This window comes from Prosopis cineraria, unplaced genomic scaffold (genome assembly GCF_029017545.1).
Source record: "Prosopis cineraria cultivar Desert tree isolate PC_DT_omini unplaced genomic scaffold, ASM2901754v1 PC2, whole genome shotgun sequence".
Lineage (NCBI taxonomy): Eukaryota > Viridiplantae > Streptophyta > Magnoliopsida > Fabales > Fabaceae > Prosopis > Prosopis cineraria.
The window spans coordinates 4871680-4943506 of NW_026555333.1; the positions used below are offsets into that span (position 1 = coordinate 4871680).

Genomic DNA, 71827 nt, shown 5'->3' on the forward strand with positions numbered 1-71827 from the left:
CTAGGAACACTTTTATTTAGGGGGTGTGTGTGTGTGTGTGTTCAAAATTACCCGTACAAATAATTTGATGAAGTTAATGATGGCACGTAGACGGGGATGCTGTGTAGAGGAATAACGCAAGTGCCGGCGGTGGAGTCATCAGATATTGGGATTCAAGAGGAAGGCATCTCATCTGATTCAATGACCAACGTTTACAGCTGCAGCAGTGGCCCTCCTCTTGACGACGATTCTTCGGATACTTCGCTCAAGTTAGGGTAATCTCTCTCTCTCTAAATAGAAAAGTATTCTTTGGAAAGGAAATAAGAAACACATATATCTCATTTCTCTGTACATTTTTTATTTTCTCTCTAGAAAATATTTTGTCATGTATCGAACATTACCTAAGTATCTATATTTAACAACCAAGTCTCCGATTTGGCACAGGTTGCCCTACTCAAGCTGCAATGGAAAGCTGTGACTGTTAATAATACTTACAATAACAAGGTTTTTCCCTAGCTAGTTATTATCTTTGTCTAATTTTCTTAGTAATATAAACTATGCATGTTATGCTTGTAGTTCAATTATGTGAACGAGCATGATGTAATTTGAATGAATGGCGATAAGAAAATGAGGGATCAATTCTTGTGCGGTCGGAGCAAACTATACTGTTTGTGGTCCGAGAAAAGTTTTGACAGGTCCCTGTGTATTTATGTGTTATGCATACACGTTATGATGCTGGTCCCTATGACATTGGATGACCTGTGCATCCATCAAAGGGTCAGAACAAGGGAAATGACAAACATGTTTCTGAAGTATATAAGTGACAATTAAGTATCACTAAATGTGATAGTATATGTAAGCGATATTTTGATTTTTAATGAAATGACATTTGTTATCAGTAACTATCATAGGAAATAATTATTTTAATTTGGTTGTATTATTGACTAAAAAACATAATATAAAATAATTACTTATCTATGCAAATTTGTGATTTATAAACGAAATAAAAAATGATTACTTTCTTTTTGAAAATGATTTTCTTTATGAGAACAATTATTTTTTTTCTTGAAAAAATGATAATAAAATTTTCTCTAAATTATGTAAATGATAATTTAATTTTTTAAAATGTTATAACATCAATGAAGTTTGCGGGGGTTTTTTTGTGAATAATTTTTTTAGAGAAGATTATTTTATTTTTATTGATAAATTATAATTTTTTGTTCAATTCTTATGATCTTTTGAAGAAAAGTTGTAAATGGATTTATCATTTTAAAAACTTGTTTTTTTATAATAAATTACACTTGAGAAGTTATAATTTTTTGTTCAAGTCTTGTAAGTTACAGAATAAAATAAAAGTTATGATTGATGTTTGTTTTTCAATAATAGAAGTTACATTGAATAAATTATGATTTTTTGTTCATTTTTGTGATTCATAAAAAAGGTTATGATTTTTTAAATAAAAGTTGTGATTAGTTTTGTTATTTTTAATAAAGTTAAAATAATTTTTTTTAAAAAAAAAAGTTATTGATAAAAAGGCCTTTAAAGATTTCATTAGTATTATGATATTTTAAAAGATCATCTTGTCATTTACCTAATGTAAAGAAATTTTATTGTCATTTTTTTTCAGGTAAACAAAAGAGGTGAAAACCCATGAAAATAATTACTTTAGTTGCACTGATACAAAAAATTGCAGGGAAAAAAGTAATTATATTATATTATATTTTAATTAATAATCTAAACAAAGTAATCATTTCTTATAATAGTTATCAAAGACAAACAACATTGAAGAAATGAAATAATCATTTACATTTTTACTTTTTTTTTTTCCATTTTCTCTTAGAACCTGTAGCATAAATCGCCTGTGTGTGTGTGTGTGTGTGTGATAGGTGTATGTTTTCAACTTGGGTTATGTAACAATGTTTTCGCTACATGTGCACTCAGCCCATGATTTGTTCATGTGTATGGTTTTCTTTCTGTATTTCGACTTGAATATTTGTTTTCATCTTATGATTTCATAGAGAAGCATGAAGAGTTGTTAATTTGAGCCGAAGCTTGAAAAAACTTAGGATTAGATGTGCTACTTTAATATGTAAAATGATAAATTAAGCTTAAAATGACTTGTCCTTTTACTCCTTAAAATAAAAGGGTCAATCATTTTAAGTCCTTATACATACATACATATATACATACATTAATTTTAACATGAAAAAAAAATTAGATACTACTAAGTTTAAAACCTCAGCTTCATTTCATTCGGTTATCAAGTATGTTCTCATTCCTTCTTCCTTCAATTGATCCTTCAGACTTCAACCTAAGGTGAATGATCAAATTATATTATTATTGATGACAATAAAGGTTATTAAGATTTAGTTGATGATTTTGTGATGTTGTTATTTTTATTAGACTTAAATTTTTTATTATGTAGATTATCTTAAATTTATTTTTCTAAACTTAATGTCATGTGTAATAATTATTTTATAATTTTAATATATTTTTAAAATTTTTAAATTAAAAATGAAAAAAATAGGATCAAGGCTTATAGGACTGGCTCTTTAACTCTAAGGGTCATGACTAGGCTGGTCAAAATTTAATTTTAAGGTGTAATTGAACTTAATAGGGCCAGTTTGTATAAATTTGCTCAGTTCTAATTGATAGTTTTAGAAGCATGCAATTCTCATCGAGTGAATGCGTACATGAATACAGGTTAATTACAAGCATGTATATCAGTACATTGACGTAAACGACGATATTTTGAGAGAGAACGAAAGAAATGAACTCACATTTTGATATTCTTAAGATTTTAAATACTTAAATGTTTGGAAATGAATAGCAAGAAATTAAACATAAAATTGAATACTAGAACAAATTATTCTTATCTTTTTATTATTTTAATTACAATGACATTTCTTTTATCTTAAATTTATAATCCAATTTACTAGTATCGATGACTCAATGCATCATTAGGAATTACGAATTTATTATATTTATAATCCTCTCTGTGTGTGTGTGTGTATAAAAGAATGCGAGGAGGGGAAATAAATAGGATGACCAGATTGTTTTTTTTCAAAAGATAATACATTCCTTTGACGCAAAAAGAAAAAAAAAAGATAATACATTCCCATTTCATCACTTATAGACCTTTCTTCTTTTTTTTGGGCGACCACAAAGGGCAATGCCCTGATAAAAGAAATTAAAAAATCACAAAGCTAGGATATAGAAAAAATTTAAAATACTTATTTTCAATTAAATTGAGCCTTGTATATCATTTATAAATTATTTATTCTATAATAAATTTTTATTATTAATATTATTAATACATCAAAATTTACTTGTTTTAATTTAAATGAATAAAAATATATTAAGTACATAAGACTAAGTATATAAATTTTGCCCATTTAATTTCTACCCAACTCATGTCCATCTCACCATTTGAACCAATATTTTAAAAATTGGACAATAAACCAAAAAGGTTAGCGGTGACAATTCTTATGATTTAATCCATTAGATTTGTAATCAAATTGATGACATAATAATTAAATAAAAATATATATATATATATATATATATCATTAAAAACATTGACATCATTATTCTCAGTTTAGAGTTGTTCAGTTTCATTCATAACATAGGCTTTAATTTCATTATTATTTTTTCATGTCTTTTAAAGGAAATAAATTTTCAATTTTCTTTATAGTTTAATTTAAATAATGCTAATAAACAAATTATATATTCAAAGTTTTACTATAACAATTCAAAACGAAGTTGACATTAATATTTTTCAATTGAATATAAAAATTTATTACTAAAATAATAGTTAAGAGAAAAAAAATCCAAAACAGTCTAACCATTCTAATTTCAAAGTTAATTCCAATTCTGTCAAAACTAAAAACTGTCCAAAGCAATCCAATCCTAAAAACTTGTTAATGAGTCAAATTGAGATGCGTTTGTACATAGGAGGTGAGCAAATTAATTTGGGCCTTGAAACACTAAGGGTATATTTGGTTTAAGAGGAGGGGAGGGGAGCTCCTCCCAATTTGGTGGGGAGGCTTTGGAGGGGAGGGAAGGAAAAATTTTAAAGGAGGGAAGGAGAGGGGAGGGCTCCCTTACTCCTAACTAAATGAGGGGAGTAGAGGGAAGGGGAGGCCATTCTCCTCCCCTCCCCCCCAATCAAACACACCCTAAGAGCTCCCTCCCTCCCTCCATCCCTCCCTCTCTCTGTGCGCACTCATGTATCGCTATTAGAGAGCCTCCACAACACAACGCATTGTTGTGTAAAATTAAGAAATAATATAATTTTTACAATTATCGATTTAATCTTTGAATATTGACTCAATACAATTAATGTAGTTCAATAATGGGGGCAAGGGAGTGCCAAATAATTTAAGAAAAAAAATTAATATTTTAAAAATAATAATTGTGATAGGACTAAAATTATAATAACATAAATAAATTAATAATTATTTTTTTAAACATGATATTGAACAGGTTAATGCGGTCTCTTATCGTAAATATACTTTTTGTATTTTATTTAAATCATTAAAATATTATTTATTTAACAAACTTTTGTGTCCAAATATATTTTATTTAGTCAAGTGGGTGTAAAATAACAAATGTAGGGGGTGTAAAGTTGTAAAATAATTTGTAATTTTTTCAAAGTGAGGAAGTGTATTAACACCACCTCGACATAATGTGGGTTTCACCACTAAGCCAATTCTAATAGTTTATATAGTTTAAAAATAAAAAAATTAATTTTTTAATCATTTAACTTTTAATTTATTTGTAATTCAGTTCCTCATGACTCGTTGAGACTCAATCCTTTAACTTTTGACCCGCTTAGGACTCAGTCTTTTAACTTTTAATTCATTTATGATGCAACCCCTCAACTTTTGTTGGCTCTCTTTTTTTTATGTTAGCTTAAATCACATTTCAAAGAGCAAGAAAAGGATATTTTAGAGCAATATATCAGCATTTCTTTTTTCATTTTTATTTGATAAAGATAATTTTTTTAAAAATTTTAAAAATAAGGATCGAATTATAAGTGAGTCAAAAATTGAGAAAATGAGTTGCAGTGAATCAAAAGTTGAGAGATTAAATTTTAATGAGTTATAATTAAAAGATTGAGTTACAAGTGAGTTAAAAGTTAAATGATTAAAAAATTAATTTTTCCTTTAAAAATTATAGGGGTTAGGAACTAAATTGTATGGAATCAAAACATTATAAAAACTATATTATTTCGAGTCAATAAAACTATAAAGATTGAGATATTTTGATTTTAAAATTTATGAACTAAATCAATAATTAAAAAAAAATTTAACGACCAAAAATTATATTTTTTCTATAATTAATGTTAATATTAATACACGTACGTTTGTGTTTGTGTGTGTGTGTGTAAAAATAGCATAAAATTTATTGCAGATTGTAAAGCATGTGACCACGTTTTTCTCTTTACCCCACCACATTAAATGAAGAGGCCCCCATTTGGAACTGGCACCTATGTATGTATACGTAAAACTCTCAGGATCAAAGATACCACAAATAACAAATCCCTACACCTACAGTCAGTGCCAGTATCTATATATGTATATGTAGAACTCTCAATATCAAAAATGCCACAAATACTAAGTCCGTACCCTTATAATTAGTGCTAGCAAAATTTTCAAGCTTCAAATGAGGTGATATATACAAGTCATTACTATAGCTAGAGGTAGTCTTATTTCAAGCCTCAAAGTTGTGTGCAATATTCCCAAACAAAATTTGGATGTTATACCACTTGTTAAAAATGAGAAGCAATCTCTTGAAAATGAGGGGAGGAAAAATATATGGGCAAAGAGCAGTAAAAAGACACTACATTTTAATTCAAAATTTCATGACACATAGTTCATGTCACAAATACGAAGTCCCTACACCCACAATCATGGCCAACCTAATTTTCTAACTTTAAATTGTGTGATGCATAAAAGTCCTTGCTGCAAGAAAAAGTAGTCTCATTTTGGGCTTTAAATTTTTGTGTGATAAAAACTTTCAAGTTTAGAATGAAATTTAGTTTTGATACCACTTGTTACAAGTAGGAATTAACTGCCTAAAAATAAAGGGGTGAAATGGACAATCTTAGCTCAAAATCTTAATCCTCAAGTGTGTGACTTTACAAGCCCTCCATATCAAAGATGCCACAAATATCAATTCACTATACCAATAATTAAGGCCAACCCCAATTCAGGCTTCGAACAATATGGCATTCATAAGTTCTTGCTACATCTAGGGTAATTTGTGAATAATATAGGCTATGGGCTTCGAGGTCTCAATAAAATTTGACTCTGATACAACAAGTTAAAAATGGGAGCGACCACCTAAAAACTGGGCAAAACAACCAATAGGCAAAGACTAGTGGTAGGCTCAAGTGTGTGAACATGCAAGCTCTCCATATTAAAGATGCAACAAACACTAAGTCCCTACACCTGAAATTAGGACTAACCCAATTTTTGAGCTTTAAATAGTGTGGCACATAAAAATCTGTGTTGTAGTTAGGGCCAATGTCATCTTGGACTTTAAACTTGTGCAAAAGATAGGCTTTGGCGAAACTTGATTTTAATACTACTTGTTAGAAATGAAAAACAACCGCTTAAAAAGGAGAGAGAGAACAAATGAGCTAAGAACTGCAAGAAAACACATCATTTTAATGGAAGACTTCAAGACTCAAGTATGGCAATTACCCCTTATCAAAGATGTCACAAACACCAAATTCGTGTACTTGTAATCAAGACCTGCCCAAGTTTTGAGCTTTAAAAGTTGTGACATACACACAAGTCCTTCCTACAATTAAGAACAATCCCATTTTGGGCTTTAAACTTATATGCAATATGATCTTCCACATTTTGGACAACTGACTCTAATACCACTTGTCAGGAATGGAAAGCAATTGCTTGAAACGGGGAAAAACAAATGAGAAAGGAATAGTAAAAGGATACCACATCTTAATTCAAAACCTTAACATTCAATTTAAGTGTGTGAGTTTGCAAGCTCTCCACAGGCAAGATGCCACAAACACCAAATTGTGAGTGCATAGCCTACTAGGGAAAGTAGCCAGCAACTATGGGCATACAATCTGCCTAGTTAAATATGTAGACAATCATGAGTCATCAGATCATGTAATCCCATCCTTTCATTTATACTAGCATCCCCTATTAATTAAGATACCAGCCAAGGCTACGAAATCAACATTTGTCAACAACTGTTTTACAACCACGAGACTTTTACTCTACCCTCTGTCCAGGAGTGGTGGATTACACAACAGACCTGAGGTAATTGGCACCGGAAATCCCAAACAGATTCACTTAATGCCAACCAAAGGGAATTGAATATATCTTTTAGTTCTATGATGTCCAAAAGGGCAAGGGCAGGAAGGAACGTGCAAGTTCTCTTCTTTCACTTGTGCAACTGTCTTGAGGGAGCACGAATCAAGAAATAATACCCAGCATATCTAGGACAGCAGATAACATCCATAAAAATATTGATAATTTCTTTTGCAGTAGCAAAATTTGTCTGTAACCACGAAAGTTGCATGGTAGATGACTAATTAATTGCCATCCCGTACTTGTGTTCATAGATGGCAAATCTTCAATAATGTAACCTCTAACATTAGTCAAGCTATCTATCACAAAACTTTATCGTATGCAGGGAAAAAAACCAAACATGATGTAGAAGATTCAGGACTGTCACTTTTTTCTTTACGGATACGTGAAGCACTGAACCAATATAAATGATCCAAGCATATTTATCAATCTCCTAATAAATAATAGAAATAAAGTCAGCATGAAATTATCATTTAAAGGATGCTGATCCCAAAAAGCTACACATTAGATATGGAGGAAGAAAAGGTAAGTGATCCCTCTCAAATATATTTAGAGAAACAAGTCGGAAGGGAGCAAAAGAGCAGCATAGATAAAGATGACCAAAACAGAACAATTATTTCAACATGGAAGGTTTTAGTAGATTATTCAAAGAACAGTTACTACAGCAGGAGAGAAGAATGAGGTGGTCCCCATTACTCCGATTAACATATGTCCGTTCTCTATAAGGAGGAGATGAGGGAAACACTCATCAGGAGGAATGAGATACAAATAACACTAAAATTGGATATAAGAAGACAAAACGGAAATAATTTAAACCCTGAACAGGGTACTCCAGCATGATCTCACAAAATCTGAAACCTAGCACAACAGATAATCAGGCTCTATCTCCCTCCACCGCCAAAACAAAAAACGAGTGACAGAACGATTGTACAAACTCGATCCAGACGACAAAATTGTTTATATTTCAACACAGATTCAATAAATTAACAGAGTGAAAATCATATACAGGGGTTAAAAATACCATAAGATAAAACGTACACCATACAAAAGAAATTTATCGAATTAAGAGGGGAAAAAAAAACTTTGACAGACCCCCCAGAAGATCATAGTCATGTAGAAAAAGTCCATGAAACATCATCAGGGAAGCTTGGCCGAATCTATAAAAGGTTTCGCGTCGATCTCTGATCTGATATGGAGAACCGACTTGGAGACGGTAAGAGGGTGGTCATGGCCATCCTCGTCTTCATCGTTGTCGATGGTGCTGAGATTGATGCAAGAGCATCGCTCCAAGGAGGAGGAGGAGGCGAAGGCGACATTGCTGCCGAACCAGGAAGCCACTCGATCCAGTTTGTCGCAAGCTATAGTGGAGCCACCGTTGTTCTCCATGGGGGATCGTGAGGAAGCTGATCGGTTCAGAAAAGTATCGATGGAATGAATTTGGATTGGAATGAAGAAATCGAGAAAGAAACTATGGGAATGGTAATAGCGCCGGATCGGTGTTATCCGGGAATGGAAAATACCGAAGAAATAAGCAAATATCTATGGAGAAAGATTAGAATGAGGTCCTCTTATGCGATATGCATTTAGACTAATTCTCAAGATGACCATTGGACCCTTTACTTTAGCGTCAAGTATCATTGTCAGCAATAAATTACAGAGCATTGGCCTGGAATTTGCCATTTTCCTTTTTCATGCTTGACTTGAATGTTCGAAGAAAAAATACAAGCATATTTCTTTCAGATATGATGGAACAAATAAGTTAGAAATTGTTTATTAATATAGATGTTGCATTAAACATTTTTTAAACTGATCACAATTTCATAACGTTCTTGTCATTTTATTTTTTTTTTCGTTTTCTAATAAACAGGAAAATCCAATCTAACTAATGAAATTTCGAGCCCCCTTAAAAATTCCCCTTCATTTAGAAGCTACATTCATTGTATACGTTTTTTTTTTTTTTTTACGTAAACACGTGTCATCAGAATTTCTATGAAATAAGCACATAACGTTATGCGGATTTTTTTTTTAAGTTTGAAATGAAAATTAAACACCTTTGTTATTCATAAAGTTGCAAATCCATGATCCCTTAAAGTAGTTCATATTTAGTAGAGGCATTCAGTTACAATTGTTTTCTCCCACTGTGTAATTCATTCTATATCTTATCAAGTAAAGTTTGTTATCGCTAATTCAATTAATACAACTGTTAAACATACAATATTATTGAAAAATCCTGTGTCATATAGAGCCAATAATTTAGATAAAACCTGACGGGTCATCTCAAAGTCACTCAAAAAAAATCAGGATCGGGCTTGACTATATGAGCTTTTTTAAGAGAGTATTATACTTCAAACCTGATCTGAAGAAGTTGACATGATTTGAGCCTGGTTTAAATAAATTTAATAGCTAAAATTTTCATCTCTAATATGTATATAGAGTTGGCAATTTTGGTCAAGATCGATAGGTCAGCTCGAACTCAATCAAAAAAAGTTAAGATCGACTTTGACTATGTGAGCTTTTTTAAAGGATAAGATATTTTAAGTTTGATCCGAATAAACCTGACTCACATGGAGCCTGACTCGAATAAATCCAACCTACTCAAATTTTCAACTCTAAACTGTTATATGTGCTCCATTTTGTTTCTTCCTTTTTCCCTTGAAACATGATTATTACAATTGTTTCGTTCAAGCCCGTACAACACATGGGGATCACGCTAGTTGGCTTAAAAAGAGACATTAAAAAATTGGTTTAAGAAAAGAAAAATATCATCTTTCTCTCTTATTAGCTATTTTAACTATCTAGATTATTTTTTAGACAAAAAAAATCTTCAGTGCCAGATTTAGAATGACTTCATCATTTTCTATAAAATTTATATTATAAAAATAGATAGATATATAATTTTTTTCATGATTTCTCTCAAAAGGAATATCATGAGTTGATAACTTGAGATGATCGGGATCTCAAATTCAAGAGTAATTAATAAAAGATAAAGAGTGAGCAATCATAAATTCCTTCAAACAATAGTGTTGTACATGCCAATCATTCGAGTCATTGTTAATGTGTTGGATTTCTCTCTTATGCTATCCTCCCTCACTTATAATAAAGAGTAAAAAGGTAAAAATATTCATAAAGTGATTAAGTAGGGACACATAGTATCTTAAAGTGAGAAAAAGAGTAAAAATACTCATAATGTTATATGAGTGGTGCAAAAGTGACTAAACCATTAACTTTGATCGTTAAATGCTAACTGTACATGTCATGTATCAGTCTTTATTGACGTGGATTAATAAAAGGACAAAAATACCCATGAAGTCATTGGCCTGGAGTAAAAAAACCCATAATGTTATCAGAGTTAGTGCAAAAGTGATCAATCTATCAAATCCCTTAAATGTTGATCGTTTAGCTAACATCTAAGCAGAAGTTGACCTTTGTTTGCTGACATGGACAAAAAATATTCCCAGATGAAATTCTTTGAAGGTTGATTGGTCATTGTATGAATATCATATGAGAAAATGTTATTTTGATTGAATATCAAATTAAATCGTTTGTTTTTTTTACAACAATGGAGAAAATTATTTAAAAATTTTGAACCTGTCATGAATGAAATTGTTTAGGATTGTGACAATATTCTTAAGGTAGGGTGACATAAGAGGTGCGCTCAATCTCAATTTTTGATTGTGTACAACCTATCTCACTATGTTAAATATCAGGTTTTGCAAATAAGAAAAATGAGTGAAGAAGGGAGAAGGAAGAGGGCGAGATACAAGGTGATGGAAAGAAACCATGTGACATGAATTTTGACGAATTGATCACTTTTAGACCTACTAAAGTAACATTATGGGTACTCATATAATGATCGATTAACATTCATAAAAATTTATTTGAGAATATTTTTTGTCTACATCAACGAAAAATAATCTACTCTTACTTAGGTGTTAACTAAACAGTTAACATTTAAGAGATTTGATGAATTAATCACTATTGCACTATCTTTGGTAACATTATGAGCATTTTTGCTTCTAGCCGATGACTTCATAGGTATTTTTGTCCCTTTATTAGTCCACATCAACAAAGATTGACACGTGACACACACAATTAGTATTTAACGATTAGAGTTAATGGCATTAGGTCAAAGTTAATGGTTTGATCAATTTTGTACCTATTTATGTAACGTTATGTGTATTTTTTTTCCTTTTCTTTACTTTAGAATACTGGGTGTCCTTGACTGATCACTTTATGGATATTTTTACCCCTTTACCCTATAATAAATAGTCATGCAAGGCTACCACTAAATAATAATAAATTATAAAAAAGAATCACTAAAATTTTTAGGGATACTGGGAGAAACATTGGATAAATGAACTTTATAGAAGAAAAATATTTATAAGTACTAAAGAATTTAAAAATGATTACTTATTATCTCACCAGTTATAATTTAATGTTGTAAATCATGTAACTTAGAGCTGAAGTCACTTTTCATATTTTAAAATAGGGTACAAAGGAAAAAATATCTATGAAGTTATCAGCTAAGAATATCCAATAGCCTAGAATGAGAAAAAAAGAAAAAAAGTGATCAATTCATTAAATCTCTCAAACATTGACCATTTAACTAATACCCAAGCAGACTACTTTCTCTACTAATATAGACTAAAAAAAGGGGGGAAATACTGATAAAATTATTGGTCAACGTATTTAGTAACCTAAAGTGAGTAAAAGGGTAGGAATATTCATAACATTATTTTACTAGGTGCAATAGTGATTAATCCGTCAAATTCGTAAAACATTGATCGTTTAGTTAACACTTAAATAAAAGTTAATCATTTTTTACTAACGTAGACTAATAAATATTTCCAGGTGAATTCTGTGGAGGCTAATCTGTAATTGTATGATGATTAGTCTCCATTTGAGGCTTTGGTTTTGACGACGGAGGCGGCATAAGAAGGTGATTTGCCTCTTCTCCTTACATAATCTCCTTAGTGCTACTTTTATTATGCCCACTATCACTTCTTTTGCAACTTCTTTTCTCCTTAAACCACCATTCAAAGATCCTTCATATTTTTGCTATTTCTCCCTTTTCAAATGTATAGAACATGAATAACATGTGAAAAAATATCGTTTTAACCGAACAAGTTAAATTGTTCATTTCTTTAAAATTCTTATATTATTGAAGCTTATTCTTGATGATCTAAATCGATAAAGAAAGTTTCCTGTAACTCAATTTCCTTTCCAACTTCACTCGCAACATCACATTTGAGAAAATGTTTAAAATCTTTATTAAAGGTATCGTAAGATGAAAGAAACCACATGGCATGAATTTTGACAGATTAGTTACTATTGCACATACTAAAGTAATGTTATGGGTATTGTTGCCCTTTTTTTTTCACTTTGGGCTATTGGATGCCCTTGGCCTATGACTTCATGGGTGTTTTTACCTTTTCTTTAGTCCACATCAATGAAAAAATGGACAGTATTTGTTTAGGTGTTAGCTAAACAGTTAATATTTGTGGATTTAATGGATAAATTACTCTTATACCAACTTAGGTAATGTTATGAGCATTTTTAATTTTTTTTCTCATTTTAAATTATTGGATACTTTTAGTTGATGACTTCATAAGTATTTTTATTCTTTTGTCCTTTAAAATAAAGAACATCAATTAGATATCAATCATAGACCATGGTTATAAGGATTGTCATATACTCTTATTTTTACAACTTTATTTATTGCTCATAGATATTATTTTATCAAAAATAATCATATTTAAAATATGGTTGAGTATTAAATATAGACACATTTTCTATCTATAGTTATATTTTTACAAACTTGAGTCATTGTCTCATCTCAAATTTTACTAACTTTCAGTTTCACTCAACATTTTTTTTTTTTTTTGGTTGCCAAACTTTGAATTTCTATCTTGGAATAACAATATGGAGTGCCATTCGGCTACTCATTGTGGCACCAAAATTTCTCGCTTTTCTCACTGAAGTCCCTTAAGTATTTTATTGTGAGTGTTGCTGTCCTGCTTATTATTCAGGTATAATGAATCGACGGAATCCTAAGCTTCTCAAAATCAATATCTGCTTTGATTCAATAGAAGTCTTCTTGTACATCCCGCACAATTTTTCTAATAACCACCCATCTCAAAAACTATAAATAAAAAATAAAAGATTTTGTTATGAAAAATTGTGGGATCATGTTTGATTAGGTATTCAGAGAAGCAAATAGATATACTAATTCATTTATTTACCAAGCATCCAGTGACAACTTCAATCCTATGATATTCAATTATCTGTCTCGGTGGAATCTTAAAAATTCAGACATAATCTGATTTATTTTGTCTCCTTGCACTAATTTTTGTGGCTTTGCACGCACACATAAATTTTGAATAGCAACAAAGAGCTGGCGTTAATCCAAAAAACGATTAGGCATTTCTTAGGAACCGTATCTAAAGCAGAAGGGAACGTTGAGTGACCATTTGGATTTGGGGGGTGACTTTGATCCTATTTGATTATTTGAAGCGCAGGGGCGAAACCCACCTTTTAATTCAAGGGGGGGCCAATTTTTTTATTTAAAAAATCAGTATATATTATTAATTTATTTTTTATGACTTCAAAAAATCAAATAATAATAATAACCAAATATTTAAGTTTATGTATGCAATATAATTTTAATAAAATCATATGATTTTCAAAAAATCACTTAACCTATAACTCTTTCTTATCATTAATATTTTTTATTTTTTAAATTTAAAATCCAACTTATTTGATTGAAAAAAAACATTAAATATATAAATTTAATACCTAGGTTTTTTTCAATAATAAATTATGTAAAATTATGCACCACTAGATGTTGATGATTTGGAGGGAACAGGATAAATATTCAAATTTTATAAATAAATTAAATCAATATATATAAGATATAAGTTTTAAAAATATTTGGCAGACATAGAATAATCTTAACTAATATTTTAAGCAAATTAAATAAAAAAGCCTATATTAATGCAAATTCTCAATTTATACATTAAATATTATGTGGTATTTGACCTCTTATAAAAAAATGTGGTATTTGAAATGATTTACTTGAAAGAATAAAGGGATATTAATATATATCCAAAAAAAAAATGTATACATGGATACTTATTAAACCTCCATCTCATCAATCTCCACTTTGGCTCCCCACCACATCACCCCATCCCACAACCAAACAAGCCCCACTCCTTAATTTATACAAGCTGAGGCGTGGAGCATGGCCAGTTGGCCCCCCTTACAATCAACGTGGGTACGCCCCTGTTGAAGCGCTTGTGGTCCGGCGACCCACGATTGCGAGCGCCTCACGGAAAATATTTTTGTGACATCGATTCATGGTCGTGGAAGTGGAGAAGAATTTAGATTTAATGTAAGAGTCAACTTAAGATAAATTTGACCGGATATCAATTCAATCTTTTAACAAAACTATCGAATTTAGCGTTATTTTCTTTACAATGTCTTTAGGGAAAAAATTAATTTTCACAAAATGTTTGAAATATGAAGTTTTTGTAAAATATTCAAATTCTTGAACGCCTGATGACTTTTATAAATAATTTTATACTTCTGTCATGCCATTTTATCATTTACGTGATATCTTTTTTATGATGGTAAAAAAAAAATATCTTTTTTAGAACATACAAATTTTGGTGTTTTCACTTAGCAATCGTGGTCACCCCGAACCCTTTGCATGAGATTCGAGTACCAATGTCAACCTCGACGTTACTCGGTTCCCTCTAGCCTTCGCATTTCACTTCATCTATAATGAGGCATATCCATGCACCGGATCCTTAAAGGTGCCCCAATCAACGGATCAGAACCTTTCAACTCTCGTTTAACGCCATACCAGAAGAGGGCAAAAGATTCTGGATTTCTTATTGGCATCCATCCCTTGAATCAACAATTATGTACATACACGGTCAATCAGCTATCGGTAATTCAATGCACAACAATGCCAGCTTCTAAAAAATGGCTGGATCTAAGGCACATGCTTGAACATCAGCATCTACAACGGGAGTCCAACTAGTCACTCGGCTGCTTGGTAGAAATTTGACCATCCTTTTTATCCTTGCTAGCAGGTCCATTTCCATTTCTTTGGGCTGCAAATTCCTGTGCCTCTGTGGGGATTGGAGGTGGAGTCATCTCTTCGTCAATCGGAAGAGTTCTTTTTGAGCCCTCTAGGGCAACACCAAGAACAATATTTTCTTCCAAGGCCGGCCTGGCTGGTGAGGAGGATACAGCATATTTGTCTTCGTCCTGCTTTGCCTGTAAAGATGTAGCAGGAGTGGTGTCTCCCCTTCCCCCAGGCTCAAGGGAAGAAGCAGAAGAATTTTCAGGGGCCGAACTTTGAGCAACATCTTTATTTACAGGGGAAGCAATCCCCTTTCCTGCATCTCCGGCACTTTCCTTTTTGGGCTGCGTGGTTTTGGATGTCTTCTGGACGGTACTATCAGAACCCATATTCTGTGTTTGTGCTTCAGAGATTGACTTTGATTTATCCCTGGAGTTTGGACTGGATGTTGATGTTGCAGCAAAACTGTCATCTTTGGAATCAGATAATGTTTCATCACTTTTGGCATCCTTTTCTTCACTTGGACGTGTTGAACGAGTAGAAGCCTTGGCTCTATCTTCACCATTAACTTTGTAAGGTGGCTCTATCAGTAGAAATGGGCGATTTCCTGCTGATCTGGGGCGTGTAAAAATGGTGTCGCCAAATGGTATGTTTTCCAAGTCAGCCTCACTGTATATTTTCTGGACTGTGCGGATGGGGGTGGCTAGCCGGGCTCGATGATGACTAATAACTCTCAGAAGATCCAAAAGGATGGCCTCCTGTTTTATTTCAAGTAAACAAGAGACATTCATCCACTACCCAAACAGAATAACTTGAACACAGTAAAAGAATAATAATCTAATATACAGAAATGCAGCATTACAATTGGTTGACAACAGGGATATTTGGGTCCAAATCCTTTTTACAGGGCACATGAAAACCCACAAATAAAGGGAATCTAAAACAATACTATAACGAAAACTAGATTTAAGAATCTTTATATTAACATTTATAAATATGTTGATAGGTATAAAGCATACCATTTGAGTTCATATTACCTGGACACAGAGGTATTCTTCAAAATGTGAAGTTTTAACAAAGCAAGATATTAATATCTGCAACAAGAAAATCATTCATAAGATAAAAAGGGGTGATCACAGAGAAACAGAAACAAGTATTAACAGAGAGGAAGGGGAGAGGGATAATTTTTCGTTTTGGGTGGGGGTTGGGGAACAGAATTAAATCTACTTCAGATGCTTCAAGTTTAGAGATTTGATGTAAATTAATCTAGCATAGCACACGCAGAATTGAAAAACCTTTGGCCACAGGAGAAGACAAATAGGAATTTAGAAGCACTTTTATAAGCAATGTGGTACAAGCATGATTGCCAAGCAGATTATGAGGTTAACTATAGATGCCAGACACCTGAGTGACTAACAGTGGCAACAAACTAAACCTACAGGTATAAATTTTGATGACTAATTTGTCTGACACCAAAAGTACATGATAAACTCAAAGTTTCATTCCAAAACGGACAAGTGAATGCTATAGTAAAATAGAAAGATAAGAAAAACAGCTACGAGAAACTATCCAAATGCCATCTTTCTCTCCACCCAGTACAGAACATACCAGAAGCGGCAAAGTAAAAGTCAAAAGTAGTGGAAAAAACAAGATAATGGAATTTTTATGCTTATTTCACAAACAAATGAACAAATCAGATATTTACCATAAGAGACTGATTTTCAGTATTGACATGCTCAAGAAAAACCCTTCTGTGCAACTTTTGTTGCTCCACCAGAGGATTTTTGGCCAAAACTTTGCGCATATCAGCAACAATATTCTGAATAAAGACGATAGTCATGAAACAACCTTAGTTTTGGATGAAAATATACTCATTGGAAAGAGCTGGAACAAGTTCACAAACAAATAAGCTAAAGTTTGCTCACATTAATCTTGTTAACATCCAAGTGACTAATAGCAAGGTGAGTCTTGATACGCCAATGAGTTCTCTGTGTAAGATTCCGCACGACGTTGACAGTGAACTTGTGATTAGGAATATGGACTGCTTCACGATCATCACCTCTCACAATTGTTGGTGACCACCAACCTACATGCTGGAGAAAATATGGAATTTTGACCACATCTTATTACAATTAAAGATAAATAATAAAGAAAATCTACTATTAACACAACTACTTCAATTTGTCAGACTCACAAAAATGTGGTCAAAATGGAAAAATAAATTGGACAGCATTATTAATTCTATATTTTAAAAATGACATGGTAAGGATAAGCTAGGTACAAACCTCTACTATACCAGAAACCTCATATCCTTCAATCTTGGTTTTAATCCACTCATTTACAACAAATGGCCGGGTTGCATGAATCATTACACTGGAAAGGAAGTTTGTAAATATCTGAATGCATAGAAACACATGAAGTGAGAACGGCAGAAAACAAGAAGAATCCATCTAATTGATAATGACTATGCTATAGATGACTTTGTCATATAAAATTAGATGAAATTCAAGAGAAAGAGGATCTGAACCATCCATTCCAACAAACAATATCAAAGAAACTATGCTATACCTCACGGCCAGCTAGTGTGAGCAATACTGTACCCAAACCACCAGCAGTTACCCACTTCTGTGTGGAAAAACCTAGAAGCTCCATGAACAATGATACGGCAGCAACCCAGACAGCAGTATATACAGCTTTCCCCGCAAAATCAAAGCCCATCTGCCATTTAAAGTACAATGTGTTCTTGAATGATGCTTGATTTTACACTTAAGAAATGCTCTAAAGAGCCAAGAAAAGGAAGTCAAGAACAATGGAAGTTGAGACTCCCTTACCAAACAATCCAAAACAGAAATCAAGGAAAAGAATCATATGATCTTAGACCACATCCATAAACTGAAAAACCAGCCGTAAATAATTATTCATAATATCAACTTAATATTTTCCAAAGGACAATTACGTTCCTTATCTTTCTTTGTCTCATAAAAGCCCTTCTTAACATTCAATTGAATGCTCTCATAACAAAAATAACTTACCCATCAGTAGTATTACAGCAAAATGCAAACAACAAACAATAAAGTCATGATAAGGCAGGGAAAAACACAACATAACAGAAACATACATTTCTTGCATCACTGGATTCATTCGCCTCCATAAAGAATTTTTGTGCTTGTTGAATCACGCTGAAATCAAGAAGCACAACCACACAACATTATAATTTAAATAAGACATAGAACCTAGTACAATTAGCAAGATAGAGCAACACAAAGAAAAAGTTTAAAATGAAATCACATAATACTATGGGCCTATTTGACAATTTGTTCTGGAAACAGTTTTCTGTTTTCCAAGATAAAAAAAAAATTTGTTTGGTAATATATTTTCAAAAAGTGTTTTAGAAAACAAAAAAAAAAATGTTGTTCTGGAGAATAGAAAAACGGGAACATATTTTAAGTATTTGGGATTATTGTTCTAGAGAATAAGGGAGAATGAGAAAAACACTTATTTTTATTATTTTTTTGTTTTCAGAATATGTTTTATAAAATGTCAGTTCTCAAAACAATAAAGCAAAAACAGTTTCAAACAAGCCTAATACTTTTACAATTGACACTAGCAGGAAACTGAAACAAACTAAGCAGTCAGCATAAAACAATAATTCCAAAACAATATAGGAACATCTAACCGTATCTTTTTTTAAAGTGAAAAATTATTCCAACAATATAAAAAATTAAAACCATGTTTTTGTAAGATACAGAATAACAACTTAGTTGATTTGTCAATTTCAAATGATATAATTTAGCCAGAAATCAAATTTACCTTGATAAACAGTAAGCAAATGAAAGCACAGTTGACAAAGATCTCACAAAATTCAGCAGCCGTTGCTTCACTGCCTGGCTGGCTTCTGATGGTAGGATTAGTGGATCTAATGCCCTGAAACAATTAATGCTGTAGTTAATACCAACAGGACTGGGATCTAAAAGTGGATCATAAATTACAGTCAATCCAACCAAAACCTGCAGATGAGCATAGCCCCAGTCCACAGCAGCAAAGGCTGAAAATAAGAAGTCATAACATAACGTGAACTACTTTTCTTCCAACTATTATCATTCCTCTGAAAAAAATCAATTAATCAGTATTAGTGCTCAATCAGATTTAGACAAAATCATAAGTAACTGATAAGAATAGATGGTAGCAACTTGGAGAAATATAATCCTGCATAGACGCAAAAGAGGCTCAAGACCACAAACAGCAAAGACAATGACACCAAGGGCTGGCATCAACTGAGTTGTGACAGGGCTTCCTTGCAAAGCATCATATGATCTGCATCATATATTTTAAAAAAATAATTTTAAGGAGACATATTCAATGATAATGAGACAAAAAGGAAGAAGACACACAACAAGAACAACAATAAAATAACCCCAGCTGACGCAAAGTTTTTAACAATAACGATTACAAGTTCAAATACTAATCAAATTAGATTCTCAGTCCAGTAACTGCCAAATGTCTACCTGTTCCTCCACCAACACAAAAAGGAAAGAGAGAAACTGTGTTCGAAAAGATGAAGTCCAAGGTTACCAACAACGAGTATCTCTAATACAAACCATAAAACAGGTAGATAAGCAGCAGGGAGCACAGAACTAAGTATGCACTAATGGCATGTGCAACGCTAAATTACTGACAACAGAGCAGTGCTTGGAGAGAAGAATCAACTAGAAGTAAACAAGATATTCCTTTGGTCCTATTTGTGGCAGAGAGAAAAGATTAATTTTGATCCTAATTATAAAGCACTTCACTATTTTTTATGTTTATCTTTACCTTTATGCCCTTATTAAGTGTTACAAAAAATTATTAAAAATAATTCTTTTTATCCTTATTAAGAGGTAGAGGTAGAAATTTATCAAATTTTAAAACAAGATTAATGATGCTCAAAGTTTTGTTTGGTTCTAATGAAATATGTAAAAGCGACTTATAAGTAGGACCAGAGGGAGTATCAAAAAAAGTCTACTATTAAAGACGTTTTTTACACTACAACTATGTTTATGGAAAGCATAATGCATGCCAAAAATACCCGTTGCATATACATGATTCCACATTATTAGTTATAGGAAATAGAATAGCATTAAGGAGGAAGTTTAACTTAAAAAGTAAAAGGTGCATATCTTAACAAACTTAAATTTTATTGCTCAATGAGAGAGGATATATCTTGCAATTCACATTCATCTATGCAGAGGCATGTCAATAATATGTCAAAACTTTCCACAAAAGAAAGGAGAATCAGAGAGGGGACCTTTTAAAGATGACAGAAGCAGATTTCAATAGTGGGGTCCAACTCCCTCCGCCTGGCGTCAATATGGAACGACACAATAAAACATTACATCTTGTAGGAACGGGCCTTAGTGGGGCATGTACTTTACTTAAAAGATGGAGAGCTAAAGAATCCCGCCTCTGTTAACACATACCATGAATCCAAATCCAACACTTCAATACGAAACAACAACTATACAGAAAGAGCAATAAAAATGAAACTGACAGGAAATAGCAAGTCTAGCCAATAAATATCAACTTAATAGATAGATACATCCAAAAAATACCAGAGATCGGAAAGAATAGAATTTTTAATCCATGAAAATGAAAACCATACCAAAGCATAAGGCAAAAGATTGATGGTAACCAAATGTAATCGACCAACGCCCGTTGGTTTCTGTCAAGGAAAACGGAAATGAAAACAGCATTCTAGTCCAAACAAACAGGAAAACTAAGGACATCTCCCCCGGGGGGATCAAAATGAAAACATACACGATGAAAACTGCAGCATCCCCTATTATCGTAGGCCATAATGTCGTGAGACAGCTGCATTGAACCTAGATAGGCCATTATTGAAATGAAGTAGGAGGTCAGGCAATGAGCAAAATATCATATCCCAGATCGAAACCAGTAGATCATTTAACCCAAAGCTAGTGTATCGACGTAGCAGAAAGTTTTTATAGGGGAACGCAGAAGTCCACCTGAAAGAGAGAGAGTAATGGCTTTAGCACGAGAAGGAAATATATAAATTGATCGCAAGCCTTTTTTCCCCCATCTTTTGGAAGCGAAAGTAATAAGAAAATGTGATTTTTGGTCTCAAGACAATTTCACAGCAAACTGAACTAAGCCAAGTGATTTGCAGTTGCATTGAAAAACGAAAACCCTAAGTTAATACAAAATAGCTCATCATATTCGGGGCAGAATCCATAAATCATCCATCAGCACGTCACTCAACGTCCTAAAGAACTCTTCAAGAAATACATACACATATAAGTTGCAAATCACTTGATTAAAAATTAAGAACTGGCTTTCAAAGGAAGAAGAAAAAACCTGATTGCTCCTGGAATTCCCAACTTCCTGGAAATTGAAGAAATTTCCCGGGCAAGCTACTTCCAAGGAAATTGGGAACAGATGCTGCGAGGAAAAAAAAATTATAAACAAGAGCAAGAAAGATGAAGATGGCCTCGCAGCAACAAATGGTGGAAATTTCCAAATGATTTATCCGCAATGGCCTCTGATATTTTAGAGTCGCGAGCAGGTTAAAGAAAAACAAGCCTGACGCGGATGGCTTGACCTCCTTCTAACCTGCGCCAATTCACGAGTTTATTCTGCGTGGTCCAATCAAGAATCTCGATTTCGGATTAATTAGGCTCTTACTTGAATCACCCGCGGATTTTGAAGTTGTGGGATTTTTTTTTTTTTTTTTACCAACGAAGTCGTGGATTTATGTGGCGGCTGGGAGATGATAACTAATGTACACGGCATGCGTGTCTTGCGCGCCTCCCCCCGCTTTCGAGTCAACCTTTTTTTTTTTAACTGATTTCAGTCAACTTTTTTATATTATACATGTGTGTGTCTGTATATTTTTTTTATTTGATAATTTGTCTTCAAGAAAAAAAATAAAAGAATGGATGAATTAAGTTTTTTTAAAAGTCAATTTTATTAATATTCAAAAACTTATCACAGTCACCACCAGCAAAGTTAGTAAAAGAGATCAAAATTTTAAAAATATAAGCCATTTTAACTGAATTTCACCTCTTAATAAAATAGTTATCTACTTTTAAACTAATCATATCTTTTTATATTCACCCCTATTAAACAACCTACAATAAATATAAAGTCATTATTAATGGGGACATTTTTTTTAAAAAGATAATGATTACATCTCGAAAAACTAAAAATACCTTACATTTTTTAACATTTAACTCTTTAAAAATGCCTTATATTTTTAAATGGGGGGAATACGTAATATCAATAACAAATCTTATCTCATTAGGTGGAGTCAATTACATGAATTGTATAATGACATTTGCTTTATCATTTATCAAATTTATAGGAATGTTGTTAATTATGAGGTTTTGATCAACAACTTTTATTAGTATTCTCTTTGGCATTTCTTTACCCCTCCCTCTTAATAGGATTTAAAATTATTTATTTTACTCTTTTTACTGGTACCTTTCACAGTCTTTTTTATACATATCCAAATCATCTTAAATGATTTTATATAATTTTTCTCTCGATAGGTGCTACATTCACTTTTTTTTCATATATACTTGTTTCAAATTTTATCTTTATATGTATAACTACATATCTGGCTCAACATTTTCATATCTACTGCTTCAACTTTATATTCCTATTATTTCATTAAAATTAAATATTTATTAAGATCATAAATAATTTTTTTAATCTTTTTCTACTTAAGCCATACAGCTTGTATTATTAGTACAATATTTAAGATTCAGGAAGCAGAAAAGTCTCGGCCAAAAAATTTTTTTGGGGGGGTGGTGTTTGTAAAAAGGAAGCAGAAAAATCCGAATTGAGTGGATGATAATTAGAGTGCGCGAAAGGTTGGTGTCCCAATCAATCACGTGCAATAATTCCTTGAAGGAAAAGGCGACGTCACTTTCCTTTAATATTTTTTGTTACATACTTTCTTTTAATTTGAATAAACAAAAATAGTGAACAATAATAACTAGGAATAATTTGCTTGGTAATAAAATAAAGTACGTTGTTCCGTGAGATTTCACACCAGTCCAAGAAGCAAAGAAATCAATGTAAAACCACTTACTTTCTATCTTGATGATTGGTGTGGAAAGTTTTACGAAATTATTTTACCAAGGCTTCTACGTCGGTTAATATTATAATTAGTGCCTCGCCTTGTACCGTGCAATGCACGAGCGAGATATCATTTAATTAGATTAATTTATATGTCTTTAGATTTACTTTTTTGTTGGGTGAACTATATTGTATAACTTAGTTGTTGTTACATACCATGTATTTGAAATTAACACGTTGATATGCTGTCTAGTTTTTTTTTTTTTTAACTAAATGTGGTCTTTAGCTTAATTGCATTAATTTGTGACCAATTAAACAATGATAAATGTGAATGACATAATTGTAATTACTTTTGATGGAGAAGTACAAACCATAAACAAAAGTTTAAGCAAATAATCAATATAAAGTATAACTAAAAAAATTATAATCTATTTTCAAAGTTCTCAAATATTTCTTGGAATACTGAAGAATTTTAATACATAATCACATTGTAATTTCTAACTTGGATAATATTGCATTAGTTTTTCAATCAGAGATTCAAAGATTGATACTAAACTGAGATAGCAAAAGAATTATATCATTGTTTTGCACTTCCATCGTCATATAAGCTACTATCATTTGTAAAGAATGCAACAAATATGGTTGTTTGTTAATAATTAAAAAGTGGACAAACATAAAGAAAGATTCTGGCCAAATCTCATAAAAAATATATATGAAATGAATTGGATGCCAATATTGTCTTTGATGCACTTGCTAGACCATATAAATTGCAGCAAGACTATATAAATTACAGTTTAAATAAGCTTGATAATTAAAATTTCATATATTAAAGAATATTTTTGTCCATGATATCCCCTTGAATCTTTGATACCAAGACTAATGATACATGACAAGAATTTCTATAATCTTTGGTGTAATGTCAACGTCAAAATTTTGAAGTTCTCTTTATCAGATAACAAAGTACTCTACACATATTAGCCTCTTCTATCCTAAAATCTTCAGACACATGACAATACAGCCCTGTACGAAACAGCTAGACTACCCAAATTCCAGAATACATAGCATTCCTTCCTCACTCTTACTCTTAGCGGGAGGGGAGTCAATAAATTATAAGTCAGAATCATAACAGGGATAGTTAAATTCATGTTGGAATAGTTTGTAAATGAGGATTCATGATTGCCAACCCATTCTCCACTTTCCATTGTTTGTTTCAAAGTACCAAAAATTTTAAATCTTGCTGCTCGGTTCACAAATTTGTTCACAGTTACTTCAATTAAGAATCTAATGAATAGCGGAAAAATTAGCAAACTCTATCGTGAAACAAATGATGTAAACAATAAACAAAGTTAATGCTTCGGACCCTCGTGAAAAAGGAATTGAAGATGCATGATCAACCGCCACCATTTCTAAAATAAAAGACAACTCTAAAATAGATAAACGTGCTGAAACAACAGAAACAAAACTTAATATTCTGGCAAATGTAGTAAGTACCTCAAGAATTTTGATAATTTCAAGTCAAAGACGCCTTCAAACTTTGCATGAGAAAATAATCACACAAGAAAAAGAAGTGAACTTTAGTAAGTGACCATTTAGCCAACTGCCTTTATTGCTCCCAATTCATTAATCTTTTGAGCACTTATGCTGCAATAAAATAAAATAAATGAAAGCTTAATAAATAGACAAGGAGAAGCTACAAGAAGTATTAATGTATAAAGAATCAAGAGAACGTAACAAACAAATGGTAACTTATCCAATGACAAAGCTTCCACTTCATCACCTTACTTTTCTTGTGTTCGTGTACATCAATAAGATATTCATCTCCATCATGCTTTCTTTTCTATAATCATATGAAGGGGTAAAAATTGTGTAGCATGAAGTTTCAATATCTGAAACAGCATGAAACAAATCTTCATATTTCATTTTCAAATGCAAGCATCAAATCAAACTCATGTCCTAAATTAGATCTTAATTAACAAGCAATCAAGGGTTGATAGCATCAACAGAACTTTTTCAAAATTAGAATTCATAAGATATTCAATGAAGCAACTAATTCACTTAAGGGTTAATGTGCAATTTGAACTTTAAACTATAGGTCTAGGTACAATTTGAACTTCAAACTTTAATTTGATACATTCTGAACCTTAAACAATTAAAGTTGGAGTAATTTCACTCCTACTATTAAATTTAAACATACAGCTATTATTTTTTTAAGAAAATATGTAAGACATGATCAGTGCCAACCTTATATCCTCTTGATACCTCCAACATAAAATCAGTGGTTATTTAGTGACTATATCCATTAACTCGAACTAACCAAGCCTTTTACTCATGAGAAGCTGCCTGGATAAGGCTATCTCACTTACTTATGATATGCCATTTTCCTTAATACTAATAATTACGAGGTGTCGTAGCCTTAATTTAGCTTCCTTATGAATCAATAAAGACTAATTAGGTTTGAGTCCTTTGAAAAACAAGTAGGATAATCCCTTCTAAACCATGGGGGCTACCTACCAATTTCAACGGTCAGTAGTCGGCTTACTTTCAATTCCAATTGTAAGTCACTATTATCACGTGGATTTAATACTACTCCTCACCTTTAGCGAATTCCCACCATAATGATCATGTCATGCACACATTGACATGTAGTATGCAAAACTAATGACAACTATCACATCATAACATAAAATCATTTCCATCATACTTCACACATCTCATTATTCATTTTCAAATATATATACATGGTTGCTCACGCCTCAAATATGCATGTTTAACATACATTTTATTTTCACGTTTGAAGCATTTCACTGATCACATAACATGCCAAAATTTACATGATTGGGTTTACAAAAACCTAACAAAAGTTTCAACAATTTAATTTAACAAATAATTAATTAACAAGCAATTATACAAGATAAATTTTCTCTTAATTACCTCAAACTTTTAAAAGGTAAAAGGTTTACCTTTTAATTATTAACACTTTAAAACATTCCTCAAGCTTGAATGGTGTCCTAGAGTGATTATATCTACAATTAATTAAATTATTCATCAATCATATTCTCTTTGGGATAAATCTCAATACTAACTCAATATTCTCGACTTACCAAGATCATAAATTCACTTCCAATCATACCTATTTGCTTTGCTAGGTTTCCTTAACTCACATTATTATCAATGAGCTATTAAACCACTATTAATAACCATTAAAAACTTTCAACAACCCTCATTAATGTAATTTTGGCCATTTATGGCCTCTTACACCCAACCACTTACCAACCCATTAATATTATGTTTAAATAGTCTAAATAACTCTTATTAAGTCTATTCAAGTCAATTAATTTTGACACATAACTATTATGAAATGAAAATCACTTCTTAAGTCAAACCTTGAGAAAATGGAAGAGGGAAGCTTAATATACTTACCTTTGATTTTAATAAGCTTCTAAACATCATAAATCTTCCTTAAAAGTAAGCCCTAGCATAGCCACAATCATGTTCTTTCTTTCTCTCGCTCAACTCCCCTTTTCTCTTTATTTTTCAAACTAATTTTCACTCCTTTTATTGTCAAAAATTGACCATGCACTATGGCACACGCACCATATGCCACAGCACATGACACAGAGAGATTTCTTTTTACTAATGGTTATTTGTGCACCGTGATGGATGTGCTACACGTCGTGACATGTGTCACAAAACTAGTTTAGATTTTTCTCACTTTTTGATGTTCAAGTGACTCAACTTAATTTCAGACCAGAATTTAAGGTTGAAACTACAACCAAAACTACTCATTAAACCCTTCTAGCCATGCATTACCTTAATTCACTTAATTATCCTAACTAGGCTTAGTTAATCAAGGTTAAATTTCTATGATGTTACATAAACACCTTCTCATCATCCTACATGTAATGGAGTTATGTAATTATTATCATTAATATTAAATATGCATATTAGAGTAAAGCAAATGGTAAAAACTAAATGCATATGGTGTAACCGGATACAATGGGAAGTAGATTAATAAAAATTCATAATCATTTAAATCAGATTATTGAAAATTTCCCTATAAATGATATTAAAGGTTATATCTTTAGAGCGATCATCCTTATCAATAACCAATATTTTAAAACCCTCCATGCTTTGAACATAAGAAACAATAACATATAATTGATTATGAGTGAAAATAAGATGAGGCATGTACATAATGAGAATTGCAAAGGCCAACGTAATAAGAAACTGCCTCCTTCTTATAGTAAATGCAACCTTAATTATATGGACATATAGTAATACATGGTATACATACTTTCATATTTGTAGTTGATCTTGACATTTTTTTGAGCTTTAATAACATGTTTTCCAGCTCAGGTAACTATAAGACGTGTACTATTTCACAATCATATAAACTTATTAATGTTCTAGTTCACGTTAAAATAATTAAGCCTTATTTTATAAATCAAGAGGTCTGACATTGTAATTTAATTTAAAATATCTATAGAGTGCAAGTCATTAAGTGAATTCATGTCCCCATCATCTTTAATAGCACTATTATAGATCAAGTATACAACTCTCTCTTCGGGGAATAGGGATAATATGTACTTGTTTACTTTTCAACCACAACTAACATAGGAGTTAATATAACCCTATCTTTAAAATATGAAGAATTATATATATTGGTAAAGAAATTCGAGAAAGTTGAATTAACAATAGACTTTATTGAATTATTTGACCATCTAGTAACAAATCAATCAGGATCTTAATATCCAAAAATCTTTTATTAGACTTAACAGTAATTCCATCACCAATTAAGATAATCTAGTCAGTAAAATCCAAAGAGCATTGATAGATGCTCAATTATTTATTGCTATAAGTTTCATGTTTGTTGTTAGTGTAAAAAGTTGATAATCATCTTGGAACAAAGAGTTAATTATAGCAAAATAATGTCTTTTCCTTGACCCACTTGGAATAACAAGAAGGTTTGACTTGCCTGAAGTCTCAACCAAACATAACAACTTTTCCTCCAAAAGGAAGATCACCAATTAATAGTGTAACATCCTAAAATTAATTTAAAAACTCAAATTAATTGATTAGGTGGTTTAATTAATCAATTAGGATAATTAGAAATTCATAATTAGGTTTTGATCGCCATTTGGGCCTATTGGGTCCTTTGAAGGTTTAGAATATGGCTTTTGATGCTATTAGGCTGAGTTAGGCCTAAGAATTTGAGCTTAAGTAGAGTTGCCCGTTTTGGGTTGTTCATTCTGTAACGAGCATAACAGAATTCAAAACTTGAATGTCATTCAAAATGATAGGTTTTAGAGAATTATGGGAGAGAAATTGAGAGAGAGACGACATGCTCTACTAGGGTTTCATGTTTGGGTCATTTTAAAGCATTTTGGAGCTCATACAACATTGGGTAAGTTTTATTCCTTCTTCTCCTACCTCTTTTCACTTTGTTTCTCTAGTTTATAGCCTTAAGAAGTGATGCCTAAATTGATGGTTGAGCTACAACCATTAAAGTGATTTAAATAGATTGTTTGAGAGTTATTTAAGGCTTTTATACCTGAGTTTTGGTGGTTAGCAACATTAGATACAATTAATGAAGGGTGAATCTTAATATTAAATAATCAAGCTTAAGCTAATCACAATGATTATTAATCTTAATGGCAGCTAAATAAACTAATGAAAGTTAGTTTTGGGGCTAGATATGTAAGCACCTACTTACCATTAACCCATTGACACTCGCCATCTATGATGATTAAGAATGACCAAGGTTAAAAAAGTTAATTTCAATTTTATTACAAAACTCTTTAGAAGTTGGATCCAAATTTTAAAACCATTAACTAAAAACATTGAGTTCAAAACTTTTAAAACAAAGTAAATAACTACACGAAAGCATGTACTAAACAATTCAAAAGTCATCATAAACATTCGACTCTTGTTTCAACATTCATTAGCTTTATCTTGGACTTATACCCAGTTTAAAATACTAATATAAACATTTTGCATAATTAGCATTTGTACAAGCAAAGCAAAACATAATTTAATCCTCTCAACTAGCCTCATGGCACAGTTTAACTAAGGGAGTTTACAATATTGCACTGCTTATCTTACAATCCACACCTCAGTGTGATCCTATAATACTTCTCATTTGATAAACATAATCATAAATTCCTCTTTTATTTAGCTAACTAACCATGGCCCTTATAGGTTTATACTCAAAGAGTTAGCTACTTTAATCCATAGAAAAAACGTACTTACAATTAATATGCATTGATAGTCCTAGTTGACAATATATAAATATACATAATATAAATTCTCTGCACATATATACTAAAGCATTTCAAGCAATTACTGATTTTGTGCCTCTGGTTTCTTTCTCCTTTGCACCTACGAAGCATTACTTGTAAAAATATTAACAACGAGGAGTGAGATAAACATCTCAATAATCAAAGAATTTCTAAATTCTAGCACATATTCAAACATCATTTAAGGCTGTAAAAGCAAAACAGTCTCATACCCTAACACCACAAGATCACATATATTACCACATATTCTCATATAATACCAAATACTTATATATGACATCATATACTCATGTAAATATGCATGCATGATCATCTGCTACCTTATAACCTTCATATTCTTTTTAATTGAGTCTACAGGCTACCAAGTAACATAATTAAATCTAGATATCTTGACTCACCTCAAGCTTCCCAATATTTAAGGGCTAACCCAGCCACCAATCTTAAAACTTAGATTATAGACTTCCTAGTCCACAAGGTGTCATACAATAACAAGTACACATACCTACTCCTAGAATGAGTCTCATCAGCTAGGGTAGAACCACTCCTAACCCTGTTAGAGTTGGTGCCACAACTAAACAATTATAGGCATTACCCAAACATTGTCCATGCCACGTAACTTAAATATATTCTCTCAAATCACAGGGTGAACTCCCACCCATCTACGTCAGACATGTACACCATATTTATGACTATGCCACTCTAACATTTTTAACAATTTTACCACATATGCAAATCACATATTTTTCAATAATTCATAATTTCATAATAATTCATGATTTCACAATAATTCAATACTATATTATATAAGGAAAACATAACTTTGGGTTCTTGCATTTTGTTGGCATTTTGTTATAATTTCCTGCATTTTTTTGGTGTTTAGGCCCCTGCACTTTTATTTTTTGGTGTTCTAAGTCTCTGTATGAATAAAGTATAAAGATCTAGGAGGAACCTAGAATATCAAAAAATAAAAATGTAGAGACTTAGAATACAAAAAAAAGTGTAGGAACTTATAACAAAAGGCGAACAAAGTGTATGGATTTAAAGTTATGTTTTCTTTATTACATTCAATACTCTAGTTTATCGCTCACGTTTGTAACATATAAATCACATATGCATACATCTTTTGTGTGCGCACACATACACATAAATCATACTTACACCTTTTTCCTCAAAAACATTATTTATAAGAATATATAATAAATGTTAGAATTAATATATGATGGGATTTGAGTTCTTGGTTACTTCCACCCCTTGAGTTAATCAAAATGTGCACTCAAAGCATGTTTCCACAAGGTCCTCAATCACATACAATAGCTACAAAACATTAATCTATAGTTAGCATTATAGAGTTTGTTATTACTGGGAATTTGTATATACCTAACATTACCCATGATCTAACATAACACTCCAGACTTATTATGTTAATTAGTTTAGAGTTTCCATTAATTTTATTAAATTCATTAGACCCCCAAGAGTGTAGCTAAACTCACTTTGAACCTCTACAATTCATTATTTACATAAGGATTCTTTATTAAGTCCAGGGTTCTAGGTTAAATTTCATACGAAGGACGAAGTTAATAAATTTCACATGAGGAAACAAATTAAAGATTCAACTATTGAAAAATGCCGAGTTGGATGTCACGAATCGTTTGACCACATTTCATCTAGATCCAATGGTGAATGAATTCAAAAACAATAATTTATCAAGACTGTTATGTAAAGATGTAAAAATAGCTATTTCTAATGACAAAGTTAATAATTCTCTAATTAAGTGACTAATTAATGATCCAATAATTGAAAAGGACAAGTTGTATGTTGTGAACCTTTGGACCTAATTTAAGCTTGATCTAGTGTTAAAATTTTTTTAAAAATACTAATTTATGAAGAATATTTTGTGAAGATGCGATAATAGTTGTTATGAATAACAAATTTAATAACTTTTTAATCAAAAAATTAATCAATGATCCGATCATTGAACAGGACAAGTTGAATGTTACAATTTATGACCAAGTTTAAGCCCAATTTAATGGTTGAAATGAAAAGTGGAAAAGAAACAAAGAGTGAGGAGGGAATGGAGAGAAGTAGGATGTATTCTTTATCCTACCCAATAATAATAATAATGATAATAAGACATCCAGCAGTTTCTGCATTGCCCCCTCAGAAAATTTGAATCAATCAACTTTCCCTCCAGAGGTTTCAATTGCACCGGCCAGGGCACTATGCACATGACGACTCGTTTCGAATTTCGGTCATAGAAATCTTCTGCTCCAGGAGCTTCATTTTGCCATTCAGTTCCTTGTTCCTTCGATCGTTTCATAGTTATTCGAATCACATTCATTTCCTTTCCATTCTGCCGTTATTTTTTTTTTTGGGTTTCTGGGACAACGATGCAGAAGACGAATCGGCGATCCAAGCAATCGACCTCTTCAAATGAAAAGCAACAGTACGAGGAGAGGATTCGCGAGCTCGAACGACAAAACAAAGCGTATGAGGTCGGTGTATTTTTTGATCAATCAAGATTTGTCTGTGATCTGAATGATGTTCCGATTGTTTGCTAAGACGATGTTAAAAAATAATTAGAAGTATTCAATTCTACTTCCTGACTTGTCAGATGGAGATTGAGGAACTGAGGCAACATGCAAACGATTCATCTGCTCCTAACCATGGGTTAGAAAAGCTTAAAGAAGATTATCTTCAAAAGCTCAATGCACTTGAACTGCAGGTGAACATTGATTTTGACAATGGAGATGAGTCTGGTAATTGAACCATGGTTTGTTACAGTATATGCCATTACAGGCTGCAGAATTGAAAAAGAAACTGAACTCACAGTCCCAATTCTCAACCCAAAGGAAAAGAGGTGATGACGCAACAAAACAGTCCCAATTTGAGATTCAGTTTTTAAAGGCTCAGAAGGTGCCATGTTTTTGTGTGTCGAAATATGTCGATAAGTACTTTAGTTTTTCTCCATCTCACTTTTACTCTGAGTACTGACGTTTGAGTTCATATACAGGTTCAACTGCAATGTAAGATGAAGCTAGAGTCTGTGCAATTTAGATCATGCAAGGCCTCACTGGAAAAAGAAGTTCTTCAGGTAATGATCACATTGGTAAAGAAAAAATTGTTTTGGAAAACTACTTAGATGTTGCATCCACTATCCAGAACTATAGCGAGACACTAATGAAAATTTTCCCCTGCATCATTAGCTTAAGAAAGAGAAAAGAAAAAATGATTATGAGGTTCAGAAGTTGCTGGCTTCAAATCTGAGACTTAAAATGGTTAGTCTATGCACTTTTCATATTTTCCCCTGTCTCTTCTTGAGGCTGATTTGAATTATTATTTTTATAGTTTTCACTTCCCCTTGAGTTGTCAGGTATTGCAACGCAAGACAGAAGAAGCTTCTGTGGCTACTAAACGGTTAAGGGAGATGATAGAATCTCGAAAGGCTATATCAAGTAGGACAGCTGGTTAGAAGAACAATACTCAGTCTCCTATTCTAGAAATTTAAAAAAAACACCCCCCCCACACACACAAAAGTTTTACCTTCTAATTGGCAATTACTTGTTTCGTTTGGTTTTCATGTAGGCGCCATGAAAGTCAATCCAAGTCAGGTATTTCACAAACCCAACAAAAATTGCCGTAATAATATTTGTATATATTATTATATTATATAAATTTGTAGCGAGCTGTAGCTTATAAACTGCGTCAGCTCTTCTTTCTGTCTGTTTGCTATTAGCCTATCTATTAGCCTATTACAGCAGAGAAACTGGTACGTGGCATAGGAAAACTATATTTTCACGTTAAACTCTTTACATCCATTTGTTTTCTGGTGAGCACTTTACGTGAGATTGTGATACTAGCCAATGTGGCACTTGCTCATGTATCCATTTCTAAGATATCTATGTTCAGTTGGATGCCACGTGGTTCATCACCTGTGTTAAGGATTGCATCAAAATTTGGCAATCCAGGACTTCTCTTGCTTCGTCCCCTTTGCAGTGCAACATTTTACTCAATTATCAACTGTGCCTTGTTTTGCCTTTTTATAGTTGAAAAAATTGACAGGAATTACTGATTATTTTGTTAAAAATTGATATATTCTGGAAATAAGTTTGGAATGTCAAGATTGTTCTCCCTCAGTGCATATATTTTCTGAATAAAACTTGTTCTTTCAACTTACTTTCCAATATTCTGTTCTGGAATTGATATCTTCCTATTAATTATTACTTGATTACTTATTTCTGAATTTAACAGCCTGCAAGATGAATCGATGATCTACAATGTACTGTTTAATTTCTAGAGGGAAAATGCTTGTGGATTATATTCTTATAGCCTTTCAATAGGGTTCGTTAGTTTGAAATGTACTCCAAAGGATTCCATAATTAATTTGTAGCAGTGGTTAGATTTGTGTCTTCGGATCCAACCTTTCATAACTTCCTTAAAGGGGTTGGTGCAGGCTACTGAACATGAGCTAGACGTCACAACACATTTACATGAATTATGTTCTCAATATGAATCCCAAATTGAAGAGTAAGCTTAAATTTCTCCTTCCGTTTCCGTCTCGTTCATGTGTTCGTTGAGTAGCATCCATTGTAAAAAAATGAATGATAAAATTTTGATACATTATATGGCAACTTGAGCATGAAATTATCAATTTCATCTTTATTTTTTTTTTTTGAGATGAATTTTAATTCAAAAAGTATATTAGTTGAAGCGTCGAGTTCTACATTATGGTGTGCTCAGGATGGCTGAAGAGATAACAAAGCTGAAAGAAGAGGCTGAGATGCAGAGGCAGGAAAAGTTAAGGTGCAAAATGGAGTTCAGTTTTCCTTCTGTAACTTACCGACATTATATATCTATAATCTATACCTTGCTCGATTTTTTCAACAACTTTCTCCATTGCTATTCAAAGGCCTCCATTGCAGCATGAAGATTGTGACAGTTTGAAGCAAGATTTAGATATTAAAGATCTAAAGGAACAAGTAAATGGCCTAGATTTTCTGCTTAGACAGTTGCGTTTACAAAAGAAGCTTAATCACAGGAATGAGATGCAGGTTTGTACCACTGACTTCACAGTAGATCTGTTAAAGGAACTAGGAACACCGAACACACATGATCCAAAGTTGAATCAAAGGATTTGTTCCATAGGTGACAATATGAATTTTGTTTATCTGAGTTTCAAAGTTTAATTACGTTGTATGCAATATCTGTTGAAGTGCAGAATCTGGTTCGGCCTCTTTTCTCTGATGGTAATCATGACAAGCTAGATGAACAAATGAAAACACCAGAAATGAACCTCTCCAGTGAAACAGAGGCGAAGATGGATGAATCTGATGGGCTATGCTGCTCATGTAGTAAAAAGTCACTGTGTAAGACCAACAAATGCAGATGCCGGTCTGCTGGAGGAAGTTGTGGAACATCATGTGGCTGTACACGCTTCAAGTGCACAAATAGAGAACTGAACCCTATGGCGGCAGATGAACCACCAAAATCAGGAAATACAGAAAATGTTAAGACAGCTTCGGCTTCGGCTATTCAAGTACACAATGGAAACATGATCGCTTCTGAAGGTGCAAAACTACTAGAGAGTGCACTTCTTGAGAAACCTGCTGCCGTTAGGGACAACCTGAGACGCAAAAAGAAGCCATTATGTGACATTCAGAACTCGCGGGTACTCTCCAATCTCCATCCTTGCCATGCTGGTTTTGCCGGTTCATTTTCTATGGGCGCTCTTTTCTTTCCGCTTTACCTTTAATTACCATTTGCATACTTGTGTTTGCTTAAACCTTGTATCTGATGGCAACCTGAATATCCTCGTGAGGAAAATATTCGTTCTCTTTATTTCAGTTGCCGCCAATTTTATGTGCGCTGACTCTCATTTCCTTCGTTTTGTTACTGTATGTCATCAGTTTTGTAACTGGTTTAGTAATCGGTGGGACAATTCATGACAGGATGACTTGAATGCTAAGATACCAGACAAGAAAAAGAATGGGAAGAAGCCTACAATTCAACTAGTTACCGAGGATCCATACTCCCTGCCAGAAAGTATCAACCACACCGATGAAGATTAAGACAGCGCACAGCCTAAAAACCTAAGGTTAAACAGGTTGGTTGGTGACGCTGGCCACATCATCCTGAAGCATACAAGATTTTTTTTTTTTTTTGGTTTTGAAATTTCCCCCTTTTAAGTTGTCGCATTGATTTTGCCGGGAACTTTGGTTTAAAGGAAATGACATTCCTTAACTGTGAGTTGAAAACGAGTATCAATGTTGGCGTGTAGTTAATCGGCACAATACGGGAATTTCCCGCTAATAAGTGTGATTGAGAGAATTTGGGGGCCTTTTGATTTGGTCACGGAATTTTCAAGTTAAATGAGTCATTGACTCATTGTTTATCTCATCCTCCATCAACGAACAGTTGTACAATAAACCATGAGACGGCTTTTTTAAGTTCACACAAAATAGAATGAGTGCCAGAATCTAGGTGATCTTATTATTTCATGGCATCGAAATACAGAATCAAGTACTGGTAGCCATAAGACTAGAGTTCGGCTGTTGACTCATCATGACTTGACACATAAGTCACGTGCCCCTTTAACCACTTCTTAACCAAAGTAAAAACTAGCTCAACAGAATGAGCTTATAGATAAACAACAAGCCCCTGTGCTAGATGTAAAAATGTTTGATTACTTTTTGTCTAACCATTGCATGAATAAATTCCCGTCTGAGATCCTGGAGCATCCAAGCAGCACAGCGCTCAAAGGCCAGGAATGATGGATCGGGTTTCTCCCACTCATTTATGAATAATGATGAGTTCTTTCTACATCTTCAAAAGCAAAGACAATACTAGTGCTTTCCATGCAGCATCATGATTACACAACATAGATTTCAAGATATCCTCATACTACCTATGTGTTGCATTCTTAACCATGGAGAATATAATATTGTATGTTTTTTAATATCTTATAAGTCAACAAAGGCCCCCACAGTGGGGAGAAATTCATGATGATCATCACCACCTTCATCGGATTTCAAGCTTTGTTACCCAATAATTTAGTTGGCTGGCTACGCATGCTGACCCAGTGGAACCATAGGAGCTAAACTTTTTGATTGCATTTTCTACCCCAAGAAATTCATATACATCCTCATCAAAAACTATGCTTATACTCCTCAGCTCATCAAGACTCAGGTCCTGAAGCTGGCATTTCTTTGACACGCACAAGGCAACGGCTCTTCCTACAATATCATGAGATGTCCTGAATGGGACTTCCTGTATGTCAAAACAAAGGGGGTAAGAATCTGGAGCGAATCTGCAGACTTAGGAAGTAAAAAGTAAACGGAATTATATAAATGTGGAAAACAGTTAGTCATAATTAAGACCTGAAGTTTTTATACACGAGTCTGAGTTGTGTTAATTTAGAAAACGTGGTCACAAATGTATCGTGCATTACTAATCAGAAAATCGCGTTATGCATGCTTGTTAAAAATGGATTTCAGTTGCTGGATGGAAAAGAGGGAGGACAGGCTTCCCCTCTGATCCTCCTCCGATGGGAGTAATGACTGGACAAAGACAGCTGGCAGTAGGTAATGTGGATTGAATTTCAGATAGGGTTCAAATTTGAGCAGGGAGTCAGGGACAATATTATGCCTCTTGCTTTTGATATTTTACCAGGTGGCCTACCATGCACGTTTCAGTCCCACGAATTTCAATAATTTCTACGGAATACCAATTTAAATTTCACAAATCACAAATGACCAAGCAGTAAACGTGACTTACCTTCTTAACAAGATAGTCAGCAAGTGTTGTTGCATCAAGATGACCGGCAGGTAAAGCCTTTTGTATTCTCTCTTGATTGAATGAGATATTCTGTGAAAACTCAGCTGATACCTCAAGCATACCCAGTATAGTTTTAACACTGTCAAATACAGGTTCTTTGTCTTCCTGTATCCAAAAAGAAAAGGCTTTTTGTAAGGGGTTAAAAACAAACAAATGACTGTGGGTAAATTCATGCAATCAAGGGGGATACTATTATGTTTTTAGCAAACTGGCACATCAGACTACCTCCTCAGCAAATAATGCAGCGTGCAAGAAACCAGGGTATATGACATCTCAAAGTAGAAGATGCAAATAAGCTATTTTTCTTCCTTCAAATATATAAAGTTCAGTACCTGCAGATCACGATTATAAGCATGTGGAAGCCCTTTGCATAGAGTGAGAAGAGTAACCAAGTCTCCCACGACTCTGGCAGACTTCCCACGCACAAGTTCCATTGGATCTGGGTTCTTTTTCTGAGGCATGATACTACTTCCAGTTGAAACAGAGTCACTTGGTGTGATAAATCCAAACTCCTCAGAAGCCCACAGTACCCATTCTTCACCAAGTCGAGAAAGATGAACTGCTGTGATGGCATTGGCAGAAAGGAACTCCAATACAAAATCCCGGTCTGAAACAGCATCAATACTACATAAAATTAAAACATGACATCAGTTAGAAAAGAAAACTGGATTCATATACGGGCAGAATACCAAGTAGCAATGGCATGCTTTTAAAATGAAGCAGCTGATATGGTAGAAGATGAGAAAAAGAGAAACAGAGGAGTGAAAGAGAAGGAAAGAGGGAGAAAGAAGAGAAAACAGAGGGGGGGGGGAGAGAAAGGGAAACAGGGAATAGGGAGAACTAAACTATGTTTCTGTATTTTCAATTTAGCACACATCACCTCACCTTTAAGATCCCCTTATATAGGCTCTTTTACTAAGTATCTTGTTGAGTCCTAACTACTAACCTCCTAAGTAACTAAAATAGTAAAACTATTCAATCTTTATTCCTTTATATATCAGCAACATACCTATTTCTCAATGGAGCTGTAAATCCTAAAGCATCTGAGGTCATGAATCGATCAATCGGGAGACCAGTACCAGCCAATGCACAAGCCCCTAATGGGCAGAAATTCATCCTAGTCCTACAATCTGCTAAACGACCAGCATCGCGATCAAGCTGCAAGAATACAATACATCTACAGTTAATGGTTAGATGCCAAATAATGAAAAGTCAACATTGTTCAAAGTTAAGATAAGAATAAGCTTCTGAAGCAAATCCATAGATTTGAAATTTATATTCCGAAGCATGTAATGGATCTTTTAAGATTGAAAAATTAACAGAAAAGCCTAAGCAAATGAAGGCATTTCTGTTGTAATGAGAATGCATTAACCCCACTACAGAATTCCAGATTTTCTCATACTTGGCTCAAGATACCAGCACGTCAACCTTCCTAAACTCACCGTTCCTTTACATTTTCTAAGGGCTGAAATTATTATCATGCAGGTTGCAAATGCTGCCTGGGCAGCCTTTTCTCCTCTTTTCCTAATCAACAGTACACATTTTATAAATGTTGTTTTGGCCACCAAAATGAGTAAAATGATAGTAGTTTTCATAACGAAGGCAAGGCCAGAAGTACCAGATCTTGGACATACGAGAAATCTTGTCATTCACATAATCTGAAGGTGGTAAGACACAGTAATTTTATCAATTTCTCTGCCGTGGAATATGGTCCATATTTAGCAGCATACCTCCTCAACATAAGCAAGTAGAAGATGCTGAAGCAAAACTGGCTGGGCACGCTGCAGATGAGTGTAACCAGGCACAATAAGCCCTTCGTTTTTCAAAGACAAGTTCACCAGTGAGGTCTGGAGGTGTCTTATGAATGTGATGATGTTATCAACGGCATCACGACACCAAAGGCGAAAGTCAGTCAAAACTTGATCATTTCGGCTCCGGGCAGTGTGCAGCTTCTTTGCAGGCTCCCCGATCATATCAGTAAGTGCCGCTTCGATGTTCATATGGACATCCTCACGGTCAGTCCTCCAATTGAACTCGCCATTTTCTATGCGCCTCTCTATCTCATCAAGACCTTCAACAATCCGATCCCTATCACTCATGCTAATCAGTCCCTGGACAACAATGACGTATCACTCAATATACCTAATCTCAATTCCACTTTGTTTTTGTTTGGCCCCGGTGCAGAAGACATTTAAAAAGTGAACAATGGAATGTATTGGCCAAGTTAAAAGAAGTTCAAACTTCATTTGAAGATCATTCTGATTCAGCGAATGCAGTGATCATGCATCGTCATAAAGAATGCAATTTCCCTCTTTTTTGAGGGGGAGGGGAAGAATAGAAGATGAGTAGAAAGCGAAGATAATACCAGAAGGGTCAATCTTATCATTCCCCAAAAAATAAAGAAGCGTATAAGATTACCTGATGAGCTAGCATTGCCGCGTGTGCCTTACTTCCCATGATATCATGTTTGTATAGCTGCTTATCGTATGAGATCGACTCAGTGAATCTCTCGACGGCATCGGTGACACTGTCCTCGAATCGGCCACCCCATAGCTTAGCTTCCTTTGGCTTGGTGAGTTCGACCTGAGGTGCATTCTCTGATGCACAGATACCCTTCATTCTAGTGCAAAATGGAAAGTGAGGTCGAATTCTGGAAACAGAGGAGCCGAAGAAGGAGGACGCTAGAGAAGTAAAAGTGAAGCTTGAAGACAAAACAGTGGCGGATTCCATGACTGCCGTTTCAAGTTGAGTTGAGAAGGGTTTTAACTTTCAATTGGGAAAGGTTTTCGAAGCGTCACGCACTAACGCCCAGCCTATTCCCAAATCCCACTGCGATTAAGGGCAATGGGGGCAATGGGGGGTTAAAAAAGAGGTTAATTTTTTTAATACTCCGTATTTTAAAATAATCTCAAATGAATAATTAATAAAAAATAAATATGTACAATTAATATCCATAGAATAGATTACGATGATTCATTTAATACACGATAATATGAAAATATTAAACTAAAAAAATTGTGATGTCACAACACCACGCATTTAATTTTTCTAAAATTAAAAATTAAATTAAAATATTATGTTGCAACAAAAAAATTTAGGAAAATATTTTGGATAAACTTTTTTTAAAAAAGAAGGATAGTCTGCAAAATATAAACAGGTTCGACAGTTCATAGCACGTAACAGAGGCGTTAAGCATCCCTTAAGTGTTAACAGTGATTACCTTAAGATGGTCGTGCAAGATTAATACTTTTAAAATTATTTTAATTATCCTTTTGTCATTAACATAAAATAAAGATACAACAAAATAAAAAAAAACGATCATTTATTTACAAACGATGATTTGACTTGAGATAAAAACTTAAAACTGAGCTAATTTGAGCACATATATATATATGCTAAAAGTTGCTGTATTTATTATTTTTATTACCTATTAAAAAAATTGCTCATAAAAATTTCACCGACAAATTAATTGTTGAAAAGGTGTTGGAAAATTTTGAAAAATGAGATCTTTTGTTAACAATATTATATAAAGTTAAAAGATCAAAAATCTTTGATAAATGAGATTTGAAAATAAAAAAATGTTTGACCAACAAAGAGTTTGGCAGGCTATTGGAACTCTCAAAGGACGAACAAAGAAGATAAAGAACAGGTAGCACCAACGGTTTGTTAACTTGTCAGCGACTTGAGGTGCACTCAAGTGATACCTAAGTAACATTGATAATGACATTGGAGTTTCGGTTGCTTTGTATTAGAGGTGCGTTATTCAACATTCTTAATTTTTGTTTCTCAACTTATTTAATTTATTTTCAAGTTTCTGTTATGATTTGTGGTAATTTTATCTCATGACTAGTAAGTTATAATTAATTTTTGACAATTTTAAAATAGGTTGTGAACTTTGGATAGTTTGGGTGGGAAGAAAAAATGGTAAAGGGGAAGGGGAAGGAGATCAAAGAAGGGGAATGGTCAATGGTTAATAGTTTACATAAGTTTAAGCAAGAGTTCTAATTAGATAAGAAAGGGAAAGGCAAGTTCAAATGAATTCAAGAGGTTGATAAAGTTGCAAGAGAAACATGAAAGAACTTGTCTGAAGAAAAAAGGAGCGAGTATGCTAGAGTGAAAAAAGAGGAAAAAGAGGGGACATGAGGTACTTCTTCAACCAAAGGAGGTGAAACACTGGCAAAATGCTTGCTAAAACATTTTTTAAAAGTGGTAGAGCATGTGAGGAATAATGCAAAATTGAGAGAAAAGGTTGAAAAAAATTGAGTTTGGTAGGATGTTAGATGTTAGGTGCACAGTAAGACAATGAGTGAGTATAATATACTTGAAATATATATATATATATATATATGTAGGTTCTGAACTTCATAATGGTTGATGCCTTTACTTCATGTAAGTGAGATTGTAGGATACATGTCATATCATGATTGCAAAGATAGCAAAATGAGAAGAGTGTAGATTAAGACAATAATACAATGCTTACAACAATGTGATGCTTACATGACATGGTAATGTTTCTCTCAAGTTGAGTGTTGTGGTATGATTAAAGTAAATAAATGTTTTGCAGAAGGAAATGGCAAAAGAAAAGGATAGAATTGGTTTGGTCGCTAGTCACAGATGAGAAAAATATATTGTAGAAAAAGATACTAGCATTCATATCATTTGGTCAACAATCAAAGAAAGGAAACAATTAGGAGTACAATTATGATGAATTTTTTTATGTACGTTCATTTCCATGAACTTGTTTCCATTTGTTAAGAAAGTATGATTATGTACATTGTATTCAAAGTTTAGAAAATGAAAATCTATTTTAGGTGTCATTATAGCAATTTTCAGATATCAATTATTATTATCATGAACATTACATACATGCTTATATATATATACATATACATATATATATATATATATATATTCAAATATCCTTTATGGTTGTCATAAAAACATGTGTTACAGAGGCTCTTAAGCATGTTGTTTAGGATATCATGAAAACGAATATCTTTTTTCACTTCATTGTCTTCAGGGTTCCATTTTATTTGAATATCCCTTATCGATATCCTAAAAATTAAGTTAAAGACCCTTATTTTTTAGGATATCCTAAATAGTTGTCATGAAAATTGTGTGTTAGAAGATTTTCATTCTCCAAATGATTTTCATAGAAAGCTTATGCACATGCTCATAGATTATTGCATCCCATTGAAGATATTTGCATATATAAGAAGACTAGTTGCTTATCTTTGAAGGCATATGCACCCATAAGGAAATGCACCTTTATGGTAGATCAATTGTATATAAGAATATATTACATACATATATGAAAGAATATTGCACATGATGGGAGCCAACTGTATCCAAGGGAGGCTTTTTACACATATGTGGTAACTTTCTCCATTATTGGATGAGTATTGCGTCCCTTTGAAGTTACCTACATATATTGGAAGACTAATTCCATCTCTTCGAAGGCATCTACACCCGTGAGGAAATGCACCTTTATGGCAAATCAATTGTATAAAAGGATAGATTACATGTATATATGGAATAATAATGCACGTGATGGGAAACTGCATCTGAGGGAGGCTTTTTGCATATGTGTGGATACTTTCTCTATTATCGGAAGAATATTGCATCTCATTAAAGTTACCTAAATTTATTGGAAGACTAGCTGTATCTCATTAAAGGCATTTACACTTGTGAGGAAATGTACCTTCAAGGTAGATCAATTGTATATAAGGACACATTACATGCATATATGGAAAAATAGTGCACATAGGAGCCAATTGCATCCAAGGGAGGCTTTTTGCATATGTGTGGTAACTTTTTCTATCATCGAACAAGTATTGTATCCCTTTAAAGCTATTTGCATCTATTGGAAGGCTAGTTGCATCTCATTGAAAGCATCTGCGCTCATGAGGAAATGCATCTTCAAGGTAGATCAATTACATAGAAGGATAGATTACATGCATATATGAAAGAATATAGCAAATGATAGGAGTCTATTGCATGTCAGGGAGATTTTTTACATATGCGTGGATGCTTTCTTTGTCATCGAAAGAGTATTGCATCTCATTAAAGTTACCTATATTTATTAGAAGACTAGTTGCATCTCATTGAAGGCATCTATACTCATGAGGAAATGCACCTTCAAGGCAGATCAATTATATGTAAGGACAGATTACATGCACATATGAAATAATAGAGCATATGATGGGAATCGATTGCATATTAAGGAGACTTTTTACATATGTGTGAATACTTGTACATGTTGTTAAAGGGGGAAGAATGTTGTATATAGTGGAAGACACATTACATCCCACATATGGCCTATGTGACATCATTTTTTAGGCTATCATGATTGTATATTTGAAGAGGAAGCACATGAGTTTGAAAAGCCTCTAAAATATATTTTTTTAATGAAAATTGGAAGGAATATCATGACAAATAAAGATATCAAATGTTACATAGCCTTTGTGAACTAATAGTTTCAAATTATGTGGAAGGGATATCATGAAAAATGAGGGTTCTAGATGTTACACAACCTTTGTGAGCAAATGTTTTCAGGATATAAGAAGAGATATCGTGACAAATGAGAGTGCTGAATGTTATAGAGTCTTTGTTAGCTCAATTTTTAGGATATATAGAATGGATATTTGAATAAATTAAGAGTTGGTTATGAGAAAATTCTTTAACATATAACATTTTTTTATGAAAAACAATTGTTATGTCCTGAAAAATAGTTATGACATGTAGGCATAAGGTTTGGACACAATTGTACTATAGCAAAATATAATATCATTCTTTCATATCACTAATATTGTTATCATTTATAATGATTAACAACAAAATATGTAGCAGATGCCAACACCCATTCCAATATTGTTCCATTTATAATCATTTAGGACAAAATATGTAATAGATCCTCTGACATCTATTTCAAAAAAATAACATAGGTGATCATTTACAACTTAATAGATATGCAATTTGTTTATGCCCATGATCTAAAAAATAGGGCTCACAACTTAAAACATGTAAGATTACTTAAGACTTACTTAGATTTCTGCTAATGCCTCTTTTCCTTTCCATGCTTAGTCATATGACAATGAAGACCATAATCCTTATATAAGTCATGCCTTATCTCATTTGGTGTTTTATCTAATGAGCACCTCAAAGCAACTTTAATGACAGATGAAGTCAAAGTAGATGTAAATTTCCTACGAATTAAGAGATTGTCCTGGGCTAAGTGAATGCACTCATTAATGAAAGTATGCACATACAAGAAGCCTGGTTCTTGCATTGAATAATTAGTTATCTTTCATAGACAACTATTAATAATGCACTTCACTATCATACTACTTGCCTTATTCTTTACATACTTGTACGCAAACTTGTGTGCCAAACTATACTTGTACAATGAATCCTTCAATTCACCTTCTTGAAGATTTAATTAGATCCCAACAGTAAATCCTTCTACTTTGGCCTACCATACTCAGGGAAGGGAGTAATTGCACTTTCAGTTTAATAAGGCAACTCTTGATTGGCCTTAGTTGATGAAGATTCAACTATTGATAATTTAAGTGAGAATTCTAAAGATTCTAACCCTTGTGAGATTACTATAAGTTCCACTTTAGATCTATACTCATTTGTATATTCTATTATATACATATGTACACATTTTTCATTAAAATCAATTAGTTGTTGTACTCCTTTATCATCTTTCGAATCTACAAGTGTAGTTTCATCTAACTGCAGCAATATGCACTTCAATTTAGTCCTTTAATTCTAGACCCAAGATGTAGAGATATTCTTTTTCGTAGCTCATCAGTACCTCTACTTACTACCCTTCTATTTGCTTTACTACCAACACATTGCAACCTTCCTTCATTAATAATAATCTTTCCCCTTATATGGAAGAAATAAAATATTTCTTTTTCTTCCTTGCTTATGAAGATGATATAGACACCTACAACTATCAAGATAGCAAGAAATAACCATTATCAGTGAAATTCAGCAGGAGATTAATAGTGAATTGTTTTATTATATTTTACATAATGCAATGCCAACCTCTGAATTTATGGCGATATTTGCTTATGGGAGAAGTAGGTGATAGAGCAACAACTTCATTCAACCTCTTTTAAGCTTTTTAAGTAACGATTTGAAACTCAGGCAACAAAAGTCACTAAAACTTAGTGTGCGTTTAGTTTTTAGTTTGCCAAAAGTTCATTTGGTGAAAGTTCATTTGGTGAAAGTCAGTTTAATGAAAGTCAGTTGTTGTAACGAAATTTGTGTTTGGATATATTTTTTCAAAAGTCAGTTTGATACATTGAAAATTGTTTGGTTTGTGATAGTGAGATGTGCTTTTGAATGTACAATTATCAAAAAGGACATTAATTTATAATGATTTATAATTTTTATTATACAAATGTAATATATTCAAAATATTTAAAAAATGTAATAAAGATTATAAATAACATAAATTTTGATCTATAATGCTAAAAATTTGATCTCTAATTATTTGTATTTTTTAATTTGTAATTTTAAAAGATGTAATAAAGATTTGTAATTTTTATTATACATTAATGCTAAAAATTAACATGATTAATTACTCAATTTATAATACTAAAAAAATTGATACCTAATTATTATTATTAAAATAATAATTATATTTTTAATGAATTAATTATTTTTTAAATAAAAAAAGAGATTAAACTTAGGGTAATATGGTCAAATAACATCCTACTTTTTAAATTTACTTTTCAAAAGTTTCAAATAGTTACGTTTCAGAAATTCACTTTCAACTACTGTTTGAATGTACTTTCAGGATGTGCTTTTCTGCCAAATATTCTACCCAAACAACTTTCAACTTTCTGAAAGTGAAATTTTGCTTTCTGAACGTGAAACGGAGGAAAACCAAACGGACCTTAGAGCTACAAAGGAGAAAAAAAACTAAAAATGTCACACCAATTTACAATAATCATTGAATATTAAGGAAATTAACCTAACAAAGTCACAAATTTGGTTGGGCACAACTATGAAAGCTTCACAGCAATGGGTTATAGGAAAGAGCTCGCTCGTGAAGATAGGAATTGAGCACTTCGCTCATGAAGATAGGAATTGAGCACTTACAATTTTCATTTTACTTCATTGAAAATATTTGGGTCATTTTCTACTTCTATTTTATGTCACCTAAGGATCTCATCCTTCAAAACTTTTCAAGGCCTTTTGAGTACTTAATTTGATAGTAAAGTTTTTTTTTTTGAACAATTTTTTTTTACTTATTATAAAATTTTTTTACATCTTTTTAGAAGCCACTTTAACCTCTAGATCTATGCACGGAGCTTCAGTATTTCTCTCTCTTGCATTGGTTTTTGTTAGAAAGATTGCAAAGTATGGGTGGCTCCATTTGATTTGTTGCACCTTCCTATGCGTCCAGGAAATATGATTCAGTCTCTAACGATGAGAGCACCTGTGCACATAAATGATATCATGCACCAATGGCCAATCACATTCTAAAATTTTTTACACCACAAATTATTTAAATATTTTAATCTTTTTTTCAAACTGTATTCAGAAATAATTTCATAATATTATTTGAGAAGTAATCAAAGAAATAAACAAAATGACAAAAAAAAAACCAAAAACATTTTTCTGCCACAACTTTGAAAGCATTTTTTTTTCTATATTTTTTTAGGAGCGTTAAGCATTATATATTAATAAGTAAAATATTTTTTAAAGGAGCAAAAATTTTTCTTTATTGGTGATCTATTAACTCTATTGTTTTTGGTTAATGTGGCATGTCTTTTGATATTAATTTTGTCCTTAAACTCTTTTTTATGAGTGTTAGGCACCTTAAAATTATGTTAAAATAAAATTTAATAAATATTATTAAAATATTTAATATTTATTGAGAAAATGATATTCTAAAAAAATTAATATTAATTAAGTCTCCTAAATTTTTGATGTCATTCTTTATAAATTTTTTAATTAACTAACAATCAAATTAATTGATATTTAAAACTAAAGTGTCACTTATTTTTAATTAATATTTTCATATAATGTAATATGTTTTTAATTTTAAATTAAAAATGAGTTGCCAAAACAACATTAATTTTATTTTTTTATTTGGAGGTTCATTCCTTCTTTTTTAATATAAAGTTGTAAAATATCAAAATATTAAATTTAGATAGTGTAATTTTTTGAAAGAAAATTATTACTTGATCAAAAAATTATAAAGAATGATCTAAAATATTTAAAGGACTTAATCATTATTAATTTTCTTATAAGATTATTTTCTATAATTTATTTAAAAATATTACTGTTATTAATTATTGTTAGGGTCAAATTGTATTTTTCTTATTTATATATTTTTCTTCAAAGATGCTGGCCACTTCATACTAATAAATAAGGCATTTTTTCTCTAAACTATTTTCTAGAGTCTGTTAGTGATCCATCAGCGAAGAGGGATTTTTATTCTTCTAAAAAGTAGTTAAGAAAAAGTCTCATTTATTAGTATTGAATACTTAGTGCTCTTCAAAGGAAAATATAGAGGACAAAATGCCCATTTATCCAAATTAATTTGATATGGCCTATTTTGGCAAGTCATTTTAACACAGCTATTTTATTTTATTTTACGAGAAGATATCTTTTTTGTTTTTTAATCGGATTTTTCTGCGAGAGCATTGTTAGTTTAACAACCATATCAGAAGTCAGTTTTTTTTTAACTAAGAAAAGTGTTTTTTTGGGTCTTCTTGGTAATGTAAAATATATAATTAGCAATGACCCTCAATCAAAATGGTAACGGCCTCCCTCCACCTTGACCGAAATAATATTGTACCTAGCATAAAAAATAAATTGAATTGCATAAATTACGAAACTTGTTTTGAAAAAAACGAACAGAGAAGGTTAAGATACGAACCAATAATTCCATTTGTGGCACGTCCTCAGCTCCCTTCTCCGTAAACCAAAAGTTGAGCTCTTCAAAGGGTCCATCACCTTACATCTGTACCAGTGGTTGTAGCGAAGTATCCTCCTCTCCACCTTTGCCTCATAAGAATGCATTCTCACTAACCATCGTTTCTCTTTTCGTCAGTTTTTTCTTTAACCACAATTTTCACAAAAATCGTAGCGTCTCACTCATCTCAACCATTTTTCTGTGCCATAATTTGCTTATCTATATAACCACGGTTGATCTTATTCGTCGTCAGCGTCGATGGGCTGCATGTGTTTGATTCTTATATTTTAGAAAGATTAAGATGTTACAAAGGGCAGCGACCAATGCTTATTCGTGGTGGTGGGCAAGCCATGTCAGGACAAAGCAGTCAAAATGGCTGGAATACAGTCTCCAAGGTATGCCTTAGAGCACTTTTCTGGCGATTTGAGCATGATCTGCATTTCTGATCTATCTGCTTGATATCCCTGATCATATAGAAATTATGGAGATTTTTGTCAAATGGCTTTCTGATGCATACCAACGTACATGTATATAACTTGCATTTCTTTTCACATTCACTGTCAATCAAAATTCGCAATATATTGTGGTTGAATAAGTAAAATATATAATATAGAGTAAATTGATGGTTCTAGAGATTCGAAACAAAAAAGATTTGATCTATGAAATTCTCAATGAATGATGAAACCGAGAGTGTTGTGGTTTTACATTTATTTTGGTTCAGTTTGAATAAAATTTTTACTGTTACTAATACTGAAAACGCAAATGACAGAAATGGAGGAGAAGGTGGTGGAGACCCTCAAAATCCTTGATGATGAAGGGGACTCATTTGCAAAGAGGGCAGAAATGTACTACCGGAAGAGACCAGAGCTCATAAGCTTTGTGGAAGAATCATTTCGGGCTTACAAATCACTAGCCGAGAAGTATGATCATCTGTCAAGAGAGCTCCAAAGTGCCAACCGCACTATTGCCTCTTGCTTCCCAGAACGAGTTCATCGGTATCCCTTGGATGAAGACGAAGATGAAGAAGAAAGCCCAGGAACATCTTCAACTAATGACCTTGACAATCCAGAAACACCTAAATCAAGCATTCCTAAAGTTCCCAAGATTCCCAAGAGAGATCTTAGATGCCAATCTATGTTAATCTCTCGGAAGAGACCACTGAGAAGGAATTCCAGCACTGCAAAACCCGTTACTACTACTCCAAATTCAGGGCCGAGCAAGGCCGTAGCACTTGCAGAAATTGACAAGCTTCAGAAGGAAATTCTGGCTCTGCAAACTGAGAAAGAGTTTGTGAGGAGCTTGTATGAACGGGCCTATGAAAAGCACTGGGAGATTGAAGACCAGATCGAGGCAATGCAGAAAAGAGTTTGTTGCTTGCAGGATGTGTGTGGGGTTGGCACAGTGATTGAAGATAATGATGCAAGAACTTTAATGGCAGCCACAGCTTTAAGATCGTGCCAGGAGACCTTGGCGAAATTGCAAGAGATACAAGCAAAATCGTCTGAAGAAGCTAAAGTAGAATATGAAAGGGTCAGGCAAGCTCACGAGAAGTTTGAAGCGCTCAGAGATCAATATATTTCTAAGCATATGAGTCACCAAGACCCAGACGCAGATGTAGGAGACAAATCTGAGACAGGAGGAGAAGAACAGACAAACAAAGAAGAGAAAGCTAGCTTGAAACAGGAGGCGCAAGATGTGAATCAATTGAGAGAGAAGATTAAGGAACAACTTGAGGAAGATTCTAGTAGGTCTCTCTGTGTGGCAGAAATGGCAGAGAGGATTGATGAACTCGTGGAAAAAGTTGTCTCCTTGGAAACCGCAATTTCCTCTCAGACTGGCTTGGTAAAGAGACTGAGATCAGAAACAGATGATCTTCAGACAAATATAAAGAGCTTGGAAGAGGACAATGAAATGCTGAAAGAAGGTTCAGACAAAATGAACAAGAAGCTGAAAGAACTGGAGGAGGAGCTAAGGAGAGTAAAAAATCTCAATCAAAACGTCAAAAACCGAAACAATAGCCTCCAAACACACTTCACAGAAGCCAGTTGTAATCTTGAGCATCTTTCCGAAAGATTGCATGATATGAAGTTAGAAGACAAGACAGACAACTCATTACATCATAAGACGATGAATTCTGCTGATGTTAAAATAGCAAATGAGGAGAAGCAAGAGGATGCTGCAAATCCAAGCGAGGATGTCAAAAATGAAGACATGGTGTCCAGTTCGTGCGAAAATATGAATTTTATTTCTGAAAGGATAAAAAAACTTAGACGTCAGGAGAACGATGATTTATCTGAGACATTGAGTAACAAAGACATAGAACCGCAGGATTTTCGTGGTGGTGAGGAAGACGAACCAAACTGGAGACAGATGTTTATCAGTGGGTTGGATGATAGAGAGAAGATTCTCTTGGAAGAGTACACATCAACTTTAAGGAACTACAAGGATGTAAGGATGAAGCTCGATGATGTCGAGAAGAAAAACCGAGACGGCATTTTCGAGTTGGCACTTCAGGTAAGGGAATTGAGAAGTGCTCTAGCCACTAAGGATAAAGAAATCAACCTTTTACAACACAGGCTAGTCTGTCCAGAAACAAATTCATGTGAAAGTCCATATACAGCTGCCACGGAATATAAATATACACCACTAGAAGAGCTTCTTCCAAGCGACTCTGAAATTTCGTCATTAAATTTGGATGCAAATCCAGGAAGAACATCTTTTATTGACCTGATTGAAAGCAGAAGAGATATTGGGAAATCGTCTGAAAGCATAAAATCGCCTGAGGACGTAGAAAAGTTCAGGGCAAATCAGGTTTCCAAGCGCCATCCTCTTTCAACTCTGGAAAAGAAATTCCGCTCTGACATCGACGATCTACTTGAGGAGAATCTAGAGTTTTGGTTAAGGTTTAGCACCTCACTTCATCAGATTCAAAAGTTCCAGAACTCTATACAGGACCTACAGGCAGAGCTAGAGAAAGTCAAGGATCACAACAATAAGAATTCAAACTCCAAGCAGCCATCCTCACAATCTGAAATCCGACCAATTTTCAGACACATGAGAGAGATCAGAACTGAATTATCACTTTGGCTTGAAAATAACTCAGCATTGCAGGACGAATTGCACGGTAGATATTCATCCTTGTGCAACATTCAAGACGAAATATCAAGAGCCGCCATTGCAGATTCAGAGTTGAGTAGGTATCAGGCAGCAAAATTTCAAGGTGAGGTTCTCCATATGAAACAGGAGAACAATAAGGTTGCTAGTGAACTGCAAGCTGGTTTGAGTCTTGTGAAGAGGCTGAAAGTTGAAGTTGACAAGACACTTGAAGAAGTGGACCAAGCATTTGAAGTTAGCACTCACTCCCCGATCAAGCAATCATCGTCAAGTCGTAATCGAATACCTTTGAGATCATTTTTGTTCGGAGCTAAGATAAAGAAGCAGAGGCAATCGCTTTTCGCGTGCGTGAATCCAGATTTTAGTAATCTAGAAGCAACTAATGAAAATGCGCCCGTATAAACGCACTTCCAACCCCTTCTCCTTGAGTACTTTACTCGAGGTTGCTTTTCCTCCTCGTTTCTGATTGTGATCCCTAAAAGAACGTCAAAGTTATTGATGTGTTCCACACAAGCGTTGGTTTCTTCTTAACTGTAGTTCTAGGTTTATTATTCCCATATCACAGCGATTCTTTCTTAAGTTTGACGGGCACGAGTGTTGGAAGAATGTGTGTAATGTGTGTGTTCTCTTACGTGAAGATAGTCATCTATCTATATAATATGTATATATCTGTCTATAAAAGCTACAAGAAGTTATACATTTATATCCCTTGAATAACAGCCATTTATATGCCGATTTTTATTTTTATTTTAAATTATTATAGGAGACTTCTTTTAGTTAGTCAAAAAAATCTTTCTAAGTAGACGAAAAGAAAGAAAAATATTACGAAGTACAAATACTTGAAAGAAAATTACAAAGTATAGCTGCTTCAATCTAAAGGTTGGCAGCTTAATCTTTAGCCATTTGGTCGGCATATAAGGTAGCGTCACATGGGGAATTTATCACCGTGAAGTGGGTCTTATTGACTAAATTTGAACGAATCTAGGGAATCTCTCCGATAAAGGGATGATCAAGTGATTTGCCCCTGGTAATTAAATTAATTGCTCCCAGTGAATCAAAGTGAATTTGGATCTTTCCTAAATTAAGCATGGTACTCACAGCTAGAAGGTGTGCAATTGTTATAGGTACTTGACCAGATTTAACTTTGAACCCAGCTATCCACACACTAGTTAAGTCCTTAATAACACCACCACACACAGCTTGGGAGTTCTACAGAAGAACTGATGCATCCATATCCGCACAGGAAGTACCTTAGTTAGGAGGATTCCACTTATCTTCTTGAATGATCAAGCTTTGTGGGGCAAATTCCTTGAGAAGGCCAAGGTTCTTTTCTTCCAGAAGTTGATGTTGACATAGAAAAACAGTGTTTCGAGCACAGGGGTGATAATCCTCAAAATTCTTTGACATCGACTTGTCCACAGAAGCCAACAAATAAGGCAAAATATCCTGATCCATGGATAGGTGTGCCGTCAATTGGATCTTGCTTTGTGACAAGCATTTCATTTGAGCCATTCATGTAACTTGCAAGAGAAAAATAATAATATAGTGTTAATAATAGCCTCCCAGGCCTCTATAGCTGTTTGGCAGTCCCTCAGTGTATGAAGAGTAGTCTCATCACTCTTACATTCAAAAGGACAAGATGCACTCGACACAAGACCTCTTTGGACTCTAAGAGAATTAGAAGGAAGCCCCTCATGAATAACTTGTTAGAAAAAAACATTTTAACTTCTCCGAAATAGTCCACTTCCACAAACCTTTCCAAAGACCTTCAACTCGCTGATCGGTCTTTGTATGAAGGAACTTGTAAGCAAAACTAACAACAAACTGTCCATCATTTAATGGTCTCTACCAAAAAGTATCTTCTTTATTAGTGATAGATGGTCTTATTTTGACAAGTATCCCAACATTTTCCTCAGAAAGACACTAGCTAGTTTTAAATCATCCCATTTCCCATCAAGAATAATAAATTTGTTCACCTTAGCTTGAGAATTAAAATGATCTTTGTCAGTCCTAGCAAAATGAATAAGAGGTTGATTGGTCAAAGATCAAACATCCCACCAAAAACTTGTAGAGCAACCATTGTTAACTTTTTTACTAACCCCTTGAAGAAAGAGATCCCACAAGTTAGTAACACTGTTCCAAACATGAGAGTTCATTCTTCTCTTGATCACCATAGGCATAATGCTTTCAGCATAGCCATGTTTAGTTTTGAGATACTTGACCTAGAGTGCAAGACTAATTTTTTTCTCTACTGTCTGTCTTTAAATGTCATTAATCCAATTAGCAAAATCAATATTCCAAGATCTATAGGTGTCGATATGAACAGCTCGATGGAGTCTCTGGATGGTAATTTCTTTGTTACTTTGGCTTATGCGTTCCTATAGACGTTAGAAATTAACTAGGCTGAATCTAAGTGGGTAAATTTCTGGAGATGGCCATTTCCTAAGAAAATCAAAACTTTCTTTTAGCAAGTGTCCCATGAGAGACTTTCCTCAAATTCCCTTAAAGCTAAGAGAGGCATCACGACAAATGAATTCTACCCCTTTAAGTGTGGGAATAAGGAAGATATTATACACATACTTTGAGATTGTGAGAGAGCGAAGGCTGTGTGGTACCACCTGTTATGTCCTAATTCACTTCACAGTTTCTTTTTTGGTAATTTGCAGGTTTGGCTTAAATAGAATTCAACATATAACCCTAGAAGACAATTCTGGCAACAATGGCCATGGGTTAAAACTTTTAGTATGATTTGCTGGACCCTTTAGACAATTAAATGTAAAAAGACTTTGGACAGAGACCTTCTTCAACAAATGAAATTATCCAAGCAACAATTTCACAACTTATGGAGGAGTCAACAAATGGAAAATACAAGCACAAGATTTTTTATCCTTTGATGAGCTCTCGAATTGAATGGAGTCCACCACCTCAAGATTATGTTCAAGTTGACATGGATGCATCTATATCTAGTGGCCAACAGGCAGCATGTGGAGGTGTCATCAGTAACTCTAGTGGTAAGTGGATTTGTGATTTTCAAAAGGACTTAAGCCAAATGAGTATTAACACTGTTGAAATTATAGCAATTAGAACAAGACTAGAAGCATGCAAGATGTTGAGATTCTTGAGAATCAAGCTTTATATCGATTTTCTTGAAGCCATTAATATTCTGATGAGAGATGCTGGTTCGGGAAATACTTTCAAAAATAAGCTAGAACAGACTAAAAAATTAATCTTTTCAAATTGAGATGTCCAAATTTCTCATGTTTAGAGGGAAAGTTTGAAGTTGGTTGATAGACTAGCCAAGAATGCTCATGGTGTGGGGAAAGACATTGTTCTCCTCCAAAATATGCTTACTTATTGTAATAGCTTTATATGATCTGTATCATTAGAGTATTTAGGTTACTAGTATCCAATATGTGTATTTTAGTGAAGCTTCCTTTAGAACATTTGCTTGCCTATTGTAATAATAATATATAAAAAAAAAAGTAACTTTTCTACCGTGAGGAATTGTTTCATTTATCCTATTTCAATAAATGTTAACTATTTTTAAATTAATATCATCTTTTATATTTACTTTTATTTAACAAAATATTTTACTTAAAAATAAATATAGAATAATTTATTTATTAATGTTATATTTTAAAAAAAACACACACACACACATACATTACTACTCTGACAACACTAGAATGACTTACACATTTTAATACCCTGTCATTCCAAAAATATATTATATTTTTAAATGGAGGTGGTAAATCTTTTACCATTGCAAGCTTCAAGCCGTTGGATTTTGTCCAAATAATGCTTTTTCCACAAGGCAGAGTCATGAAGAATCACAGCCCAACGGCTATTAATTCCATCTCTGAATCAAACTATAAATTCAACGAAGTGATTGGCCCCTTTGAAGGGAACGTCAGAATATAACAGCGACAGACAGCACTTACAAAGATACAACAGGTGTGCGCGCTACAAATTTCGAAACAGCTCTCAGACAATTGCTGCAAAACTACAATTACATTTGTTTGCTAAACAACTACTATTTGCACAGGCTAGTAACTAAACCTCAACCAATTTTTAATAGCTCGGCAGTTCCAGATTTTTTGTTGCTGCATTCATTGAGTAACCCACAGCTTGGCTCAAACTTTCAAGCCTTGAACTTCAAACTGCTATCAACAGTTGGTGACGTTTCCCAGCAGTCTGGTCGTGAAATTTTGTTCTCAAATTGCTCCCTGATCATCAAACTCTCTTGTATTTTGTGAAACCGATTTACTTTCTAAACTTTCCTCATTAGGTATGCTTTCCGTGACTGGTGCCTCATCACCTTGGACCCTGTCTTTCGGTTCAGTATTAGAATCAGAGACTTTTGATTCTTGGTTAGGATTAACTTGCTCTAATGGAAGATTACTGGCCACAGAGCGAAGGGTATGGCCATTAGAAGTGCTCTCACCCGATGGGGCGACAGATTTAACAGCAGTAGTGCAAGGAGGTGCAGTGGCAACAGCTTTAGGAGAAACAGCTGAATTTATAGGAGCTTTCAGGTGGATGACAGAACCAGCAGGTGTGGACAGCTTCATTGAAGAATTGCCAGTGGGCACAATTTGTCCAGCGGTTCTGTCCAGAGTAGCCTTCTGCACAGACAAAACATCAGCCGAGGAGACAATGCGAGCACCAACTGCAACTGCAGTAGCTCTTACAGCAGCATCAGCACTTTTATTAGACTTCAGCGTTGTTCTTTCAGGGGCTAAAGAATTTGCAGGGGAAGCAGAAGAAACCAATACAGCTTGTTGAGATGGAAGCTGAGGCGGCACGGAGCTGCTCTGAACTGTTGAAGCTTCAGCAGTATTAATAGGTTGCACAGGGTTCTTAATTGATGCATTTAATGAGGCCCTAGCTGCAACCGGTTCAAATAGAGGCAGTCCTTGTCAATAATTTCATTGACTACGTTATCACATCAAACAATAAGCCACAAATAGTAAATGCAGTTCTTGGTAATTCACGAAACAAAACTCTTCACATCATGTTAACTTTGTCAAACAACACACACACACACACCCACCCACCCACGCAGAAAGTCATATTATCACTGCAATATGCACCAAGCCACATGATTGCCACCAAATATTTCCCACAACTACATTTTTATCTTTAAAAACCAATAGGGGTAAATAAGTAAAATCATACAGGCAATCAATCACGTTCAAAACAATCACATTCAATCATACAGCAATCAGACAGGCATCTCAAAGAGGAAGGGCAAAAACTAGAAAATCAAGGGCAGAAAAAGTCACAGAGACTCATCAATATCTCAGACCAATCAATTTTGAAAGCTTTACACGTCTAGGACGAAAAGCAGCAAAACCAGGTGACATTGGAAAAATCATAAAAGGTACCAATTTTATGGTATGCGGTCATGTTCTTAGTTTGACCAGAGATTGCCTTTATACATATGCAAAGAGTATATCCAGCTTTCTTACATGTTCAAGGCTGTGTAACTTTCTTTGTTCCCTTTCAGTTTCAGTTGTTTACTAGGATACATCGTCATCCTCTCTTACATCATTCTACATTCAACATCAGTTTTTTTTTTTTTTTACTTTCAAAATAAACCAGGGGAAGAAAGTGATGACAAAAAAATATCAAAATTTGTGACCACATTGGCATCTCACCTAGTCATTAGCGTTCAAAAGCAAAAGCAAATTAAGCACATCATGAATCAAACACAGTTCATCAGTTCATTTGAAAGATCAGGATAACATGAAAGATAGGTCAGGGACTATTAAGTGGCCTATCAAAGTTTACTAATGAAGCGCTTGATACTGAAACCGAGTCTGAGGTTCAATTCTCAACAGCAGGAACCTTTTTAAAGGTTATGAGAATAAAGAAGGGTTAAATAGCAAAAATACCCTAGAACTTTTTCTCCAATAACACCTGGCATCCTAAACTTTTTTTTGGGAACATTTTTGGCCCACCATTAAATATAATAAACATTGAACGTTAAATGAAATTTGACCAGGACAGTTTACGATTTTGTCCTCTTCATTTCTACATTTTTTGAACTTTGTTTTCATTTGTTGGAAGGAAAAAAATTAAAGAATTCACTAGAGAACGAAATCAAAGACTATACACAAAAAGGAGGGAAAAATACAAAAAAACCCTTGGTCAAACTTCAGCTTAACAGTCAACATTCCCTATATTTAACGATAGGAAAAATGCTCTAAAAAAAAATTCAGGATGCCAGGCACCCCTAGAGAAAAAGTTCCAACACATTTTTGCCCTTTAACCAATAAAAAATCTATAAGATCCAGTGGATGATTAGAGGCATGAAGATAAGAGAGAGCTGAAGGACAGAAAATTCGCAAGTTCTGGAATTTGATTCAATTTTTATAAACTAGAAGTTTACAAAGTAGAAAAAGACAATCACCAGGGTCAGTCGTTCCAGGAGCAGTTAATTTTTTTAATGGCATATCAAGGGCTAAAGATAATGAGTGACGAGTTGCCAGCTGTTCAGCAGTAAACTGTGAGCTGGTCAAGTTTGTTCCTGAATTTGAAGTGCCATCTTTCTTTCGTAAAATGCTCCACCTCTGCAATTATTTGGATATACCATGACAATTTGTTGAGTAAAAAGAAAATATCAACAAAGACAAAATTAAAACAATAATTCGATTAAGGTCAAGTTTCATGGGCAAAAGCAACTGTCTAATCCCAATGTTACAGCAGGTACAGCAGCAGGAATCATTAACCTCCCAGAACTAAACAAAAATTTATTGCTATTCCCTCAAACTTCTGACACGTGAGACAGAACCACATTAGCCTAGAGTTACATGGAACTAGGTGGTAAAAGGCGATGAGCTCAAGTTAGAAAAAGCCTTAAAGGAAAAGCACAAATGCTGAGCGAGAAGCTAAAGTTACACAAAGGATGAATAACAAGATGTCAAATATAGAACCAGTAAATGTTTACACCAAAAAAGTTAACCACTCAAACATAAAATCCATATGCACTAGCAAATATCCCAATGTGAAGCATTGTTCTAATCCATAAACTATAAAAATCAACAAAAAATTATCTGCAGTACTGAAATTCATGTAATAAATAATTTATCCAGTAGAATTTCTTCTTTTAGTTGCCAACTTTAATAAATTTTCTTGTTTCTCACTGAAAGTCATTCCTTATAAAAAAATTATATTTACTAAAATGGAAGAAAAATACATGAGGAGGATGATATCTATTAAAATAAAGTACTAAAATCAAAACAGGAAGAAATGGTAAAAATTTAGTGATGCAGCAAAGCTTCCCAATCCCTCTACACATGATAGAGTTGCTCCTTAAAATGCTGAGTACCGAACACCAAATAGAGGCCGCAAAAATTCTATCCAAGGCATCTAAAGACAAAGAGACAACTCTGAAGATACGAGCATTCCTTTCCAAATCACAGCAAAAACCGTGCATTGCCACAATGTTTTTCCTTCCTTCTGTCCAAATCTTTTACATTCTGTTTAAATACCCATTAATAGAGATTAAAAAAATTATAAATTATGAATTAAAAGTGCATGTTTGAATTGAATTTATATAATTGGAATTTAAAATACGCTGCATACCAAAAAAAAAATACACTAAATCAGCTTGGATTCAATCATTCATTGTTATCTGCTTTCTATGCTACAAATTATCAAGCATTATCAAAATTATTGCAGAGGTGATGGCACGACTAACCCCTCGACCCATTCACACTAAAAATAACAGCATTTAGCAATTTCCAATGTTTGTTTCATGGTGACTATAAACACAAGACTTAAACATATGATCCATAAGTTATATGAACTTCATTAATCTTGATCACAGGCAAAAATCTCTAAAATAACGTGTTCTCCCTACAAGGAGACAACCACATAAAGATAAGGCTCGGTCTTAAAGGATTGGGGAGAGAAAAGAAAAAACATAAAAAAAAACAGTTAACTATTGTAACATACAATATTACCATAGAAGTTTAGCCTTTATTCATAAAAAATAGCAAAGTTCAGGATAGAGCATATTAACAAGACAAAGTAGCAAATTGAGCAACCAAAAATTTAAAATATCCATATAGGCAAGAAAAAATAAAATAAAAAACATGCTTTTCACTTATTCGTTTTGCAAATAACTTCTATAATCTCCATGTTCTGTTCTCACCTTGGCATCAGCCTAAAGTACCCTTTCAATAGAAATTCACAAATTGTACATTAAGCATGCACACTGGAAATTGATAGAGCTCATGATTTTACTAAGACCTATAAGAGGAAATCAAGGAAGGCAAGAGGTTAAAAGATAACATTATTGTTGGTTCAGATGTTTGCCTTTCGGATCCTGGTTATGAGGGGAAAAAAGAAAGTAATTGATGGCCTAGTGATGTGCTAGAGTCCTAGTGATGGTTAAAGGTCTTCTAGGGGTAAGGGCTGTGCTAGAGTCACTTTTTAGGTCTTTAAATCTTCCTCCTTGCCTGGAGAGAGGGGGGGATTATTTTGAATATTGAGAGTGGTAAGGAGAGCTCTGGCCTCTCAAATGCCAGGTTGGGAGAGGAGGAAGTCATCTTTCTTCATCATTTTATCTTCTGCTTAGTGTATGTTTGTAAGTGAGTGACTTATATTTTGTGATTGTTGTTTGGTGGAGTGTATTCTGTGCTGTTTCTGTTTCAGTACGTTGAAATTTTCAGTTCCTTATTTCGCTGTAATCCAACTTTGCTATTCGGTAATAGTAATTTTCAGTCCCCATTTTTGGTGTAGTTTCTGGTTTATGCTTGTTTAAAGCTTATTAGAATAGAGGGTTCCATCAGAAATTTATTTGCTTGAAACTTCCTATATATTAAATCAACTGATTTCACCTATTCATGGTCCAATGCCCATGCTTTCCCTCCTCAAACAACATAAACTCAATAGAGTATATGATGCAAGATCTCACCCAGAACCTAAAAATATCCATTTGGGAAGGTTGGAGGAGGACAAAAAACAAAAGAAGTAATCCATGAAGAAGTAGGATGGGAAAAGAAATGAGTTCGAAGTAAACTGTTTTTGCTTGAATGCCTACTGAGGCAAGACTGAGAGCAAGAGCAAAATGTTACTGCTTAAATGTCATCAATATCATACATATGAGGCAGGATAAAGAAAGAACGTGAAGACAAAAAAGATTGCAAAATGTTTGAATGGGAAAAAAAAAAAAAACTGTCATGGCAATGGAAGGAGGTTTAAGAAACACTCCTAACTAATTCAAAGGCAGTACTAAATCAAATTTTCTTGCTATAAAAGCACAAAAAATATTTTTCTTCAAGAAACTGAGCAGTCTAAAATGTCAAAAGACAACACGCTCTGCCTACACAAAAGACCTAATTAAACGTCCTCATTACACGCTAAATATCTATAGAAAGGGCAGTATGGAAACCTAGAAGACATCATTCATCAGCACTACAAAGAAATCTTCACAATATTGTTCTCAATTAAAAAGTCCCACAAGAGAAAGACCACAAACAATTCATACACCACTGGCAAGATGTCTAGGTGTAATAATGACTATCTCAGTAAGCCTAACAAAGACCACCTCAAGAACTTGACCAGATAAAGAATTCCATATGGACTAAACAATTTTAAAGCTAAAGAAGAATATGATTTTGAAGAACTTTACCCATTGTCTTCCCTTTTATTTCTTACAAAATCCATTACCATCCTCTAGTGGACAAAAGAACCATGAGCATACCCTCGTAACTATTAATCCATAGTGCCATTAACAAACATGATGTACTTAGGGACCAAATTTTAGGATGATATAATAGAGAATGACCATATAAATTCACAAGCTTTTATGATAAAGAAAAAACCAACCTGAGCCAACTGTGTAGGACTTCTTTTGATAGGGAAGTCATCTCCTTTTGACATGGTTGCCCAATTTCCCTCACCACATTTCTGAACAGCTGCTCGTAGTTGCTTGTCCTCTTCTTCTGACCATGCTTTTCTTCTCCTTTTGGAAGACAATTTGCTTCCAGCTGTTCCCTTGGCTTCTACGCCTTCAGTCACAGATCCAGTTGATAGTGTCTGTCTCTGAACAGTGACAGGAAAAGTAACACTTGCTCCTTGTACCAAATTTGAGGGCTGTATATTTTCTTCAGGATTTGTAGACGAATGACAATTTGGAATATTTATAGTCATGGGAGCCTCAATTGTTGAGCTGCTAGAACCAATTTCACTAAGTGAAGCAGAAGCTATCATAACCTAATCAATAAACAATTCCATTTCAAAAGACGATCATGATTGGAGAACAAAAACTATAGCAGTAATCATGCTAATACAATTCAATAAAACCCCAGAAATTGGATTGTTTTTGTGGAGCAACAGTACAACCAAAATGTGCATAATATGAACAGCCATCAAAATAGTATAATCATGTAACAATGATAGTATTAGTCACAAGGTAGGGAGACCTATTCCACAAAGGACTATAATGCATGGATACTCCAAATTCAATCTGACGTACTGGCATATGTAATACAAATTTAAGCTGCACCAGCCAATATAGAAAGAAGTAAATTGCAAGAAATAATAACTCATATAAGTGGAAAATTAGAAAACGAGATAGAAGCAGGCTAAATAGGTTGCAGTGCAAAATGTTCAAGGGGAACGTAAAATGAATAAAAAAAATTGACACAGGCCTGCAAAATAAATTCAAATTCATGTCACATTTTAAACCAAGAATATGAGAAGAAAAGGCTAAAAAGGATGAAAAGATGAAGAGCCAAACCAAACATAAGATTGAAACCATGCTCCTGTATCAACTTAATAATGAATCTACAAAAGACTTTCCTAACACAATTTAAAATGATCTTTTAATCAACATTTATTCCTACATAAACAAATAGACGAGGCTGGATTGCCATATAATTATCATCAGATATATATATATATTGTTACCACTACCAAGAATAACAAGACTGGAAGCAATTTGCAAAAGCTGAATTATTGGATTCAGGGAGAGTCAAGAAGAGGTGAGCATATAGAAATAGTTCCAAGGCGTATTGCTAAGCCTAATCATCTGATAATAAAGTAAGCAAAAAGTAATTGGAAGCAAAAGGCTTAGAGTTGTATAGATAACAAATGGCAATTGGGGAAATTATTATCCACCTTCACACAAGCTGAAGCCTCTGACGCAGCCTCATTGTTTATAGGGGGTACCACTTCTATCTCACGTTCTAAGTCACTATCATCGTCCTGCAAGTAAATTTCCACATAAATGAGGGGGAAATTCAAGCATTGATCGAAGAATAACAAAACAAAAGGAGAGGAATGGAGGAGGGAGGGAGAGGCTTGGCAGGCAGAAAGACAAACATCAAGAACAAGAAGTCTTATCCCACTAGGTGGGATTAGTTACATGAATCGCATACACCATTGTGCTCTATCAATGTGAAGCTGCATTTTTTCATTATAACCATGTTTTCATGACTATTTCATTCGAAGAGTTTATAAAGCCAACAGAAAAAAGTAATACGCTAAGATTGAAAATTAAGAATTACAAAGCAGGTATTCCAAATACTTATAACCTGGCCAGACATTCATTTTCTGAAGCCAAAAGGATCTTCTGCCCTTCATAAACGACAATGTGTTCAACATAAGTTCATAATTAAGAGCAAAATGATTACTAGTATGGACAGACAAGGCATGAAAACACATAGATATAACCTTAAAAAGCATTTGACAACCAACAGTCAGCATATTGCTAATGTAGTGATCATGGATCCAACAGCAGCGAACAAAAAAGAAAAGGGAAAAAAAGGGGAGAAAGAGTCATAAATCAACTATATCTATAACAGAGAATACGAAAAGGACTGTGTATTTTACGTATCTAGCACCCCAGTGATCCTATAATAAGAAGTTCACGCCCAAGAAGTCATAAATAGTATCAAAACCTCCTCCCACACGATTTTAAAGCAAAGGGATTTAAATCTTGAACTCTGAATGGCAAGTGCTTTACTTGAATATCAGCAAGACAGAAAAGTTCAACAGACTATCAGAAGCAGATAAACTAATAATGCGAATAGAGTGCCACACAGACCAAAGGTTCAGCCCCGTCTTCCAAATTTTCAGGCAAGGAATCATGATACGCCAGATAACGCCATAACATCTGACCCTCTCTAGCATTTGATATCCCAGTTGCTGTGTTTTTTACCAACTCATTCCAATCAATCTTGGGATCAGGATAGTTTGACACTTCCTGAAGAAAAGTGATAACGGTGGTTGCATCGTACCTGAATTGCACCCAAATCAAATCATATTAACACACAAGGTATTAGCCCGCAAGACATACAAAAATTACCGAAAAGAAAAGAAATACTTGTCCAAGAGAGCAGCAGCGTCTTCCTCGCTAAAAGCGACCTTCTTGTTCTTCTTGTCAGTTTCCCCCATTGGTAAGTCCTCGTTGAAGCCGAAAGAAGAATGAGACAAGCAGAGAGCGCTCTCCCTAACCACACTTCTCGGGTGTAGAAAACAACCAAAACCCTAAAGACTCAGTAGAACAGAGGGAAACCAGAAACCTACCATGAATATCGCAGATTCTCGTTTGGGTTAGCAGCAATAATGGCAAGAGTGGTTTGGCAGACACAGTGAGGCACTGAGATAGAACGACAAAAGAGTCGTCGATCACTAACCGTTGAAATCTTGGAAATCGACTGTAACCCGCGCCATCTCTGTGATTCATATTTATAGTAATAAAACAGAAATTGAGGCGGCCGATAGTTCAGAGAAAAGTGGTTTCAACATGAAATGTAAAATAAAAATAATTTCTAATTCTAATAACTATTCGCCATATCAAAAATACTTATTTCCCTTAAAAATAAAAAAATTGAATTTTTTTATACAATGATAATTTTAAGGGAAATTTTAACTACTTGCAAACTTACAAAGATAAAGATCAGCGCTCACCTCTTTAAATTGATGGCTAACAGGAAAAAAAAATAAATTATTTAATAATAGCAACAATTGAGATTTTTTTTTACCCTATGTACCGTGATTTTCTCCAAAATTCTCTCCAACAAACTCAGAGTCGGAATTCTTTGGCGGCGGCGGCGGCGGCGGCAATAATAATAATAAAATCGGCATTTAAAATTAATTTAACCTATGCAACCTGAATATAAATACTTGATTTCAGGCCATAAAGTCCATTGAGAACGTGCCATTAACATGTGATTGGGTAAAACCATCTTGGTTTGGGTGTTCTCTTAGTATTCTTATTAATCCAGCTGCTGTAGAGTTTTATCAGGTGGTCTGAGCAACTTATATTTAGAAAGAATGAGGAATTGGAGTATATTATAGCCTCTAGAGCTTTCTTTTGTTGGAATGTGTGGAAAATGCATTGCGACTCTATCTTTAATGATGTTGTGCTTGATCCCTTTAAGGTTATAGAGTCCACAAACAGCATGATTAATGACTATTGGAGTGCTAATGGCTTTCTCTCCTCTGATATCCGAGCTACTACGGAGGTCTTTGAGTTTGAGGAATACTGGTCATGTCCTTCTGTTAGTGAAATTAAAATTAATTAAGATGCGGCTTTTTGGAAGTTTACTTCTGCTGCTAGTCTAGGTTTGTTGTGTAGAAATGATAAGGGTGTTGGATATTATAAAATAATTATGGGTGTTTTAAAAGAAAATATTATAAATTAATAATATTAAATACTTTTTAAATAAATTTATGTTGTAACACATATATTAAACCACATTATTACATAAAACTGTTTTTTAATTGTGTTAAACATGTTTTACTGCCTAATCTTTAAGATGTTTACCTATAAAAAGTAATGCTTTCCATATGTATTATAGAGAGCCTCTGTGATGGGCTTTCTCTCCTTCTCTATCCCATTGCTTCATCAGTGTTAATATTGCTGAGTTATCATAGAAATTTTTGTTGTTTTGTATCCTTGCTCATTTTGCAAGAAAATCTGTTTAATTTTAAAGAGCTGTCGTGTGATCAATTCAATGTAACAAAATAGCTCTTAAGGATAGTGTTTTTGAGCACAACTCAGGCTATGAGTTCACTCACTTTCGCCAACAATCTTAAGAGCTACTCCTGATGAGTTGATTTTGTTTGGTTTTACTAAACTATACTAAGTGGAGATGAAAGAAAACTCCTAAAATGAATGCTATAACGATAGTAAAGGGCTGGAAGTTAAGAGAGAATCTCTAGACAAAGTAACCTATCATTGTGCAAAGATGGTGGATGTGCTATCATTGAACGTGTTTTCTAAAGATTGTTTTATTATTCACGCGTCATGGTTTAGATCTGCCGCAGGTATGCTTTTATCATACCAATAATTATACCAACAATTATTTACTGAAGATATTGGCACTGGGCTGAATAACTAAGAACATGTCTATATGGAGATATATATATATATATATATATAATATAACAAATGAACAAATGATATACACACACATATATAACAAATGAATTATGGTATTATACTTTATGTGGACATTAAAGGTTCAACATTCAAGTCTTTATTTGGTTGTTATTCAATTATACCAACATTGTTTTTTTCTTAATGTGCATGGAGTGTTTTTGTATGGGATTATGAGATCATTTGTTGTAGATTGTTTAACATACAGGTTGCATTCATTCTAATATATAAGAATAGAAATGGTTGTAGACTCTTGGGAAACATAAGTGCACGGATTAAGTCCGTGAAGTGCTATTAATTGGTTTCCTATGAATATTAATAAGAAAGTTAAGGGAGATTTAATATTGGAATTTTAAAACATACATAAGGATTGGCCCATAAAGCGGGCATTTATTTAGCCATGGTTCATGAATTTCGGTTATGGTAATTTATTGATTTCAAAACCTTTTGTCAATTATTTGAAAATGCTATTGTATAGTGTTAATCGAGGTTTGATAGCCGGATTTCTATCATTTAATTGCAATTGAAATTGCAATTTTATGTGAAAACGTTTGTGTATTTTTTAGTTATTATATTGTGGGCATTCATGAATTAATTAACACATAGATTTTATTATTTTGTGAATATCATTGGGATGCATGATCATATCATGTGTATAATCATAACAGTGTGGAAGGAAATTAAAATTATCATTTGAAGACTACTTCCACAAGCCATGGTGTGAATCTTATGGCTACAAATTGTAATGAGCAATTGCTTGAATAATGTTGTGGTGGAAAAAGTTTTTAACTATATATCTTCCTCTGAAATTCTAATTTAAGAAGAATGGATGGTGATATATGATATCCAACCGTTTAAAATACCCCTAGTATGGGGGCTTTGCGTAAGTTTGATGCATGTCATAATATGTTTATGGTGAATTTGAAATTATGAGATTCTAATTTAATTAGAATGAGCAGAGATTGTATGGTGAGATTCTAATTTAATTATAAAATTATTCAAGGTATGAATTATTTTTTATATGATTGAAATATTTTAAAATGTGGGGGGTGTTTAACAAAAATTATTTTTCTTTACTCTAAAAATTGTGTTGTACCAAATTATTAGCCTTATTTTATATATACCAAGATATTATTCTGTTGTGATTTAGAGAGAATATTCATGAAATTTAATCATTTATTTAATGTAGATAAATGTAATTTGAAATAGGAGCATGACTTATTTTATTATCCTGGCATGAACATTTATTATTATGATTGTGAATAATGATTTATTTATGTGTTATAATCCATATGAGATAAATAGAATATTTTTTTAAATTATGAGATTGTGAATAGTAAATATCCAATGTATAAATTCACGGATGTTAATGTGAGAAGATCCACTGGTAATTATCCACCCTAGTGGTGATGAAAACAAATATAATAATAGGATCATAGAGTTCATTACTCTAAACTTGGAGGCTAAGTTGTGAAAAATCTTCTTAACAATTTTGATGTAAAACTGACACTTAATGTAGATGAGCATTCTCATGATGCTAACATGTTTTCTTAAAAATGAAAATGGAATGATTCTATTACTCAATCTATACATGCACGTACAAACCTTAGAGAGTTTACCGTATTAATTAATATTAATCCCATAATATAATTATGTTATGTGGAGATTGAACATATCAAATAATCTCATAAGAAAATGAGACAAATGAGTGTTTGAGGGATAACATAAATGTTGGTATCATTATCACATATAATGGATTTTCATTGTATTAAAATAATGCAATGATGTAAATTGAATTTTATATTTAGATGAGAAAAAATTCATTGGTAGCCAAATAAAATATCATGTGATCCAAAGTTTATTATTCTGAAGTTGGTTGGTAATGAGGCTAAATTGTTGAGAAATTTTTACTAAATATTCTATTATGAGTAAAATTAACACAAGCCATGTCGATGATTTTTGATTGTCAAATGGTGATATTCATTGTAAAGAAAACAATGGCACAAGTGAATATCGTTTAAGATACAATCAAGCAAGCTAAAAGAGAGAGTTATCTCAATTGATTTATATGAGATCAAATGTAAGTCTGACGGATCTATAAATTAAACCTCTAGGGAAGAAATTAATTATTTAAATGTTGAGGGGAATAGGACTTAAGACAATTTAAAATTAACAGTGATGACAACCCACTATTTGTGATTAGATATCCTATAAAGAAGGTTTAATGAGTAAGAATAAGTTACTTGTTAGTTCTGCTGGCACTAAATTTTTTGTTTCTTCCTATGGCTTGAGAAAGTTTTAGAATACATTGATTTGAGGTTGAGTAAAAGCTCTTAATGATTTTCATAATCCTTTTACATGGTGTTTTCATCACAAATATACTTGATGAAATCACCCATACAAATGTGGAGTGGGGCCGCTCCTATGAAATCGTGGTAAAATCTTTAAACATTTGTTAAAACCAGGCATGCACATGGTGGATAACGGCCAAAATTGTTGTTAACAGCAGAAATTATGAAGGTATAATCTGACTAATAAAACCTCTAGTACATAACCAAAATCTGTTAGTTTAATAACAAAATTACACCGACTTTTCTATATGCTAAGTTTTATTTATCTAAGTTTTCTTTAAGTCGAAAGACACTAGATTTAAAGTGATTATCTTCCATGTGTATAACTCAAATGATAGCGATTCTTTCGACACATGTGGAGGATTTTTGCAATTGTATCAAAAAAGAAAGTCCCATATTACTCAAATAAATGGAGGTCTTAGTTTATGGATACTAAGACGTAAACTTGGATTAGTGAATGGGCTTAAAGAAAAAATGGATTCTCACATATAATTGCTTATCAGTTAGACATGGTATTGGTCAATTTTTCAAAATTTTGAAAACAATTTTGCGGAGATACAAAATTATTTACTTCAGATAGTTTTCCAAAAAAATTTCATTTCCTTTTGAAATATGTGGGACATTGTTGGATATTATAAAATAATTATGAGTATTTCAAAAGGAATTATTATAAATTAATAATATTAAATACTTTTTAAATAAATTTATGTTGTAACATATATATTATACCACATTATTGCATCAAACTGTTTTTTAATTGTGTTTTATTGCCCAATCTTTAAGATATTTGCCTATAAAAGGCAATGCTTGCCACATGTGTTATAGAGAACTTTTGTGATGGGCTTTCTCTCCTCCTCTATCCCATTACTTCATCAGTGTTGATATTGCTTAAGTTATTCTAAGGATTTTTATTGTTCTGTGTCCTTGCACATTTTATAGAAAAAGTCTATTTAATTTTGAGGAGTTGTTGCGTGATCAACCTAATGTGACAAAATAGCTCTTAAGTTTTAAGGGCAGTGTTTTCGAGCAAGACTCAAACTATGAGTTCACTCGCTTTTGCCAACAAAAGGTAATTTCATTAAAGGTTGGATGGAGAGAGTTTCAGCCACTTCTAGTTTTATGGCTGAGCTTTTGGCTGTTAAGAAAGCAGTGGGGATGGCAAAAGAATTTTTCCCAACTAAGGTGATTGTTGAAATGGATTGTACAATACTGTTTAAGGCCTTGACCTCTCATGCTTACTAGGCTTGGGCGTGGGAATTTCACCATGTTATTGAGAATCTAATTGATGATACTAGATCTTTGAGTTTTCTGTCATTTTCTCTTGCCCCCAAGTATGGGAATCGTGTTGCCAACTGGATGGCTGCTGATGCTTTAAGAGGGTTGGGACTGCATGGTCTGGTTTTATCACCACTACCTCCTCTAGCTTCTCTCATACTCACTGCTTTTGTTTATCTTTTCTCATATGATATGGACCAGCACAGCAACGAGGCAGACAGGGAAGGAATTTGCTAATGCTTTTCTTGACCGTTAGTGTAGTGTACTTGGTTCGGGTAGTTTGGTTCTGCTGCGTTTTTTCAATACTGAATGTTTAAATTTGTTGTCTTTATTTCCCTGTTTTGTTGCACATTGTGATGTTTCTTCTTCTTGGCAACGGAATTGCTTCTTTTGTTGGTTAAAAATATGTATATATTATTAGTAAATAATGAATAATCACTCGTCAAAAGACCTAATTTGTCCCAATTCCGCATAGTTGTCTGGTGAAAGAATTACTTAGCCATCAGACAATAAATAATTGAGTACCAAGGTTTTTTTCTCCTTTTATTTTTTTTCACCTTCTCACCAAGAACTAAAACTTAAAGCTCACTGGCCAAAAAAAAAAAAAAAAAGCTTGTGTCCAAAAAATACAAATCAAATTTTTAAAAATTTAAAGTATGACCTATTCACATTAATATATAAAGAGTTTATCATTAAAAATTTAAAAATTTATAAAGGGCTTATCATTAATATATAATGATTTATCATTGACAAATAGAATAAATTGATTATAATGTAAAATATAATAAATATTAAACTATTTATTTGGTTTAATCAAATAACATAGACTAGATCTGAAAAAGCTATATATATAAAGAATTAAGAAGTCAATCTCGTGCTTTGTCGCTTGCAAGAATCAAGAAGGCTGGATGTAATAATTTGTTTGCGTTTCACACACCTGTACAGTTATCATAAAAACTTGCCTGGATTAAACATCTCTCTCTCTCTCTCTCTCTCTCTCTCTTTCTTTTTTGTTGACAAAGCCTGAATTAAACGTCCAAGCTAGTTTCAGTTTTCAAGTTCGTTATCCCGCAGCCCAACCAAACTTACATGCCATGACAATAGGATCTGAATTGCAATGAGATTGAATCAAATGGGCTCTAATTCACGATTGAGTCAGCAGATGCATTGGTGAAGATAAAATCTCGCATGGAATAAATGCAAATTTACACATAAAAGGGAAAAACTAATTATTTAGCTCATTGACTTGGTCACAACCTGGACTCTAAATCTTAATTCAGTCCAATTCAAGTTTTAATCATTTAATTCATTGGTCCCTATGTTTTATAATTAGTTTGTATCTTAATTCTTAAAATGATTTTTTGAAAGTGTAGGAATCAATAAACTAAACAATTGAAACTTCAGAAACTGAGGTGATAGGTGAAACTTAAGATTGAGTTATGGTGAAACAAACTACAGGAGTCTGAATGATTAATTTTCCAATAAAATGTGGCTGTAATCAAAATTGAAGGATAATATGCAGCCAGCACGGTTAGAACTTAGAAGTTAGAACAATATTCTCTCTTTTTTCCTGTAATAAGAAGTAACCTCTCAATTATTCTTGAAAAAAAGAAGGAAAGCAATGACACCAAATTAATAAATCTCTTCACATAGTTCTCTCCATTGATAAATCTCTTCACATAGTTCTCTTCTTCACCACTTTTTTTCAGGTGAAAACGTCAATTCCATTCCCGAGAAACGGATACACATACACATAAATAGAGAGTGGGGGAAAAAGTACTTAGATCACCTTCCGGAAAAGGTTTCAATTTCCAAAACTTCTATTGCAGAAAAAAATATACACTATATACTTCTTTGTCTACTTTTGCCAGGAGACTAGCACTGGAAATTATATCGGCAGACACCGGCGTCCACTTAGAGAAAACTCGAGTCAACGTGAATATTCGAACGGGCGGTTTGAAGAGCAAGATAACCCAGCAACATAAAACTTACAAGGTATAAAACACACTGACATAAAAATACGATTGAGTCGAACCAACTACAAGACTAGTATTGACAATCGATTTATAATGATCTCCAATACCCACATTTAATAGTACAAGACCTTTGAACTAACCCACTGCGA

At 33.4% G+C, this 71827-nt stretch overlaps 7 protein-coding genes across 16 annotated transcripts in view; 3 read left to right on the top strand and 4 right to left on the bottom strand.

The window, feature by feature from the left end:
* Window positions 1-791, top strand: part of LOC129300499 (MADS-box protein SVP-like) — a 7646-nt gene extending 6855 nt beyond the window's left edge. For 3 of the 4 annotated variants that reach the window (XM_054939077.1, XM_054939071.1, XM_054939085.1), the window contains 2 exons: window positions 91-254; window positions 424-791. In XM_054939077.1, coding sequence (XP_054795052.1) covers window positions 91-254; window positions 424-457 — 198 coding nt within the window. In that variant the 3' untranslated portion in view covers window positions 458-791. The remainder of the gene's footprint in view (window positions 1-90; window positions 255-423) is intronic. The other variant, XR_008590787.1, reaches the window with a different exon arrangement.
* Window positions 792-15194: 14403 nt separating this feature from the next.
* On the bottom strand, window positions 15195-22074 carry LOC129303155 (mechanosensitive ion channel protein 2, chloroplastic-like). Of its 4 annotated transcripts, none has more exons than XM_054942263.1 (15): window positions 21769-22074; window positions 21614-21676; window positions 21211-21419; window positions 21056-21115; window positions 20702-20859; window positions 19608-19731; window positions 19425-19522; window positions 19228-19341; window positions 18536-18596; window positions 17986-18135; window positions 17703-17813; window positions 17343-17510; window positions 17123-17236; window positions 16455-16511; window positions 15195-16175 (listed from the first exon to the last, which is right to left on the bottom strand). In XM_054942263.1, the coding sequence occupies exons 3-15, from the start codon at window positions 21286-21288 to the stop codon at window positions 15369-15371; spliced, it is 2100 nt and encodes a 699-aa protein (XP_054798238.1). In that variant the 5' UTR covers window positions 21289-21419; window positions 21614-21676; window positions 21769-22074; the 3' UTR covers window positions 15195-15368. The 4 variants fall into 4 exon arrangements, with proteins under 4 accessions (XP_054798238.1, XP_054798237.1, XP_054798239.1 ...); XM_054942262.1 differs by having other exon boundaries at window positions 21614-21686; XM_054942264.1 differs by lacking the exon at window positions 21614-21676 and having other exon boundaries at window positions 21211-21275.
* A 9849-nt stretch (window positions 22075-31923) lies between these two features.
* LOC129303024 (kinesin-like protein KIN-4C) lies at window positions 31924-36177 on the top strand. 2 transcript variants are annotated; one of them, XM_054942015.1, is made up of 12 exons: window positions 31924-32281; window positions 32401-32511; window positions 32586-32702; window positions 32800-32880; window positions 32993-33064; window positions 33160-33253; window positions 33372-33397; window positions 34228-34313; window positions 34527-34589; window positions 34696-34837; window positions 35005-35454; window positions 35735-36177. In XM_054942015.1, the coding sequence occupies exons 1-12, from the start codon at window positions 32177-32179 to the stop codon at window positions 35852-35854; spliced, it is 1467 nt and encodes a 488-aa protein (XP_054797990.1). In that variant the 5' UTR covers window positions 31924-32176; the 3' UTR covers window positions 35855-36177. The 2 variants fall into 2 exon arrangements, with proteins under 2 accessions (XP_054797990.1, XP_054797991.1); XM_054942016.1 differs by having other exon boundaries at window positions 34240-34313.
* Window positions 36178-36249: 72 nt separating this feature from the next.
* LOC129303023 (argininosuccinate lyase, chloroplastic) lies at window positions 36250-40454 on the bottom strand. Its single transcript, XM_054942014.1, has 6 exons — window positions 40038-40454; window positions 39350-39730; window positions 38629-38777; window positions 37952-38243; window positions 37560-37724; window positions 36250-37052 (listed from the first exon to the last, which is right to left on the bottom strand). The coding sequence occupies exons 1-6, from the start codon at window positions 40347-40349 to the stop codon at window positions 36804-36806; spliced, it is 1548 nt and encodes a 515-aa protein (XP_054797989.1). The 5' UTR covers window positions 40350-40454; the 3' UTR covers window positions 36250-36803.
* An 8368-nt stretch (window positions 40455-48822) lies between these two features.
* Window positions 48823-52356, top strand: LOC129301761 (protein NETWORKED 2A-like). Its single transcript, XM_054940354.1, has 2 exons — window positions 48823-48956; window positions 49331-52356. Exons 1-2 carry the CDS (start codon window positions 48863-48865, stop codon window positions 52075-52077), a joined length of 2841 nt encoding a protein of 946 aa, XP_054796329.1. The 5' UTR covers window positions 48823-48862; the 3' UTR covers window positions 52078-52356.
* A 3142-nt stretch (window positions 52357-55498) lies between these two features.
* LOC129302341 (uncharacterized) lies at window positions 55499-64361 on the bottom strand. The gene is made up of 6 exons (XM_054941150.1): window positions 64016-64361; window positions 63737-63929; window positions 62809-62895; window positions 61516-61902; window positions 58091-58250; window positions 55499-56563 (listed from the first exon to the last, which is right to left on the bottom strand). Exons 1-6 carry the CDS (start codon window positions 64084-64086, stop codon window positions 55890-55892), a joined length of 1572 nt encoding a protein of 523 aa, XP_054797125.1. The 5' UTR covers window positions 64087-64361; the 3' UTR covers window positions 55499-55889.
* A 7329-nt stretch (window positions 64362-71690) lies between these two features.
* The window catches only part of LOC129302853 (NADPH--cytochrome P450 reductase), a 12890-nt gene continuing 12753 nt past the window's right edge, over window positions 71691-71827 (bottom strand). For all 3 annotated transcript variants that reach the window (XM_054941724.1, XM_054941726.1, XM_054941725.1), the window contains one exon: window positions 71691-71827. This exon is cut by the window's right edge and continues 385 nt beyond it. The gene's annotated coding sequence lies outside the window, so the exon portion shown is untranslated.

Excerpts from the sequence above, each read along its gene's own strand:
- LOC129303155 (XM_054942261.1), bottom strand. The coding sequence starts at position 21,288 with ATGGCCTATCTAGGTTCAATGCAGCTGTCTCACGACATTATGGCCTAC. Across the intron at positions 19,523-19,607 it reads GCAGGATTATATTTCTCCAA|AGGAATGATAATAGTTGGAA; the intron begins GTTGCTACCATC and ends GATTTTTTTCAG. Across the intron at positions 19,342-19,424 it reads GGGGCTATGCTCATCTGCAG|GGCATTAGATCCACTAATCC; the intron begins GTTTTGGTTGGA and ends TAATTGTTTCAG.
- LOC129303024 (XM_054942015.1), top strand. The coding sequence starts at position 32,177 with ATGCAGAAGACGAATCGGCGATCCAAGCAATCGACCTCTTCAAATGAA. Across the intron at positions 33,065-33,159 it reads CAAATCTGAGACTTAAAATG|GTATTGCAACGCAAGACAGA; the intron begins GTTAGTCTATGC and ends TTGAGTTGTCAG. Across the intron at positions 34,590-34,695 it reads CAGAGGCAGGAAAAGTTAAG|GCCTCCATTGCAGCATGAAG; the intron begins GTGCAAAATGGA and ends TGCTATTCAAAG.
- LOC129303023 (XM_054942014.1), bottom strand. The coding sequence starts at position 40,349 with ATGGAATCCGCCACTGTTTTGTCTTCAAGCTTCACTTTTACTTCTCTA. Across the intron at positions 38,244-38,628 it reads ACAGCTCCATTGAGAAATAG|TATTGATGCTGTTTCAGACC; the intron begins GTATGTTGCTGA and ends AATTTTATGTAG. Across the intron at positions 37,053-37,559 it reads CTGACTATCTTGTTAAGAAG|GAAGTCCCATTCAGGACATC; the intron begins GTAAGTCACGTT and ends TTTGACATACAG.
- LOC129301761 (XM_054940354.1), top strand. The coding sequence starts at position 48,863 with ATGTTACAAAGGGCAGCGACCAATGCTTATTCGTGGTGGTGGGCAAGC. Across the intron at positions 48,957-49,330 it reads GCTGGAATACAGTCTCCAAG|AAATGGAGGAGAAGGTGGTG; the intron begins GTATGCCTTAGA and ends CGCAAATGACAG.
- LOC129302341 (XM_054941150.1), bottom strand. The coding sequence starts at position 64,086 with ATGGGGGAAACTGACAAGAAGAACAAGAAGGTCGCTTTTAGCGAGGAA. Across the intron at positions 63,930-64,015 it reads GCTGCTGCTCTCTTGGACAA|GTACGATGCAACCACCGTTA; the intron begins GTATTTCTTTTC and ends GGTGCAATTCAG. Across the intron at positions 56,564-58,090 it reads TCCTGGAACGACTGACCCTG|CTAGGGCCTCATTAAATGCA; the intron begins GTGATTGTCTTT and ends AACCGGTTGCAG.